The 69,811-nt window shown below is 57.9% G+C and overlaps 3 protein-coding genes across 4 annotated transcripts; all 3 read left to right on the top strand.

The window, feature by feature from the left end:
- Positions 1 to 41,306: 41,306 nt before the first annotated feature.
- GJB5 (gap junction protein beta 5) lies at positions 41,307 to 43,877 on the top strand. The gene is given in 3 exon segments (XM_055342182.1): positions 41,307 to 41,615; positions 42,777 to 43,011; positions 43,014 to 43,877. Coding segments are annotated over 2 exon segments (819 nt in total). The 5' UTR covers positions 41,307 to 41,615; positions 42,777 to 42,803; the 3' UTR covers positions 43,625 to 43,877.
- A 91-nt stretch (positions 43,878 to 43,968) lies between these two features.
- On the top strand, positions 43,969 to 47,404 carry GJB4 (gap junction protein beta 4). The gene is made up of 2 exons (XM_055342181.1): positions 43,969 to 45,197; positions 46,284 to 47,404. Exons 1-2 carry the CDS (start codon positions 45,026 to 45,028, stop codon positions 47,150 to 47,152), a joined length of 1,041 nt encoding a protein of 346 aa, XP_055198156.1. The 5' UTR covers positions 43,969 to 45,025; the 3' UTR covers positions 47,153 to 47,404.
- A 15,061-nt stretch (positions 47,405 to 62,465) lies between these two features.
- GJB3 (gap junction protein beta 3) lies at positions 62,466 to 67,865 on the top strand. Of its 2 annotated transcripts, none has more exons than XM_055342188.1 (2): positions 62,466 to 62,671; positions 66,298 to 67,865. In XM_055342188.1, exon 2 carries the CDS (start codon positions 66,332 to 66,334, stop codon positions 67,142 to 67,144), a length of 813 nt encoding a protein of 270 aa, XP_055198163.1. In that variant the 5' UTR covers positions 62,466 to 62,671; positions 66,298 to 66,331; the 3' UTR covers positions 67,145 to 67,865. The 2 variants fall into 2 exon arrangements, with proteins under 2 accessions (XP_055198163.1, XP_055198164.1); XM_055342189.1 differs by lacking the exon at positions 62,466 to 62,671 and adding an exon at positions 62,723 to 62,896.
- Positions 67,866 to 69,811: the final 1,946 nt, after the last annotated feature.

Here is a 69,811-nt window from a genome sequence, read left to right as displayed (position 1 = left end):
CTGTGACCACAGCCACCCAACTAGCAATTCCCCCTCCGTGAGCTGAGCAGAGGCCGTGCCAACCAACCTGGGCAGGACACTGGAGGGTCGCTACCATGTGAGGAGGCGGGACCCCCCCCTCAGCGCTGCCCCACCTTCACCCCCACACGTCCTCCCTCCCATGGCACATTCAGGTCCCTGCACTCTTCCAGCATCCCTAATGGGCCAACGGGCCTCCACTTCCTCCACCATCCCAAACTAAGACTCTTATTTCCCTCTCTACTCCTGCTCCCCCTAGACTCCCCAAGCACCCCCCTGGTCCCTGTAAGCCCAATTAAGACACACACACACACACACACACACAACTCCACAGTTCATTAAATACTGAGCACTTTGCATCGAGATAGATTACTCGGAGGTACACTGCATGAATGATACTATGGAATCATATTTTTGTACGCTCTAATTGTGTAAGTACGACTCATAATTCACTGTAGCTTTTCTGTGGTCAATGAGTAATGGATATTTATATCTTTTTTATGGAATTCAGAGACTAATATAACTAGTGTAAATGACACACAGAAGCTGAAGGCCTATCTCTCTTTTTCCGACACACAATAGCTAGAGCTACACTCTCCTGGCATTCACTCCCCGGGCAGAAAGCAACCCCTCGGGAACGTAGCGCCCCGGTGTAAAAAGACGGTCTTCCCGGTTGCCATCTGCTCTATGATGCAGTTTCCAGGAATACACCACGGGAGGTGGGGGGGGGGGACTCCCTTTCCTCCAAAACCGACTCCTCCAGTGATTGTCAACCCAGATCAAAAAGCCTTAAAAATATACATTTTCTTTGACGCTGTAATTCTACTTCCAGAAACTTATTCTAAGGAAGACGTATGTGCAAGGGCGTTTGTGGAGCGCTGTTTAAAATAGCTACACATAAAAATGGAAAGAACCTAGATGTGATAATACACACAGGGAGATGCTAGGGGAGCTACTAATGTCTCTCGGGCCGAACCCCCTTCCGTGTTCTGCTCTGTTGCTGGTCTGGGGAGTGCACGTACTTCACCTCCCAGGCCCCGCACTGGCTGGCCTCCCATTAAGTTCCAGGGTGGGGGAGGCACTTGAGAAGACTGGAAAGCAGGGCAAGGGGAGAAGGGACTGAGTTCCTGTTCCTTCCGTTCCTGCCAGCCTCACCCCGACCGCAGCTAGCTCCAGCCTCCTGCTGTTTCTGTGCTCCCAGACCAGGCTCCGCAGATTCCTCCAAGACATCAACATCTGATGGCGTCCTCCTCCGCGGTCTGAGCACCAAGGACCCTGCCCTGGACTCCCAGGTTCTGATTTCCCCCCATCTTTTCCTCCATTCCTCTAGCCCTACAGGGGACACCTGCTTCCTGCGGTTATTATCTCTGAGTTACCTCTGTGTCCCCTTCTTGCTCTATCTGCTTCCCAATGAGTACGTAGCCAATCGCCTCTATTAAATTCCCTCCGGGTGAAATACTTTGTGTGGTGTCTGATTTCCTAACTGGGTCCTGGCTGATGTAGGTGCCACTTCACCCCCCATCAAATGGAAAATGAATTTATAAATGTGACAATACCAAGGGTTATTTAGGATATGAAGGACAGGAATGTGTATACACTGCTGATGGGCTGTAACTTTATACAGTGGTCTGCCTCTTATCCCCGGCTTCTCTTTCCACAGCTTCAGTTGCCTGCAGCCAACTGGCACCTGCCTGGAAGCAGATATATCCTAACGCTGTGTCAGCATGCCTACATCATTCCCCTCACTTAATCTCATCATGTAGGCATTTTATGGTCTCCTCTCAACACGGGAAGAAGGGTAAATACAGTACAATATGATATTCTGAGAGAGAGTGAGAGATACCACATTCACATAACTTTTATTTCAGTAGGTTGTCATAATTGTTCTATTGATATTAGTTATTGTTCATCCCTTGCTATATCTAATTTATAAATTAAAGTTTCTCATGGGTATGTATGTGCAGGAGAACACATAGTACATGTAGGTTTTGGTACTAGCTGTGGTTTCAGGCATCCACTGGGGGTCTCAGAACACATCCCGGTAGAGAAGGGAGATTACCGTATGACCATGTCTGAGAGCAAGTCGGCAGGCACTATCTAGTAAAGCTAAAGATACATACACCCTCCAGCCCTGCTATTCGGTGCTGGGTATGACCTCTAAAGACATTCTTGCAGATGACACATGAAGACGGCATCATTCCTTATTTGTACTACCAGCAGGACATGGGTGAGTCAATGGTGGTATATTCAAATAATGGAATCCCAGACAGCAGTTAAAAAGGAATAAATGAAAGCTACATAGAGCAATTTGGATAAAATGTAGAAGTATCATTTTGAGTGAAGAAAGCAACCTACAAAGGGATGTGTACAGTAAGATATCATCATATATATACATACATATATATACATAAAATTTTAAAGGATGTGTGTGTGTGTATATATATATATATTCATAAAATTTTAAAGCCTGCAATGCAGTGCTATGCATGGTAAATGGGTATGTTTGGATATAGTAATGGAGATCTATTAATGCTAGAATATAGGTTATTGAAGAGGACAGAAAAGGAAATGGAATCAGGAAAAGGAACACAGGGCTTTTGGGGTTTATTTCTTAAGCTGTGGTAATGAGTACCATTAAAAGGGGGTTGTGGGGATGCCTGGGTGGCTCAGCGTTTGAGCATCTGCCTTCGTCTCAGGTCATGATCCCCAGGTCCCAGGATTGAGTCCTACATCGGGCTCCTTACAGGGATCCTGCTTCTCCCTCTGCCTGTGTCTCTGCCTCTCTCTGTGTGTGTCTCATGAATAAATAAATAAAATCTTTTAAAAAATAAAATAAAAGGGGATTGTGGAAGACAGAGGCTTAAAGAGGGTGATCATCTGCAACTAGGAGTGGGGAGGAAGTGGGGCCAATAGACATACCAGCCATCAATATCCATTAAAACAATTTTATAAAAATATGATTTGTTGACTTAAATAGCTACTAAAAACATATAAAGTGAAAACTAAGTGTACAAAAGAGTAGTCTCTCATCACCTCCTTTTTATAAGATACTATATATGTGCGAAGGGGGGAAAGGACTGGAAAAGAATACACCAAAATGGCACTACTGCTCAGGGTAAGAGGATGATAAATGCCTTTCATTTGCTTCTTTATATTTATCATATTTCCTATAGTTTCTAAACAAATGCGAACTTCTTTTACAAGAAATTCTTAACAATTTTTCTAAAATGGACTCCAACAGAAAACGCTCCGTCGCCCACTGCCGTGATCTCAACATGCCACTGTGGGGTTTCCCAAAGCATGGAATGCAAGCGATTTTAGGTGGCTTCATGTAGATTAAGCATTTCTTATATTCATCAGGATGTTGATCTTAGCATATATCACAAAAACAGATTACTTTCAACAAATGATGCTGAAACAACTGGACATTGATGTACTAAATAAATAAATCTGGATGCAGACCTACGTCCTTCTCCAAAATTAACTGAAAATGGATCACAGACCTACATATAAAATGCAAAACTATAAAACTCCTAGATGATAAGGTAGGAGAAAAATAAGTTAACACATCAAACCCAGGATTCAATGGATACTCAAATTTCTTAAAATGGGATGCCTGCCGTGCAGGGGAAGGGATTATCTTTTCAGTAAATGGTTCTGGGTCTACAGAATATCTATAGGCAGGAAATGTCATTTAGACCCCTACTCACTGGATACCTGGAACAGAATTGGTTCCAGGTATCCTAAGCATTAAAGACAAAGCAGCAAAGCTTCTAGATGGCAAACCCAGCGGGATCTCTTCATGACTTTGAGGCGCAAAGATTTCTCAAGCAAAACAAAACATTACTGATCATCTAAAAAAAAAAAAAGATTGATTGAAAAACCAGATTACTTTAAAATTAGGAACTTCAAAAAATAAAAATAAAAATAAAAATAAAATAAAATAATTTGTTCTAAGTCTCTGAAGAAAGTCCATGGTATTTTGACTGGGATTGCATTATACGTGTAAATTGCCCTGGGTAACACTGACATTTTCACAATATTAATTCTGCCAATCCATGAGCATGGAATATTTTTCCATCTCTTTGTGTCTTCCTCAATTTCTTTCAGAAGTGTTCTATAGTTTTAGGGTATATTTTGAGAACCATTTGAATGGTAAATGGTTCTCCAACCTTTTATTTTCAGGTTGTAGGTGTCCTTCTGTCTAAAATGAGTCTCTTGTAGACAGCAAATAGATGGGTCCTCAGAAAAGACCCCAAACAGCCAGGGGAATTTTAAAAAAGAAAACCATATCTGGGGGCATCACAATGCCAGATTTCAGGTTGTACTACAAAGCTGTGTTCATCAAGACAGTGTGGTACTGGCACAAAAACAGACACATAGATCAATGGAACAGAACAGAGAACCCAGAAGTGGACCCTGAACTTTATGGTCAACTAATATACGATAAAGGAGGAAAGACGATCCACTGGAAGAAAGACAGTCTCTTCAATAAATGGTGCTGGGAAAATTGGACATCCACATGCAGAAGAATGAAACTGGACCACTCTCTTGCACCATACACAAAGATAAACTCAAAATAGATGAAAGATCTAAATGTGAGACAAGATTCCATCAAAATCCCAGAGGAGAACTCAGGCAACACCCTTTTTGAACTTGGCCACAGTAACCGGAGAAGGACAAACAGTGTATGTTCTCATTCATTTGGGGAATATGAATAATAGTGAAAGGGAATATAAGGGAAGGGAGAAGAAATGTGTGAGAAATATCAGAAAGGGAGACAGAACATAAAGACTTCTAACTCTGGGAAATGAACTAGGGGTGGTGGAGGGGGAGGAGGGCGGGGGGTGGGGGTGAATGGGTGACGGGCACTGAGGGGGACACTTGACGGGATGAGCACTGGGTGTTATTCTGTATGTTGGTAAATTGAACACCAATAAAAATTAATTTATAAAATAAAATAAAGCTGTAAAACTCAAAAAAAATAAAATAAAATAAAATAAAATTAGGAACTTCTGTTTATCAAAGGACACCACTGAAAGGATAGTTTATTTTTTTTAATTTATTTTATTTTATTTATTTATGATAGGCACACAGTGAGAGAGAGAGGCAGAGACATAGGCAGAGGGAGAAGCAGGCTCCATGCACCGGGAGCCCGACGTGGGATTCGATCCCGGGTCTCCAGGATCGCGCCCTGGGCCAAAAGCAGGCGCCAAACCGCTGCGCCACCCAGGGATCCCTGAAAGGATAGTTTAAAAAAGAAAAAGAGTAGAAGATGGTTGCAATACTTATAATCAGCAACAGATTCGCTTCTGGTATATATAAAGCTCTACAAACCAATCACAAAAAGATAGACCACACAATTGAAAAATGAGCCAAAGGCTTAAACAGGCACTTCACGTAAGAAGCCCAATTACCTCACAAACACATGACAGAAGAGAACCAGCTATGTTCTCTCAGAGGTCATCAGATGGGTCCATTCACTCTTACATTTTCAATTCATGGAGCTCTACGCTCAAGTTCTGTATACTTTTCTGCACCTACGTTATACCTCAACAAAGACTATTTTGAAAAAGAAATTTGGATGAAAAAAAAATAAATAGCATTTGGTGGTTTTGTTGACCCAAAGACAGTTTAGAAACATAATAATGCGTTGCATAACTTTGGAAAAGAAACAACAGAAAGATAGGCCAAAAATAAATTTAAAAGATTCCCTTCAAGGGGAAGAGTGAGAATAGGGAGGAGGGACTGGGAATAAAAATTAGACTTCTCTGCATCTATCTTTTTTTTTAAGATTTTATTTATTTATTCAAGAGAGACACAGAGAGAGAGGCAGAGACACAGGCAGAAGGAGAAGCAGGCTCCATGCGGGGAGCCCGACATGGGACTCGATCCCAGGTCCCCAGGATCACACCCTGAGCCGAAGGCAGGTGCTAAACCGCTGAGCCACCCAGGCATCCCTATCTTTTTATTTTTTAAACAATCTCACTTCGCAATCATGCAAATAATACAATTTTTAAGTAAATTATTTTTAAGAAACACTAATTCATTTTAAATTAATAACCAAGACAGTCCATGGATACAGCAAAAAAAAAGCGTGACAGCATTAACGAGAATGACTGAAGTCACAGCATAGGAAAGATTTCCAAGTGATGGGGCGTGCTGTCACTGTGCATGGCACAACCAGGCCAGACCTTGCTAACCTACCATAGATCTTTGTCACTGAACCTAGACTGTAGCTCAGAATGCAACTCAATGCAGCGCTCTCGGCAGCATTGACACAAGAGCTGAAATATGCTTGCCATCCTCATCCGATGATAGCGGGTCTGGAAGAAATAGGTCAAAGCCATCACAAATCCACCAAGGTCACCCAACCCTCATGTCACTAATGGGAAAACTGAGATTGACGCAGAAGGAGTGGCTTTCCCAAGGACACACGGGAGTTTCATTTTCCCTCTGCTACACCGCCGCCCAGCCTTTGCATTCCAGCCTAAAGGATGGAGCCCCCTACTCTTCCACCATCCTGTTCACCTGGGCAGAGAAGGCTGCAGAAACAGTCAGCTGTGACAAGGCCTGCAAAGATTCCCAGGTAGGAATATCACACCTTACCCTTGCATCAGGCCTGCTCCTAAACCCAGACTTTTTCACTTTCCTGAACCACCAGGCCGCTTTCACGGAGAGGTCTTGCTGAATCACAGCGGTGATCCTGCTATTTCTCCACTCGGAAATTCACCATGGCTTCCTATACCCTCAGTCCCGACCCTTCAGCCTGGAACTCTAAACAGTTCATGTTGAGACCCCACACTGACTCTCTCTGTTAGTATCAGCTCACTGCCCCCATGAACTCCAGCTTACTCTCGCCTCCAGATCTGTGTCCGTGCTGTTCCATCCACCTTGTCCTTTCATTGAGTCCTACTCGTTGAGAGTGGAACAGGGATACTTTAAAGTCTTCCTTCCATGCTGTGGGATAAAGCATACCCATGGAGTGTGGCCAACAGGCCCCAGCTGAAAGGAAAAAGGGTTCCTGGGACTGGAGCCAGGTCAAACGGGCAGAAACTTTCTCTTGATCATTCCCGACATCCTTTAGATAAAGGACCTTTTGAAAATCTGATTAAAACTATGGACCCCGTTCCTAGTTAAATACACCAAAGACATTTTTCATTTAATATCAAAGGTCAGGGAGAAGAGACCTCAGCTTAAGAACCATGCCCCATGATGCTATGATGGTAGGCGGTCATCTTTCTTCTGCGTTTATTACGTGTCAGGGCTGTCCTAAGCACTACAGGCATTACCTCGTTTAATACCCTCAAAACCTCCATGAAGGACCACAACTCCACAGATGAAGAATGAAGGCACAGAGATCCCATCCTTCTGTGGATGGTAGCCACAGAATCAGAGTTCAAACCCAAGTCTTTCTGATTCCACAGCTCCTGCTCTTAAACAATTCACCCGAGGTTTTGATGCCAAAACGTAAAAATGCAGATTCCCAAGCCTACATCAAGTCTAATGAATCAGAACCTCGGGATGTTCTGCATTGTTAACAAGACCCCCAGCTGATTCTCAGATATCCCAAGCCTGAAACCTGCCACGCTCCACTAGACTGTCTTCCCTGAAAAGTGGTGGCCGAGTGTTCAGTTATCATAGCTCTCTAACGAATTACCCCAAAACTTAATGACATAAAGCAACCGCCATCTTTTCTTGCTCCCCTATCTGTGGCTTAGGAATTCGGGAAGGACATCACCTCCACCAGACTCTATTGGTCCCAAGCTGACCGACGTTCAAGAGGAAAGGAATTAGACTCTGTGTGTTGATGGGCATGACAAGGTCCCATTGTACACAGCACATGCAATGGGAGCCGTGTCGTGGCCATCTTTGAAAAGGGCAATCTGCCACTCGAAGCCTCTGCTCACCTGCAAAATCAGATCAGATCAACCAGACTGCTTCAAGGAGCAGCCTGCAGAGAACAATGCTTAACATCCATCAAAGTCACTTTTTCGACAGGCTTTCTCATACTTCATGGTTCACCCTTTCTGCTTCAAGAAGAGCCGCCGCAGCTGTAGCACACACCTCGATAGCCACCCACGGGAAGAGCCCTTGGTGACAGGGTCTTCCCAGCAGCTCATGGTCTCGGTGTTCACCCAGCTTTCTTCTGCATTCAGGTGGCCTCACCTGGGGCAGAGGATTAAGTCTAACGGGAGACTCAGAATCAAAGTGAGGAAGGCTCAACACAATGTCATGGACAGAGAGTGTAAATTGGTAACACCTTTATCAAAGGGTGGCTCAGCCAAACGTATCAAAATGTAATCTGTGCATACTCTTTGACCCAGCATTTCCCCCCTCTTAGAATTTAGCCCAAGGAGATAGTGGCCCAAATTCAAGAGGGCACGTGCGTAAGCAGGTACGCACAGTGTTGTTCATAATGCGAAAAAATGCAAACAACCTTCCCACCCACGAGCTAGTGATAGATTAGGCAGATAAATTGTGGTTCATTAATACTAATCTTCAAAGAAAGATGTAGATCTGTACAGGCTGATACAGAAAAATCTTCAAAACATATGGTTAAATAGGGGGGGAAGTATTGGAAAGGTACCTATCATAAATCACATTTATATAAAACTCTCTGTGTGCTGCAGCCCAAAGAGAGATGTCTAGAAGAAGGGCCCCTCGGTGGTAGCATTTGGTGTGAATCTTGCTTTCCTCTGCATTGTTAAAATATTTACTAATGAGAAGGAGGCTTATCTTATACCTACTGTGTGCTATGGACTGTTGCAAATCTCTTTCATGCATTAACCCGCTTTAGCCTCCCAACCACCCTAGTAAGTGGATACTGTTATTGTCTCCATTTTAGGGGACAGGAATACTGAGGCACATGGAGGTCAAACAGTTTTCCCACCATCACACAGCCAGTAAATGGCGAAGATGGAAGCCAAACCAAGGCGGTCAGCCTCCAGGGTCCAGGCTCTTACCCATCGAGCTATCCTACCACTCTGCAGTGACTTGATAGAGCATTTTTACCAAAACAATAAAGCCCTTTTTTGAAGTCATCAAATTGGCCTTGAGAAGCTTTATGTTTCCAGAAGGTGCAGCCATGGGTCCTTACGGAGGGATTCTCTTGTCCTTCCACCCAGTTGAGTATATAGCAGAATTGGGAGAGGTCCCAGGGTCATGACCAGGTTTGCCCCAGGAAGCCCCCATGGAGCAAATGGGATGTTAAGGAGACCCAATGGGAGGTTCCTCCTCTTGGGTGGAAACACAGAGTCCTTCGAGTCTGTGGGAGCCGAAAGATCAAGAAAGAGACCCCTAGAGCCTGCAGACCCAACCCATAGCTCCTGCAAGGCCAGAAAAACGTATTATGATATAGCTATCTACTTCAAAGGAGTCTTCACTGACTAGAAAGTGAGGTCACCAGTCGGTGGAGCTCCTCACAGCCTTGGACCCAGGCCTGCCCGTAGGAGGCCGAGGCAGCGCCAGCAGAAGCTGCGGCATTAAAGGATGAAAGGGGTCTCTAGGGAAACCTCATCCCAAGGGAAGGGAGAATTGAGGCCCCGAGCTTGGTCTGAAGATGAGGGTGGAGACGATTCTGAGCACAGCCCTGCCAGGCAAGGGCCCCAGAGCAACCCCAATGACCTGGTGCCCGAGACCTGGTCTGGGTGGTGCCCATCACCACTAGTGGAAGCCTGAGAAGCTGCTCGTCTCCTACACCCGCTGAGCCAGCAGCCACCCCTCAGCGACCTCAGTATGTCCCAGGGCACAGAGGATGGTGGTGGATGCTCGGGGTTGCCATCCTCAGGATGCCCAAACCACCTGGGAAGGGGTCTGTGCTGTGGGAGCCACCACAGAGCAGGGAGGGATTAAGCTGCCTCGGGGAGAGTGTGTAACACGAGGAGCAGAGGGCCTGGTGCAAGTCCTCCATATGGCGCAGGAGAGAAAGCGGGGATGCAAGGAGGATGCACCGCCATCGTGTCCCGGGCCTGCCCCACTGATGAGGGGGCTCAGGATGCCCCCACCTCGTTGTCCCCTTACCACCCTCATTCTCCACACTTAACCCCTCTCCCCAGCTCACTTTCAACACCCACCCCCCAAAGTCCTGGAGCCCTGGCCTGTGCCGTCCTTCCATCGGGGGGGACCCCGAAGAGTCAGATGGAGCTGCCAAGCTGGAGGCAGAAGAGATCTTACTCTGGAAGCTTCCCTTTTAAAGCAGAACAAGAAACAAATGGCTCTGCAATCCACCGGGATCGCCTTGGGTTGGAAATCTAAAATGCATTAAGGTTGAGAGACCTATAAACATGTCATAACACGCTCCGCAAGCTGCTGCCTCTGTGACTAGCGGGCACGGGGGCCCCAGAGGGCGCAGGCAGGCACGTTCGCCGCACAGAGATGGGCACACGCATCCCTGCGTACCCATCCCTGGAACACACCCCTCCACATCTGCGCACGTGTGTGCATGCGCTCTCCCCACAGATACACGCACGCACAGCTGTGCACACAGTCCCCCAAGCGGGCATCCACAAAAAGAGCCCGGGACGCACACTCATCCCTCATGCAGGAGGAGATGCGTGACTACGTTCAGTCCTACCCTTGTACATGAACAGACACACCTGCTGCACGCACACCTGCACACAGATTCACACACACACGCTCCACAGGCGTGCACACACATGCACACACACGCACACCCCTCCTCGGTTATACACACCTCGCAGAGATAAACCCAGGCCCAGGCTCACCCTGGATGGAAGACAGACATTCTCACTGCACACACAGACGCACACAGATGTACACACTCACACACTGACTCCACCCACATCTACATGGATGTGTGGGCACATTCATATACGCTCATCCAAAATATAGGCATTCATACGCATACACACTCATCCCACACCCAATGTATGCATCTACTTTACCCAAAGCAAAGATGTGCACAAACATGAATGCACACCCACCCGCGGGGAGTGTGTATACATATGCAGCCCACGGAGATGCATAATCAAATAAACATTTCGCATTCCTACCAACTCCAACAGCCATCTGGGTGACCATCCAACAGCCTGGACTCTGGATTGTCTGAAGCTTCTCGTCTCTGAAAAATGCCACCGTTTGCCCAGTGGCTCAACCAAAAGCCTGAATGGCACCCTGGAATCTTTTTTATTTTTTTAAGATTGACTTATTTATTTTTGCAAGAGAAAGAGAGCATGAGCAGGGCGGGGGGGGGGGGCAGAGGAAGAGGGAGAGGGAGAGTCCCGACCCGGGGCTCAGGCCTACAACCTGGAGGCCACAGTCTGAGCAGAAACCAGGAGTCAGGCGCCTGACCGACCGAGCCACGCAAACGGCCCATCGGCCTGGAGTCTACAGTCTTCCCGGCCGTGCACATCCAGGCCATTTGTCAAGGCAGCCACCTCCGTCACCTCTGAAGCCACCGTCCCCCTCCAAGGCCCCGTGTGTCAGCCTCCAGTCCATCCTCCATGTGGCAGCCTCAAGACGCGACCTTCCTGAAGACACGACCTTCCGGTGGCTCCTCTGTCACCTGGAATAAAGCGCAGACTCCTTCCCCACACCCGCGGGGCTGTGCGAGCCCTCCGATCGTGGCCTCCTGCGCCCGCACCCGCGCTGCTCTCCCTTCCAGGCCCCTCGGCCGTGGAAATGCCACCCGCACTGAGACACCTTCCACCCGAGCAGTGGGAGAGCCCGCCGTGAGGCCTGTCGCCGTGTCCCGGGGAGGTGCGGCCCACCTCAGCGGAGCCAGGACCACGCACACCCCGCCGGCCCACCGGGTGATGAGGCGCAGGTCAAGGCCCAGACGCCGATGGGCAACCAGGCTGGACTGGCCCGGGGCACTGTTCTGTAGCAATACAATCCACGGTCGCACCTCGATCGGCTTGCGTGACAGTTAAAGGTTGGTGCTCCCACCGGTGTTTGGGTAAAAGGAAGGTCCTGGGCAAAATAAACTGCGGCACCGGGGAGGAGCACGCCCCATGGGGAAGTGGAGAGCTGGGGGCGGCAGGCATTCGGCCAGGGACGGAACACAGCTCGTGCAGCGGTGACCGCGGGGAACCAAGCGACCTGTCCCCTCTACGCCCCTGGCTGTGGAGCACAGTGACAACAGCACTGACTTCAATGGGGTGTTTGGGGGAGTAGGTTATTTATTTATTTATTTATTTATTTATTTATTTATTTATTTATTTATTTTTAATTTTTACTTATTTACAATAGTCACACAGAGAGACAGAGAGAGAGAGAGGCAGAGACATAGGCAGAGGGAGAAGCAGGAGAGGTGGAGAGAGGAGAGGAGGGTTGAGATTTGGGGAGTCTCCCTGACCTTTGCCCCCTCGCCTCCCCTAGTCTCGTTACCAAACCTCCTCCTTCTTTAAAGTCCCCCACACCCAACCGTCACCCCACACCTGCCCCAATTCTAGTCCCAAAGCGGCCCTGAAGGGAAGAGAGGGGATCAAAACCTGGGGCAGGATGCTCAGCCATGCGTCCCATCATCACCCAGGGAGGGGAGTGCAGACTGTGCGGAGACGCCAGAGAGGGGGGGCGAGGCCCGCTCACAGCGCCCCCTGAACGAGCTCACTTCTATTCAGTCGGAAACCTTAATGCAGCATGTAATTCTCAGGGCGGACTTTGCAAATCCACGGCTCAGGTTGTTTGAATACTGAAATAACACTGGCACACGGGCCGAACGGGCCACAGGTCAGTACCTAAGGAGAACGCAGGAGCGCCCAGCCGGCTCCGTCCGTAGAGCATGCGACTCTTGATCTCAGGGTCCTACGTTCGAGCCCCAGGCTGGGGTGCAAAGGTTACTTAAAAATAAAACCTCACTGGGTGTTATGCCATATGTTGGCAAATTGAACTCCAATAATTTTTTATTTTTACTGGTGAATTCTACCAAACATTTATTTTTTTTAAATTGTTAATGAAATAAAATAAATAAAATTTTAATTAAAAAAATAAAAATAAATAAAATAAAACCTCAGGAGCCCCTGGGAGGCTCAGTCAGAGAAGCGTCAACCTTGGGGTCCTGGGATGGAGCCCTGCATCAGGCTCCCTCTCTTGCTCCCCCTGATTGTGCACACCCTCTCTCTCTCTCTCTCTCTCTCTCTCTCTCTCTCTCTCTCTGTCAAGTAAATAAATAAAATCTTTTTTTTAATAAAATCTTAAAAAATATAAAATAAAATAAAATCTTTATTAAAAAAAAACACAACAAAAAGGTGGTTTCCAGAACACCAGAATATTAAATCTTTAGAAGTCTTAGAATCCCTTTATTGGGATCCCTGGGTGGCGCAGCGGTTTGGCGCCTGCCTTTGGCCCAGGGCACGATCCTGGAGACCCGGGATCGAATCCCACGTCGGGCTCCCGGTGCATGGAGCCTGCTTCTCCCTCTGCCTGTGTCTCTGCCTCTCTCTCTCTCTCTGTAACTATCATAAACAAATTAAAAAAAAAAAAAAAGAATCCCTTTATTACTCCCAGACTCCATGGTCAAGGGCTATTTGAGGCCACTCCTTGACGCCACAAGGCCATGAAGCCTGGGGGAGGCGGGGAGGAAGGAAGGAGTCGAGAGACAGGGAATAAATCACTGAAAAAAGGCAGGTAGGCCTCAAGCAGCAAAGGACCCCCCCCCCCCAAGATGTGCATGTTTTCATCCCTGGGATTTGTCATCACCTCCCAAGGACCTGCAGGAGGGGACAGCTTCTTGGACTTCCTGGTGGGCTCAACGTAACGGCAGGATACTCACAGGAGGGAAGCAGGGGTCAGGGTCAGATATCGGGAGGGTCTGAGGACGGAAGCGGAGGTCAGAGTGACGGAGAGCCAGAGCCAGAGGCCTGGGGAAGCCAGACAAGGTGAAGCAACGGCCTCCCCGCAGAGCACCCAGGTGGAGAGCAGCCCGCCGAGGCAGCCCGCCCTCTGACCTCTAGGCCTGTAAGATCACGCACCTGCTGTTGTGTCAAAGCCATCAGGTCCCGGCGATTTGTCACAGCGACGGTAGGAAACCCACAAGGACCCCGAAGCGGAAAGGAGGCTAATTGGTTCAACCACGGTGAGTGGGAGGCCCGGCCTGCGTGCCCACCACCGCCTGGGCACAGTCCGCGAGCACACACAGCGTCATGCCAGTCGCCAGGAGAGCATGAGGAAAAAGAGAGGCAGCCGCGAGGGGAGGTGACCTGTGGCAGGGAGGGGCTCCCCCCACGGAGAGGCCCGGGAACACGGCCCTGAGGAGGTGGCCGGGTGAGTACCTTCCACCCTCACTCCGCCACCCATCACCCCAAAACCTAACGGCGTAAGACAACAAGTATTTGCTCCCGATTTTCCATTTGGGTGCAGCTCATGGGAAACAGCTCACGTCTGCATCGTGGGGCGTCCACTGCGATGGCCCTGGCTGGAGGCTCTACTTCCAATATGGTCCGCCCACCCGGGGGCCCAGCTGTTGGCAGGGAGCCCACAGGGTGACAGTCCCCTCCTCCTGGCTGCCGGGGCTTCCTCACGGGATGGGACTCGGGTTCCGAAAGGAAGGAAGCAGAAGCTGCCGGTCCAGGGACCAGAACTGGTGCAGCGTTGTCTCTGCCCACCTCATTGGCCAAAGCCATCGCAGGGCCGCCCCGACTCAAGGGGGAGGAGGGACAGGCACCGTCTGTCGGGTAGGGACCGACCTGCCGGGCTCACCCTCCACCACCGCGTCCACTAGAGGTGCTGGACTCGCAGGAGCCCGGGGCTCACCTGGGCGACCTCAAGGACAGCCGCAGTGGCCAGGAGACGTGCGCCAGCAGAGGGGTGGAGGATGAGGACAGGGAGTGGGGGTGGGGGGCAGGGGGTGTGGTGCAGGTGGCCGCCGGGCAGCACGACCCTCAGGAGCTTGGATTTTATCACCCGGTAGAGGCTGCTTGATTTCCTGGTTTTGCCATTTGTGTTTGGTTTGCGGTTGGCTTTTGTGTTGCTGTGGGTTTTGTTTATTCATCCATTTCCAGTGTGGCCTTTCCTGCTGAGTAGAGGGGCTGAGGGGGGAAGCCGTTGTTGCAATGGGCCCACCAAGGGGTGGAGAACCGGGAGGGGGCACCCTCCCACCTTCGCCACCCACCGTCCCATTTTCTTGGACGGTGACGGGGGCAGATGGGAGAAGAGCCCGTTTTAGACGAGCTGCCTCTGGTGGGTAACGGGGGCAGCGTGACCTTGAGGGGATACCCTTCCCCTTCAAGCTTAGTTTCCACCGAATGGGAATAATATCATCTACCCTATAAAGTTATCGGGAAGATTAAATGAGGTATTAGGTCACCCAACAAGCGTATGCCTAAGGCCGACGCTGCACGGGGGACAGACCAAGGAGACCCCACCTCCGTGGGGCTTATGATCCCACGCAGAGGGACGAGGTGGATAAATAAGTCCTTGCAAGCACATGACTGCTCAATCGCTGTTCCGAGGGGCCTGTGGCACCCCTGGACGGAGACTCCAAGCCACCCGCCGCCTCTTCAGCGTGGCCATCGCTCTCAGCTGCTCCGCGGCCATTTACTGAACACCTACTACGTGCCGGACACGGTGCTAGGCTCCCCCTCCCCTGCGGTCCCCTCTCACCGTCCCAGAGCTGTTAGGAACTGGGGGCCCAGCTGCACGGCTGGCTGATCCACATGAGGCCCCCGAGGGCCGTGTGATCTGGCCCCTGATGTGTCACAGACGCACAAGGGGGCCAGTGCGTCACCCCGGTTCCTCTAGAATCAGGCTGTAGGAGGCGCGACCGGCGAGCCAGGCACCTGCTCTAAACTTTCCACGTGTATCACCTCACTGTGTCCTCACGAGGGGCTTATGAAATAGGTTCTGCTGCCGTGGCCGTGTCACTGGTGGGGACACAGAGGCCCAGAGCTGCACCTGGAACCCAGGGCCACTATCCAACAGCCAGCATCAGGAGTCCTCGCACCACAGGGTGGCGGGACACCCCGCAGCCCTCGTTCTCGCAGGGGGATGCACGGGCGTCACGGCAGCCGCTTGGGGAGGGGGCCACGGACCAAGGCGGCGTGGTGCTGCGGGGACGTCAGACCCACCGGTGACAGGCCTGGCGCTACCGCGTCCCGACCGCAGACCCCGGGGATGGGCCGCACTACCCTCGGCTTCCCTTCAGGAACACCGACATCGTCATCTGTCCATTCATTCATTCCACAAATAATCACTGGGGCTTCTACATGCCAGGACCTGTGGCGCGAGTGAGACCCGCTGTCCCCTCGTCCTCGCGCATCTGACACCAGAGCCAGGAAGACGGATGACAAAACAAGGGAACAAATATTCCCCAGAGCCAGAGAGCGCCGTGGAGGATGCCAGCGAGGGCTGGGCGCGGGAGGGCCAGGGCACCTGCTTTGGGTAAGAGCGGCCACTGGCGGGGAAGGGGGAGCCACAGCTGGGGAGGGGGGGCGGGTAGGAGCACCGGACAGAGGACGAGCGAGGCACAGGCCCCGGGAGCCCGCGAACCACAGAGGCCCAGCAGGCCTGGTGCTCAGGGGATGGATCGCAGCCCAAGACGCCCTCCACTCGGGGCACCTGGGGGGCTTGGTGGTGGAGCGTCTGCCTTGGGCTCATGGCGTGACCCCAGGGTCCCCATGGGCTCCCTGCAGGGAGCCTGCTTCTCCCTCTGCCTGGGTCTCTGCCTCTCTCCCTGTGTCTCTCATGAATAAATAAATAAAATCTTAAAAAAAAAAGAAAGAAAAATATGCCCCTCCACCCTGGTTGGCTTGTCCTGAGCAGGAAAGAGGGTGGAGTCTGGCAGGTGGTGGACATGACGCCTGACGGGTGGGACACAGGGAACGGGACTCCCCGCCCCTCCCCTCGCCGGGTGCTCTGCATCCAGAAAGCGACCACTCCTCAGGGCCTGAACCGCCCCAGCTGCCTCCAGCCAAGAGGCCCTCAGGGCTCCTCGGGGTCCCCGAGCTCCCAGCCTGTTTGCCACCATCGCAGCACACACTTTCTCCCTTTGTCTAATTATTCCTAATTGGGAGAAAAATTGTTTGGCAAATCAGCTGGCATCTCCTCAGCTCTGGTGTCCTAGCAACCCGGCTCTCAGGGGTGACACCGGGAGGAGGGGTGACACTGGGAGGAGGACTGACACCGGGAGGAGGGGTGACACCAGGAGGAGGACTGACACCAGGAGGAGGGGTGACACCTGGGGGAGGGGTGACATCAGAAGGAGGACTGACACCGGGATGATAGGAGGGGTGACACCAGGAGGAGGACTGACACCGGGATGGTAGGAGGACTGACACCGGGATGGTAGGAGGACTGACACCGGGAGGAGGGGTGACACCAGAAGGAAGACTGACACCGGGATGATAGGAGGGGTGACACTGGGAGGAGGACTGACACCGGGATGGTAGGAGGACTGACACCGGGAGGAGGGGTGACACCAGAAGGAAGACTGACACGGGAAGGGGGGGGTGACACTGGGGGGAGGACTGACACTGGAGGGAGGACTGACACCGGGAGGAGGACTGACACCAGGAGGAGGACTGACAGTGGGGGGTGGGACTGACACCAGGAGGACTGACACCAGGGGGAGGACTGACACCGGGATGGTAGGAGGGGTGACACCAGGAGGAAGGGTGATACTGGAAGGAGGCATTGCTGCCTCAGCACCACAAGGAACCCGGGCCAGGATGCTCCACGGTGGCCTCGCAGGGACATGGTACATGTGCACACATGGGCACACATGCACACACACGCACATGGGCAAACAGGCACACGGCACATGCGCACATGGGTACACGTGGACACGGGCAGACGGGCACACACGTGCACATGAGCACACAGCACACACATGCATGCACACGCGCACAAGGCCCAGGGCACACGGACACAGGGCACACGGGCACCGGCACGTGGGAGCGGGCACACGCGCACTCCGCCGCAGCCACGGGCGCTCGCTGGCCCCAAGCGGAGCGTCGGCCTCTCTGGAAAGCAGAAGGTGTCTCCGAAATAGATTCCTGATTTCCCAGCCACCTGCTCGGCTGCAGGATATTCCGGAGTTTATAATTACCCGCAGGCGCTTGGCTGGAGTCTAGTTTCTAGGGCAACTGGAGCACGGTTAGGGCGCCTCGGCCCCGCCGGCCGGCCACCCCCCCCACGGTGGCCGCAGCCCCGGGAGTGCTCCACGAGTGCTTCCTGGCTCAGCCAGGCGGCCCCACCAGGGTTCACAGCCGCACCGCGGCAAGGAAGGCTGTGCCTCAGTCTCCCCTCCTCAGAAGCAGAGACGCCCGTGGTAGCCGCCTCGTGGGGCGGTGACGGGGCCCCTGGAGGGACCCCACGGAGGGACCCCACGGAAAGCGCTGCACGCGGCGCCTGCCTCCCACGAGGGAGCGCCACTAAACCTCCCGGGACAGGATCCTGGGAAGAACCACCAGCGGCTCCCCGAGGCCCGGCAAGGCCTGTGTGGGGGCGGGCGACGGCCGCTCGGGAGCGGGGCCTGCGGCTCGGGTCTCCCCAGGACAGCAAAACACACGGACTGCAACTCCTCAGTCGTGTTTTTATCTCGTCCTTTGATGTATATTTAATGTATGTCCTACGACGTGTGTGTCTCGTAAATAGATGTGCCCCGGGGCCCTCGTGCACGACGTTTCCCAGGACGGGGGGGTGGGGGCGGGTAGCGGGGGGACATGCTGCAGGAAAGGGTAGCGCCGAGGCAGCACAACGGATGGTTTTCATGAAAAGGGGCCCCGGGAGTCATGGGGCCCACCCCCACCCCACTACACACCTGGGGACGCGCAGCGGCGCCGGCCAGTGGTTGCACTTAACCCAAGTCACGTCACGCCCGAAACAAGGGCCGCAGCCCGAGGCCCCGGGAAGCCTGGGAAGCTGTGCAGGAGCTTCACTCGGTTCACACTGCCTTCCGCCTGCCTTCTCTGCGCCCGTCCCTCCTCCTCCTCCTCCCTCCCTCCACCCCCTCTCCGTCCCTCTCTCCGTCTCTGGCCATCCTCTAACCTGGGGTGCCATCCCAGGGCGGGGCCTCTGTCTCCCAGCTCTGCCTCCACACATCTGGGCCTCGCAGCCTCCTGGGTACCTCTGCCCCAGAGCGCGCCTGTGGGCCTGTCTGTCCGTCCATCACCTCCCTGGGCCCGTCCATCCATCCGTCCCCTCCGTGGGCCCATCCGTCCATCTGTCACATCCTTGGGCTTGTCCGTCTGCCCATCACCTCCCTGGGCCCGTCCCTCCGTCCATCACCTCCCTGGGCCCATCCATCTGTCTGTCACCTCTGTGGGCCCATCTGTCTGTCGCCTCCCCGGGCCCGTCCATCTGTCCATCACCTCCCTGGGCCCTATGTGGGCCCGACTGGCTCTCCACATCTCCGTCTGGCTGAGAATGCGTGTGAATGGGGTGGTGCCCCCTGGGCTTCTCAATCTCCCATTCCATCTGTGTCTGTCCATCCATCCACCTGTCTCGCCTGCTCTGGCAGCCAGCGGCTATCCCAGCCAGTCCCAGAGCCCAGCATCCCCAGGGCCCCCTGGGCGTCGGCCACTGTTAACCGGGGACCCCACTCGGTCCATCTAAGCAGAGCGGCTGGTGCACCCCCACGTGATCAGGGGTCCCCACCACCCCCCGGCCGTGGTCACCCCGGCCTCTGCCCCCAACAGGAGTCCCAGAGCCCCGTGCCCCCAGCTTCTCCATGGCTCCTCGGCCGTGTGGCCCCCCTGCCCGGGCTGCCTTCAGTGTCACCACAGAACTCCCTGCAGGGGTGTGACACCTGCCAGCGGCCTCCTGCTCCCAGAGAGGCTCCCTACGATGCCGCGACCTGCACCACTTAACACCCAGACAGGCTGCGCCCGGAAGTCTGGGAATGGGGCCCAGCCATCTGGGTTTCTAGAAGGCCCTCCAGGGGGCCGGGGGCTCCGGCTGCAGGCCGAGCGGCAGCATCAAGGCAGCCTCGCCTTCCGGCTCTAATAGGGGGTGGGAAGGGGGCCCCTCGCTCCCAGGGCCTGGCCCTGCCTCACTCTCCCTTGCCCGTCGGTCGCACCCAAGGCCATTGGACAGGCCAGGAGGCAGCCGAGCTCCCGGGCGCACGGCCCGCTGCCCCCGCCCCTACAGGCTGCTCCCAAACGGTCCCAGGAGGCCGCCCGGCCCCAGAGCCCAGGAAGGCTGCTGGGATTCCCCAGGGACCCACACCACTGCCCCTGCCGGACGGGGTCCGAGGCCGGGTACGGCACCTATTACAGGGCGTCCCTCCCCGCGGCCCCCACCCGGGCTGTGCACACGGCCACCTGCCTGCGGGCAGCTGCTCCCGGGCTTTCTGACTCGGTTGGTCTGGGCTGAAGCCCGACATCAGTATTTTTTAATTACTACCTAGGTGACGCCAACGTGCCGAGGGCAGAGTCCTCACGGAACCTTCACGACCCCCCTTTAGATGGAGACCAGGATTCCTTTTTTTTTTTTTTTTTTTTTTTCAGTTGGAGCAAGAGGCTCGGGGAGGGAAAGTGCCCGACCTGCGTAACAAAAAGTGGCGTAGTCAGGACCTGAACCCAGAGCTGCGATCCGCCTTGTTCGCTCCGCTCCACGTGAGGCCTTAGGCACTAACACCGTGACCCTCCACGCGCACCTCCCCAGGCCTCCCAGAAGGGCCGTGTGTCGCCCACTGCAGCCACCCCCATGGCGCCTCCTGTCCCGGCCACACCCGCTCCCTGCAGCTCTGACGGCCCCGCTGTGCGCAGCTCAGAACCGTACGGGCCAGCGGGCTCCGCGTGCTGTATGGCCACCGTGTGCCGTCCCTGCAGCCCCAACAGCTACAGCCTCATTGGAGGACTCAGGGTCCCAGGCTCTGCAACCACAGCACCCAGAGCAGTACCGCCGCCTGACTACAGCTCCCCAGGCCTGACCGCGGAGGTGCCCCAGCTCACAGGAGTGACCCCAGACCCACAGACGCCCAGGCCGCAGGCCCCTCCCAAGCCCAAAATTGCTTTGAAGACTGTGTCTTCTCTCCAAAAGCCAGCTGAGGGGCCCCTGGACGGCTCAGTCGATGAAGCCTCTGCCTTCAGCTCAGGTCACGGGTCCTGGGATCAAGCCCTGCGCTGGGAGCGTAGAGTCAGCTGCTCCCTCTGCCCCTCTCCCCACCTCATGCTTTCTCAAACAAATACATAAAATCTTAAAAACACACACAGACACACACACACACACATCAGGTGAACTTTGCATGCTACTCCATAATGTGTCAAGGTTTGTTTCAGTTCAAAAAAATAATGCCTATTGGTTGAATTTTGACATGGAGCATGTATTACTTTTGTTGTGTAAAATATTCGATTAAAAAAATAATAAAATAAAATAAAATAAAATATTCAATTAACGGGTAATTATAATGTTTCTCAGGCCTCACTAGCAGGTAAAATGGGCGGTCCAGGGAGATGCCAACTTCACTGTGTGGCCTGATGAATTCCCAACCCACCTAGGGTGTCCCCAGGGGCACCCATGATGCGTCCATTCTTTCTTTCCCTTACTCATTCAACAAATACTTGTGGAAGGCCTGCAGCATCCTGGGCATGGGGTGTGCTGAGGAGTAACAGAGGGATGTTCCTCGCCTCCAGGGAGCTTCTTGTCTGTTCAGGGGATCAAGACGGCAACACACACACACACACACACACACACATAAAAATACAATAACTTACAATAAGCGCCCTGTAGAAAAAGCAAAGGATGTACCGAGCAGGAATAATGGGGGAACTAAAATTGTTTCCAAGGACGTGACGTTTAAACTGAGACGTAAAAGACGAATAGGAATTGGTCAGGTAAAGAGGAGCAGTAGGAGAATGTTCCAGACACAGGTAACAGCCCGGGTGAAGGGGGAAAGGAGACGAACCCAAAGCTTTCTAGGAGCTCCAAGAGGAGTTCTTCGTCACCTGTCGCTGAGCTCACAGGCCAGAGGCAGGAACAGCAGCTGCCCCCCCTACTTCCCAAGCCCCGAGGGGCAGCCCAGCTGCAGCATCGGGGCACAAGGGCACCCAGGATCACAGCGGCAGGGCCCAACTCAACAGCGGCCCTGGTGTAGGACCCGGCCCCAGGGGGCGGTGAGGGCTGCTGGGACCCACACGCAGCCCTGAGCAGGACAGCGTAGGACGGTGGTCAAGCTCAGGTCACGGCTGAGCCCCAAGGAATCCTCTGGGCCCTCTCTGATCTGTGGAAACAGCACCTCTGGGTGCCTCGGGCCGGCACCCCCGGACCCAGCACCTCGCCACCTACTGCCAACATTGCCGCCGCACGTTGAGCTTCCCGACTGGCCCCGACCTGCAACCCTGACCGGTCCCTGGAGCTGCAGCCTCTGCAGGCCTGGGACACGCGCCTCCGTGTGACTGGGCCCTTGTCCCGAGCCCTCCGCCCCCGGGCAGCCACCGGGCAGCGGCCTGCTCATCCTGGGGCCTAGCAGCCCCCACCGTGCTCAGCCCTCGTTGCCAGAAGGCCTCCCCCGCGGCCGAGAGGCCTCGCTGGTCCGGCAGCCCGGGCCTGTCCCGCCCCGACAGCGGTGCCCCTGTGGCCGCAGCCTCCCACCTCCCTCCTCCCGCCTCCCTCCTCCCTCCTCCCAAAGCCAGTGACCTTTCTAAAGACTGGGATCTGCTGCTGTTGCTTCTCTGCTTCGAGCATTTCCCGAACTTTCCGTGGCCTTCGGGTAAAGTGCAAGCTCCTTCACAGAGGCCACACGAGGTCGGCCCGCCCCCCCAGCCCCCCAGCCCCCCTCTCTGCTGTCATCTTCCAGAAAGAGGAGGAAGGGACACAGGAAGAGCCTGGGAAGGGGAGTGGGAAGAAGAACCCAGATGCACATGTGGGGGGGGAGCCCAAGCCTTAGGCCCAGCGCCCCGTCCCACCCAGCACAGCGGGGAGCCCCTGAGACCCCCCCACCCTCGCCAGGGCTGGGCCACCGCCGCAGCCTGGGCCTCTGCTGCCACCCAGAGGCTGAGCGGAGCAGCGCAGGCAGGACACCCAGGCCTGGCGCCACCCGAGGGAGCCACCTCCTCCCAGGGCCACGCAGGGGCCTCAGCCGGCAGCGACAGCGTTGGAATCCAGCCTCGTGGGGCCCAAACAGGCTCCATTACGCAGCTGTCATGACCCTTCGTGATTTCCCTGTTCCTCTGTCCGGCTCCCCGGCGACACCCTGTGATCTGGGCCCCCGTCACAGAGCCATCCTAGTCCCCGGGGCAGCCAGCCTCAGCAGCCCTCCTCCCCTGTCGACTCTCCCCTCCTCTTCCCAAGCCCCTGGGCCGTGAGGAACCATCCCAGGACACTGACTCAGCACAGCCACGGCCTCTCCCGGGACGCCCTCTGCACCGCTTGCCTCATGCACCTCCTGCTTCTCACCCCAACATGCATCTGTTCACTCACTCGTTTGTTCCGTCGGCACATACTCGTCGAGGGCCTCGAACAGGCCTGGCCCTGTGCTCGACAAGCAGACAGACAAGATCTCCCCGTCACCCAGCTGATTTTAGCGGGTGCAGACGATCTAATAAATGAACAAGGTAATTTCAGGTAGCCATACACGGAGTGATGCGTTGGATCGCACCTGGAGGGGGGCAGTGGGAGAGAAATCGGTCAGGGAAGGCCTCTCTGAAGCCAGGCGTGAAGCCAGGCTTTCAAGTATGTCCAGTGCCTCTAAAAAGTAGAATCTGCTTCCCCTCTGCATAAGCCCTGTAAGTGCCCCATAGCCCAGGCTGTGCTAAGTGATTTGTTTCTAACGAGAAGAATGTGCAGAAATAATGGCATGTTGACGACATATGACTTCCAAGAGAGGATGAAGAAGGCCCCAGGCAGCCCGGTGGCTCAGCGGTTTAGTGCCGCCGTCAGCCCAGGGCGTGACCCTAGAGACCTGGGATTGAGTCCCACGTTGGGCTCCCTGCGTGGAGCCTGCTTCTCTCTCTGCCTGTGTCTCTGCCTCTGTGTGTGTGTGTGTGTGTGTGTGTGTGTCATGAATAAATACATAAAATCTTAAAAAAAAAAAGAAGTCCCCGTGGATGCCTCCTGATGCTCCATCACTCTTGGATCGCTCAGTCTAAAGGACACCAGCTGCCATGTCACAAAGATGCTCAAGTAGCCCCATGGAGAGGCTCACATGGTAGGGAACTGAGGCCTCCTGCTAAAAGCTGTGTGAGTGCACCGTCTTGGAAGTGGATCATCCTGTCTCAGTCAAGCCTTTAAATGACTGCAGCCTGTGCCAACATCCTGACTGCAGCCACATGAGGCCATGAGCCAAAACTCCCTGCCTAAGCCGCTCAGGGCCGTTTCCTCACTGGATGCAGTAAGGACACTGCCCAGGTCCCACAATACTTTGAGGACCCAGAGAAATGCTTTATTTTCTATTAAAATTCAGAGAAAGGAATTTTATCACAAATATATACAGATTAAACAACACACTACCGAATAACTAATGTGTCACAGAGAAAAAAATCAAAAACACCTAAAGACAAATGAGAATGGAAATATAATATACCAAAATCTGTGGCATGCAGCAAAAGCAGCTCTAAGAGGGAAGCTTATAGAGATAAATGACCATCTTAAGAAACAGGAAGTCTCTTTTTTTTTAAGATTTTATTTATTTTTTTATTTTTTATTTTTTTTTTGTTTTTTTTTTAGATTTTATTTATTTATTCATGAGAGACACACACAGAGAGAGAGGCAGAGACACAGGCAGAGGGAGAAGAAGGCTCCATGCGGGGACCCCGATGTGGGACTCAATCCTGAGACTCCAGGATCATGCCCTGAGCCAAAGGCAGACACTCAACCGCTGAGCCACCCAGGCATCCCAAGAAACAGGAAGTCTCAAATAAACAACCTGACTTTATACCACAAAGAACTAAAAAAAAAGAAGAACAAAGCCTAATGTTAGTAGAAGGAACAAAATAACAAAGACTAAAGCAGAAATAAATGAAATCGAAATTAAAAAGACAATAGAGAATACCAATGAAACTAAGAGTTAGTTCTTTGAAAAGATAAACAAAACTGGCAAGCCTTTTAGCAGACTCACCAAGGAAAATAAAGAGAGAGGACTCAAATAAAATCAGAATTGAGGGGTGGCTGGGTGGCTCAGTCTATTCAGCTCTGACTCTTGCTTTCAGCTCAGGTCATGATCTCAGAGTCGTGAGATGGAGCCTTATTCTCGGCTCCATGCTGGGTGTGGAGCCTCTTTAAGATTTTCTCTCTCCCTCTCCCTCGGCCCCTCCTCCCTCTAAAAAAAATCAGAAATATAAGAGGAGATACTACAACTGGTACTACAGAACCACAAAGGATCATAAGAGCCTCTTATGAACAATTACACACCAACTAATTGGGTAAATTCCTAGAAACATACAACCCACCAAGATTGATTCATGATATGGGATCCCTGGGTGGCGCAGCGGTTTGGCGCCTGCCTTTGGCCCAGGGCGCGATCCTGGAGACCCGGGATCGAATCCCACATCGGGCTTCCAGTGCATGGAGCCTGCTTCTCCCTCTGCCTGTGTCTCTGCCTCTCTCTCTCTGTGACTATCATAAATAAATAAAAATTAAAAAAAAAAGATTGATTCATGATAAAATAGAAAATCTGAACAAACCAATAACTAGTGTGGAGATTGAATCCATCAAAAACCTCCTAACAAACAAACAAACAAAAAGAACCAGACAATTTCACTGGTGAATTCTACCAAACATTCAAAGAAGAATTAACACTAATCATTCTTGAACTCTATCAAGAAAATAGAAGAGGAGGAAACTCTTCCAAACTCATCTAATGAAGCCAGAATTACTTTCCCTGATAACTAAAAACCAGACAAGGACACCACAAGAACATTACAGGCCAATATCCCTGATTAACAGAGATGTAAAATCCTCGATAAAATATTAGCAAACTAAATGCAACAATGCATTAAAAAAAAGAACCACACACCATAATCAAGTGGGGGTTTATTTCAGGAATGCAAGGATGGTTCAATGGCAAATTAGTCAATGTGATATACCATGTTAACAAAATGAAGGCTGAAAATCCTATGACCATCTCAACAGATGTAGAAAAGCACTTAACAAAATTCAGCATCTGTTTATGATAAAAACTCTCAACAGGGTCGGTATAGAGCATACCTCAACATAATAATGGCAACTTATATTGCCATATAGGACAAGTTTACAGCTGACGTCAGACTCAATGGAAACCTGAAAGCTTTTCTTCTAAAATTAGGAAGAAGATGAGGATGCCCATTTGTGCCACTTTTATTCGAAATAGTATTGAAAGTACTAGTCAAAGCAATCAGGCAAGAGAAAGAAAGTTAAAGGTATCCAAATTGAAAAAAAAAAAAAGAAGTAAAACTGTCACTATTTGCAGACGACATGATATTATACATGAAAAATCCTAAAAGCTCTATCAAAAAAAACTATTAAAACTAACTAATAAATTCTCAGGATACAAACTCAACACACAAAAATCTGTTGCTTTGCTACATAGTGATAATGAACTGTAAAAAAGAGAAATTTAAAAATGTTTATTTAGGGGATCCCTGGGTGGCTCAGCAGTTTAGCACCTGCCTTCGGCCCAGGGCGTGATCCTGGAGACCTGGGATTGAGTCCCACATCAAGCTCCCTGGATGGAGCCTGCTTCTCCCTCTGCTTCTGTCTCTGCTTCTGTGTGTGTGTGTGTGTGTGTCTCTCATGAATAATAAGTAAAATCTGTTAAAAATTTTTTATTTACAGTTGCATCCAAAAAGAAATCTGAGAATAAATTTAACTAAAGAGGTAAAAGACTCAATATTGAAAACCACTCAGGACTTTAATAAAAGACATTGAAAGGGGCACCCTGGTGGCTCAGCGGTTTAGTGCCACCTGCAGCCCAGGGTGTGATCCTGGAGACCCTGGATCGAGTCCCATGTCAGGCTCTCTGCATGGAGCCTGCTTCTCCCTCTGCCTGTGTCTCTGCCTCTCTCCCTCTCTCTTTCTGTGTCTCTATGAATAAATAAATAAAATCTTTTAAAAAAGACATTGAAAGACATAAATGAATGGAAAGGTATTCCATGCTCATGGATTAGAAGAATCAATGTTATTAAAATGTCCACACTACCCAATACGATAACCGTAGTCAATGCAATCCCTATTAAATTCCAATGGCATTTTTCATAGAACTTGAACGAACAATTCTAAAATCTGTATGGAACCACAGGAGACCCTCAATAGCCAAAATAATCTTGAAAAAAAAAAGAGGAAACCTGAAGGATATCACAATCCCTGATTTCAAACTATATTGCAAAGCGATAGTAATTAAAACAGTATGCTATTGGCATCAAAACAGACATGTGGATCAAGGAAACAGAATAGAGAGCCCAGAAATAAACCCACGCATGTATGTCCCGTAAATTTATCACAAAGGAGCCAAGGATATACAATGAAGAAAGGACAGTCTCTTCCACAAATGGTGTTGGACAAGCTGGGCAGCCACATGCAGAAGAATGAAACTGGACCGCTATATTACACCAAACACAAAAATTAACTCAAAATGAATGAAAGACTTGAACATAAGACCTGGACGCATGGAACTCCTAGAAGAAAACAGAGTTGGTAGGCTCCTTGGGTCCTGGTGATGATTTTTTTGAATCTGACACCACAAACAACAAAAGTACAAACAAACAGGTGGGGGTACATCAAACTAAAAAGTTGCTGCACAGCAAAGGGACTATCAACAAATGAAAAGGCAACCTACCAAGAGAGAGAAAATATGGCGGGTTCAGTCCCAAGCCACGGCCTCAAAGCTAGGGTTGCAATAAAGTGACTCAACTGAACTTTTTGGTTTCCAGGTATATATAAAAGTTATATTTATACCATAAAGTAGTCTATCATTAAGGGTATTATTATGTCTAAAAAAAAAAAAAAACAATGCACATACCTTAGCTTAATAATGCTAACCGTCATCCGAGCTTTCAGCGAGTTGGAATCTTTTTGCTGATGGAGGGTCTTGCTCACTCATCAGGGCGGTCCGTGCTGAAGGCTGGGGAGGCTGGGGCAATTTCCTAAAATAAGACAAGAATGAAGGTTGCATGAGCGCTGGGTGTTATTCTGTATGTTGACAAATTGAACACCAATAAAAAATAAATTTATTTTTTTAAAAATTTTTTAACTAATTAATTAATTAATTAAAAAAAATGAAGGTTGCTGCATCGTTTGGCTCTTCCTTTCAGGAATGACTTCCCTGCAGCATGTAGTGATGTTTGACAGCATTTTACCCACAATAAAGCCTCTTTCAGGATTGGAGTCAATCCTCTCAAACCCTGCCACCGCTTCATCAAGTCAGTTTATGTACTCGTATAAAGCCTGTGTTGTCGTTTCCACCATCTTCAGAGCATCTTCACTAGGAGGAGATCCCATCTCAAGGAAGCACTTGCCTTGCTCACCCAGAGGAAGCAACTCCTCATCCTTTCGGGTTTTATTGTGAAATTGCAGCCATTCGGCCACTTCTATGAGCTCCAATAGTAACATCGAAGATCGGCCCATCGTGGATGGCCACGACAAGCAAAATAGTAACGAAAACCTGAGATACTGTGAGAATTACCAAAACGTGACATGGAGACAGGAGGTAAACAAATGCCGTTGGAAAAAGGAGGCCAACACACGTGCTCAATGGAAGGTTGCCACAAGCCATTAATTTGTAAAGAAAAAATGCAGTATCTGCAACATGCAGTAAAGTGAAGCACAATAAAATGAGGCGTGTCCATATCTGATAAGGGGCTAATATCCAAAATATATAAAAAAACTCCTACGAGGCACCCAGTGGCTCTTGGTGGTTGAGTGTCTGCCTTTGGCTCAGGTCATGATCCAGGGTCCTGGGATCGAGTCCCATATCAGGCTCCCTCCTCTGCAGGGAGTCTGCTTCTCCCTCTGCCCCTCTCCTCATTTTTTTCCTCTATTTCTCTCTCTCAAATAAATACATAAAATCTTAATTTAAAAAAAAAAGAACTGGGATGCCTGGATGGCTCAGCGGTTGAGCATCTGCCTTTGGCTCAGGTGGTGACCCTGGCATCCAGGGATTGAGTCCCACATCGGGCTCCCTGCATGGAGCCTGCTTCTCCCTCTGCCGGTGTCTCTGCCTCTCTCTGTGTCTCTCATGAATAAATAAATAAAATATTTTTTTAAAAAAAGAACTTATACAAGTCATCTGTAAAAAAAAAAAAAAACAAATAATCTGGTTTAAAAATGAACAAAAGATCTGGATAGACATTTTTCCAAAGAAGACGTACAGATGGCCAACACAAACATGGAAAGGTGCTGAACACCATTAACCACCAGGGAAATGTGAATCCAAACCAGTGAGCTATCACCTCACACCTGTTCAAATGACCATTATCAAAAAGACTAAATTAAAATAAAATAAAATATTTTTAATAAAATAAAATAAAATAAAAAAATATAAAAATTAAATTACAAGTGCTGGCCAGGAGGTGGAGAAAAGGAACCCTTGTGCACTGTTGGTGGGAATGTAAATTAGTGCAGCCACAGTGGGAAACAGTGTTGAGCTTCCTCGAAAAATTAAAAATAGAACCAGCATGGGAGCGAGCCAGTCCATTTCTGAGTGTTTATTCCAAAGAAAAGTGAAACACTAACTTGAAAAGATACATGCACCCCCACATTCCCTGCAGCATTACTTACAGCAGCCAAGACACGCAAGTGCCCACTGGTGGGTGAACGGATAGAGAGAATGGGAGACAGAACTAGACCGACATGCGCGCACGCACATATACACACACGCAGTGAAATATTATTTAGCCTTGAAAGAGGAGTGAGATCTTGCCATTTGCCACAACACAAATGCACCTCAAAGGCATTATGCTTAAGTGAAATAAATTAGAGAAAGACAAATATGTGGATCTCTCTTATACACGGAATTTTTTTAAAATAAAATAAAAACAAAAACAGAAAAGCAGGGGCACCTGGGTGACTCGGTTAGGCCTCTGACTCTTGATTTCGGCTCGGGCAGGCCCCGGATCTCAGGGTTGTGATATCGAGCTCCGTGCTCAGCGGGGAGTCTGCTTGGGATTCTCTCCCTCTGCCCACCCCCTCCCATCCCCCACTCACACTTTCTCTCTCCAAAATAAATGAATAAATCTTTTAAAAAGAACAACAACAACAAAAAAAAAAAAACAAGCTCATAGATACAGAAAACAGATTGGTGGTTGCCAGAGGCTCGGAGAAATGAGCAGAACTTTTTTTAATTTAGGGGAAAAGAAAAGAAAGAAAATAAAGAAAGAGGAAAGAGAAAGAAAAGAAAGAACGAAAGAAAGAAAGAAAAGGTGTAGGAGCCTGCAATCAAATTAAAGGGAACTCTTTTCCCAAATTTAATTTGCTGTGTGTATTGCCATAAAAAAAAAAGAAATTTTATAACCAAGACTGTGTTTTCCCATATATTACTATCTCCATCTTTATAGTAGCACAATCGTAAAATATAGTTTTTAATACTCTTTTAAGAATGGAGGGGCCAGCAAGGGCAAAAGTACCGAAGGCCCATTAAAGTCCTAATGTGGTCCTGAGGCTGCTCTTGAATTCCTGACTCACAGAAACTTTGAGATCATACGTATTTGTCATTTTAAGCTACTAAGTTTTGGGGTGACTCGTCACGTGGCAAGAGAGCACTAATGATACCGGCCTTGCGAAGACTTGAGGGCAGAGCGCTGCAGACAGGGGAGGGCAAGGCAAAGGCCCCAGGGGAGAGGTAACCCTGGCAGATTCAGAGTGAACGGGGCGGGGGGGGGGGGGGGAGTTACGCAACCTCTTTACACCTGCTTTCTCATCTGTAAAATGGGCATAATGATCACCACCCCCCTCACCTGGGCTGTTACTGGGGTTAATTCACAGCAGGTGCTGTGAGGTAAGCACTCCCTTTGCTGCTCAGCCTCCTCAGCCTCTTTCTCCTCCTGCGTCCCCCCAGGACCTGGGGCCTGGAGGCCGGAGCTTCTTGTCGGCGCCCTGGTCCTCCACCCACCTCCACCAACGCTCCCAGCAGCTGGGGGTCCAGAGAGGCTTCCAGACGAGGCTCTGAGCTGGGACAGAGAGAAGCTCCACAGGTGGCATGAGGAGAGCTCCCGTCTTGCAGCCTCTCCCCCGAACTCCTGCCCTCTTTTCCCGCCAGCCCCATGCTCACCTCCCTGGGCTGCCGTGAGCCCTGGGAGAGCCCCAATTCCCACACACAGCCCCTCCTTCCAGCGCAGCCCTCGCCCAGCCCACCCACCCCCTGCGCTGTGCTGAGCCGGGGAGAAGCCCTGCTGCCGCCACGCTGTGGGGGCCTGAGAATTACAGGCACACACGTGCACACGTGTGCACACACACGCACGCCTGTCCCCTGAAGCCTCTCCCTGTCCTTCGGTCAAGTCCTTCACGTGGAATCACAAACAGGTTACAAGTGAGCCATCACTAGTCTGCAGACGGGCTGGGCTGGGTGTCGCCCGTGGGTCCCTCGCCACTCCTCAGGCCCATGGCTCCTGCCCTCTTCTAGAAGGGTCGTGACAATGATGACCGCCATCAGGAAGAGGAGGAGGACGGTGCCTCCTGGGCACCAGGCTCCGCCCTGAGACGTTCACCGCAGCCACGCAAGGCGAGGCGTGTACCCTTAGCACCTCCGAGGATGAACCAACAGCCCAGGAAGGTAAAGTAACTTGCCCGAGGTCGCTCAGGAGAGGTGGGGACTCGGAGCCAAGCAGCCGCAGCAGCAGTGTAGACAGAGCCATTCAGGCCTGTGCACATCCCCCCACGCCACCTCCACCCCCACCCGGCCTCGCCTGCCTGGATGCAAGGGTGGCCCGGCCCGGAGAGGGGGAGCTGGGACAATCGGCCTGCTCCCTTCGCACACGGGGAGCAGCGGGCATGGAGGCCAAAGGAGACAGAGCGTCCCTACAAAGTAAAGGGACAACACAGCCTCCCAGGCCTTCAGGGCGTCAGATAGGACGCAGCAGTGATGCACAGAACCGCAAAGATGAAACGCCCGAGAAGCCACTAGAACAGGGGCCTGGAGCTGAGGTCAGGGTGCTGGCTCCCCAGCTCCAGGCCACCGTTGGGCCGATCCCGCCCCAGAAATCTGGGGGCCCTGCTGCTGCCACGGGTCCCTCTGGGGGGCACAGCTCTGACCAAGTGCCCCAACCCCGCTGTCGGGAAGCTCTGGCCGGAACATACTGTTCAACCTCGGGCGACCTATGACCCTCTCTGTGCCTCCGACAACTCTGCGAATGCCACTTGGTAAGGATTCAAATGGATGCTGAATTCGGGGGGGGGGGGTTGCCAGCACGTGACAGGCACAGTCACAGAGGCCACCAGGGTGCCCGGGTGCCCCCACCCTGTCCTCCCAGGGGACAAAATCCTGGGTGAGCACAGACTAGATGCTGACCCCCTGTGCCACGGGCCCTCGTGGGCCGTGCCTGGTGGCACTGCCGCGTGGGGGCCCCACAGCCCAGCTCCCCGCTGGGCCCGGACCTCGCCTTCGGGGTCGTCCCTTAAGGAACCATCCTGGGATGCTGGCAGCAGCTGCTGGGCAGCCCTGCACGGCCCGGGGTCAAAACGGGGGGAAACGAGCGAGCACCCAGCTCCGCAGAGGGCAGCCCCCGCCGGCCGTCCTGCTCCACTTCTAAAGGGACTGGGCACCTTGTGTGACAGCCGACCTAGTCTGGCCCAGCCTGCTCCCCAGAGCCCCTGCCCCCCCAGGACAGACTGGGATGTGAGAGATGGAGACACAGGACCGCTTCCGTGGCTCGGCTACCTGGGCGGTGGCCCCTCTGCGCCTGAACCACCCGCAGCCGCATCCAGCTGGCGAGGCCCCACGTCCGACCTCCAGCCTCCCCGCCTCTGTCCATGGCGCCGCCTCCCCAGTCACTGATCCCAAACCTCTCCGCACACTCCCCCTACACACGGCCCCGCGGCCCCCAAGCGGGGGCAGGGGGGTGGACTCGGGGATCTGTGCCCGTCATTCCCTGACTGCGGCCCGGAGAGGTGGCATGACCTCTGGGCCTCAGTGTCACCGCCTGGGAAGTGGGTCTGATGCCCGCCTTGCAGGGCTGCGGGCAGGACTCCAGAGTTTACGATCTCAGGTGACCCCGGTGCCGAGCAGGTGACCCACCTGAGGGGAGAGGGCAGGTGCCCCATCAGGGCCCCTGGGCCCCCTGTTGCCGGAACCTCCCGTGTCCCAGCCAGTGTCCACGTGGAACCTCCACAGCTGTATACGCCGGCAGTGACCTGAAGTGTTTCTTCCGCAGCAGAGGGTGGAACAAGGCGCCCCCTGGGCCGCCAGCCTGGACCCCTGGACAGCAGCAGCCCCCCCCCCGCCCCCGGGCCCTCTCCTAACCCGCGATAAACACGGATTCCCTTCTCTACCCTTCTATCGGTTCTCGAAACAACGAAGTCTCCCCAAGCCACCCCTCCTGCGCTCCCCTCGTCCTCACCGTCTTCATGCGCCCCCACCCAAGGCGCCTCGCCCTCCCCCGCTCCTCCTCCGGGACACCTCGCCACTGGCAAATCCTCTCCCTTTGGTTTTCCCGCTTCCCTTTCCAACAGCGCATCAGGGTGCGGGGTGCGTTCACGGTTATTGGCGACCTGCGACCCACGGAGGAGGGACCGTCGCCCCGTCACACACACACACACACACACACACACACACACACACACGAGGGAAGCGGGGCCCGAGGGGCATGAGGTGGCAGATGAACCCATGGTAAATACGTACTGTGCACTGGGCTCCGTTAAGTGGCAACCCCGGGGCCACGCGGAGTGTCCTTGGCTGCAGGGGACAGAAACCCAGGCCAGCGGGGCTCTGGCAGGGGGACAAGCTCGCGGCTCAGTGCCACGGGGAGGGAAAGCTTGAGGCTCTGCGGACCCCTGGACGGGGTGCAGGTGCTGTGAGCGCGCCCTGGCTCCTCCTGCCGCCGCCGCCCCCTCCGTCCTCGGAGGCTCATCCTGCCAGCACAGCCGCAACCTCTCCGGGTTATACCGGGGATGCTGCCCCCGTCCCGTGTTCAAGATCCCCGGGGAGGGACCCCTAGGAAGTCCGCGGGGGTTCTGTTGTCACAGTGAGCTGATCTGTGGGGCGAGAGGTGACCGGTGTCCCAGCCCCAGGCAAGCCCCGTGGGTCAGGTGGTGGCGGCTGGGCGGAGGGAGCAGTACGTTCCCCCAGGAAACGGGGTTGCTGTCGGGCTAATGGGACAGACCTAGGGCTGCCCCGGACACGGGCTCCCCTGGACACGGGCCCCCCCCGGACATGGGCCCCCCGGACATGGGCCCCCCTGGACACGGGCCCCTCCGGACACGGGCTCCCCAGATACAGGCTCCCCCCAACACAGGCTCTCTCCTCTTGATAAATAGAATCATTCATTCACTCATTCATTCGTTTATCCTCAGTCACCACGCAGCTACCTCGGGCCAGGTGCCATGCCACGTGGAGCAGACATGAGTGAACACGACTTCCGTGGCCAGCCCCTGGACCCGTCCTCCGGGACACCCGAGCACCCCGTAACCACATGTGCAGCTGGGATACGGCCACCGAGGGCAGCCGCGTGTGGAAAGGCCGGCTGGCAGAGGACCCGGCGGTGTCAGAGGTCCAGGGAGGCTCTTCCGGGAGGGGCCTTCCCATGAGGTGTGGCTCTGCCTTGATGCCAGCTCAGGGCACGTGAGGCAAGAGCGTCACGGCACGTGCAAAGGCCCTGAGGTGGGGAAGAGATCCCAATGTTGTGGGAAGGGAGAGGCCAGTGCAGCTGGAGCACGAACCTCGGGTGGGAGCAGGCCAAGAGCGCAGGGGGCAGAGGCCCGCGTGCTAGGACTTCACGGGCTGTGGTCGCTTTTCCACCTCTCCCGTGGGAGGGAACGGGCACCACCCGGGCCCCACGGGCCGACGTCTCTTGCCCCACGGACCAAAACTTGAGTGTGCTCTGGGCACCGTGGTGTCACTGGTCAGCAGGGGGGTCACAGGCACAGTGCCCACACTGCCCTTTGCCGGCTGCACCTAGAAAGGAGCCCGGGGTCGGGGGCTGGTCTCCAGGAGTCAGCACCCCCACCCACCCGACACCTGTGACCAGGGAGGATGGGCAGGAAACGGCAGCGCTGACCCCTCAAGAGGCCAGGACTGTGTCCCCAAGTGAGGGCTGAGGGAGGGGGGCCCGAGCCGGGGCTTGTGGGGCCAACAAGGAGAGGCAGGAGTGCCCGGGTGGGGACAGATGGTAACAGGACAGGGACAGGATGGGAACGGGGACAGAATGGGGATGGGAACAGGACAGGGACAGGACGGGGATGGGAACAGGATGGGAATGGGACAGGGTGGGGATGGGGGCGGGACGGGGATGGGACGGGATGGGACAGGGACAGGGATGGGAATGGGATGGGAATGGGACAGGGCCAGGGATGGGACAGGGATGGAACGGATGGGAATTGGATGAGGACAGGATGGGATGAGGATGGGGACAGGATGGGGATGGGACAGGGATGGGATGGGGACGGGATGGGGACAGGGACAGGACAGGGATGGGAATGGGATAGGAATGGACGGGAACAAGACAGAGATACAGTGGGGGTGGGGATGGGGACAGGGACAGGGACAGGATGGACTGGGGATGGGGAAGTATGAGGACAGGACAGGGATGGGACAGGACCACGACGGGGATGAGGATGGGGACAGGGACAGGACAAGGATGGAGAGGGGATAGGGATGGTATGGGGTCAGGGATGGCAATGCAACGGGACAGAGATGGGTGGGGACGGGAATGGAATGGGACTGGATGGGGACAGGGATGGAACGGCGATGGGATGGGACAGGACAGGGACAGGGGTCTGGGGAACCCGGGAGAGAACACGGAGGGCAGAGGGGCCAGGCCTGAGCTGCCTGCGGTCACATGGCCCCGGCCTCCCCCTCCATGTGTTCCCACCTCCCTGCAGAGGAGGAAACCCTAATCCTCCTGCCCCCCGACGCCCGCGCCTTCCTGGGGAGCTGTGCCCCGCACGTCCTGGAGCCCGGCCCTCTGACCTCTGCCTCATGTCTCTGCTGAGCTCTTCTGCCAAAAGTCACTGGGGCCAACTGGCCTCTGTGGGGGCCCCCGCCCCTCCCTGCCCACCCTGCTCCGTCCCTTTCCGTGGCCTGCTTCCTGAAACGTCAGTGCTCCCCGACCTCTGCCTGGACCCCGTTCCCTCAGCACCCGGCACGCACCCCACATCCTGGGGCTTCCGTCGCCCCCACCGCACGTGCCCAGCCTCAGCATCCCCGCCCCCCCACCCCCTCGCCCCCACCGCGGGCTGCGCTCACTCCCAAACATCCGGAAGGAACCCGTGCCCCACTCTCCCTTCCCCCAAACACCCGCGAGCTCTCTCTCTAGACCCCTAACCTGCGCCCTGGACCCACCACCTGCCCAGTCACCCAAACTAGCGAGCGATCCGGGAACCTGCGGGACCTTCCTCACGCCCGGCCCTGCGTCCACTCAGGTCCACTCAGGCCCCATCACGGGCCCTACTGACCAACTACGTCCCCCCCTCCGCCCAAATCAACGGGGCTAACTCTTCCCTTGCGTCTCATGGGCCCCTCTGTCGGACAGGGCGAGCTCTCTAGAACCGTCCACGGAGTCCCTATTCAGCAGTCCGTCCACTCGCTAAAATGTATTTGTGTCACCCCCAAATGGATACACGCAGCATCTTTGCCTCCGCAGCCCAGGTGGGACGCACACAGGTGCACAGCGCCGCGCCCGGTCTGAGCCCCCACCCGCCCCCCGACGCGCGCGACCCCAGCCGAGGCCCACGAGGATCGCCCTGCGGCCCCATCTCGCCTCCGGGACTTGAACGAAGCCATTTGAGGGCGACGGATCGCCGCGCGTTCCCCTTTGGGGGCTTTAGGTTGGCGATTTTGCCGCTTGAATGGGCCCCCCGGGGAGCAGCACCGGCCGTCTGGCTCCTAAGCACAGGGGGCGGTGGTGACCCCAGGGAGGAAACGCACCTGCTGGATGAGGCGGGTTCCGGGGAGACTCCCGGCCGTGGGCTGCGATTCCACACCATACGTTAGACACGCTGTGTTTGCGCAGAAACACCCGGAACCCGAGGCCGCGTGCGGACCGGTTGCCGGACGTGTTGCACCCCAAACCCCGCAGACCCTAACCGGGTGCGTCCCCCGCTGGCGAAGTTCCAGCGCTTGGGCCTCGGTGTCCGTGGTGACCTCGCGGAGCCTTAGGACCACGAGCGAGGGAGGGGACCCGGGGGTGCCCGCCCAACCACGTAGTCCCTTCCGTCCTTCCCGCCTCCCTCCGCCCTCGGGGTCCCCCACACTCCTTAGCGCCCTGGCCTAGGTCCTTCGTCATCCGGGCTGTTCTCGCCACCTTCCTGGCACCTTGTGGTGCCCCTGCCCAGCCCTCTCCCTAAAGCTCTTCCCTGGGCTTTTTTTTTTCTTTTTTAAGATTTATCTATTTCTTTGGCGGGGGGTGGGGCAGAGAGAGAGAGAGAATCTGCAAGCAGACTCCCTGCTGAGCCCAGAGCCTCGCGTGCATGGGGCTCGGTCCCAGGACCCCAGATGGTGACCTGAGCTGAAGCTAGGAGTCGGACCCTTGGCAGGCGGAGCGGGCCAGGCGCCCCGCGTCTGCTGTGTGCGAGCGGCTCTGCACATTCCACGCCTCTGCCTCCAAGGCCTGACCTGTCATCGTCCCTCCGGCCCCTCCCGGTGCTGCTCCGCAGCCTCCCCAGTGTGTCCTCTGTCCTGTACTTGGGACTCATGCTGGGGGAAGGACTTAGAAAGGGACAAGGTGCCTGCTGATAAAGGGCACCTGGGACGGCCGATAGGATGACAGGCTGTGTCTGTGCACTGACAACAAGGTTTGGGGTGCTCCCCGCCCCCCCTCGCTGGCAATCGCTGCCTGGCCTGGGCTTTGCCTTTCTGCCCCAAAGTCAACGTTCATCCACGTGAGACCGCCAGTGGGCACACCGGCCCCCTTCCCCTACGTCTCGGGTGCAGAGACAGAGCAAGCACAAGGGCGGGAAGCCACTTCTTTGGGGGGGGGGGCCCAGGTGCTGGCCGTGACTGGGGCAGTGCCGCTCCCCGACGTCACAGGTCATCCTAGGGATGGCTTCCCTGTGCCCGGCCCCATCCAATCCCTGTACCTCCACTAGCTGCCCTGTTGGCACCCCAGCCCTGCCAGGCCGGTGCTGTCACTGTCCTGCCACGCGGGTAAGAAACTGGGGTGTCACACGGACAGGGAGAGACAGAGGTGGCATTGGGTCCACACAGGCCATGCACGGTCACTGCTCGGCTCTGTGCTCGTCATCGGCACAGGACACCCTCACGTCTCATTGTGCCTCAGGGAAGAGGGAAACCGCCCAGATCTGAAAGGACCAGAGGTGAGGTTCAGACGCAAGAGTGAGGGTCCAGATGCAGGGGTGAGGGCCCAGATGCAGGAGTGAGGGTCCAGATACAGGGGTGTATGGGGCCCAGATGCAGGGGTGAGGGTCCAGATACAAGGGTGTATGGGGCCCAGATGCAGGGGTGAGGGCCCAGATGCAGGGGTGAGGGTCCAGATACAGGGGTAGGGTCCAGATACAGGGGTGTATGGGGCCCAGATGCAGAGATGAGGGTCCAGATACAGGGGTGAGGGCCCAGATGCAGAAGTAAGGGTCCAGATGCAGGGGTATATGGGGCCCAGATGCAGGGGTGAAGGTCCACTTGCAAGGACGTGGGTCCGGATGCAGGGGTAAGGGTCCAGATGCAGGGGTGTATGGGGCTTAGATGCAGGGGTGAGGGCCCAGTTGCAGGGGTGAGGGTCCAGATACAGGGGTAAGTGTCCTGATTGCCGGAGTGTGAGACCCAGATGCAGGGGTGAGGGTCCAAATGCAGAAGTAAGTGTCCAGATGCAGGGGTATATGGGGCCCAGATGCAGGGGTGTGTGTCCAGATGCAGGAGTGAGGGTCCAGATGGAGGGGTGAGGGTCCAGATACAGGGGTGTATGGGGCATAGATGCAGGGGTGAGGGTCCAGATACAGGGGTGTATGGGGCCCAGATGCAGGGGTGAGGGTCCAGATACAGGGGTGTATGGGGCCCAGATGCAGGGGTGTATTGGGTCCAGATACAGGGGCGAGGGTACAGACGCAGGGGTGTATGGGGCCCAGATGCAGGGGTGAGGGTCCAGATACAGGGGTGTATGGGGCCCAGATGCAGGGGTGAGGGTCCAGATGCAGAAGTAAGTGTCCAGATGCAGGGGTGTATGGGGCCCAGACGCAGGGGTGAAGGTCCACTTGCAAGGATGTGAGTCCAGATGCAGGGGTGTGGGTCCAGATGCAGGGGTGTATGGGGCCTAGATGCAGGGGTGAAGGCCCAGTTGAAGGGGTGAGGGTCCAGATACAGGGGTAAGGGTCCTGATTGCTGGGGTGTGAGACCCAGATGCAGGCGTGAGGGTCCAGATGCAGGGGTGTATGGGGACTAGATGCAGGGGTGAGGCCCCAGATGTTGGAGTGAGGGTGCAGATACAGAAATATATGGGGTCCAGATGCAGGAGTGTGAGACCCAGATGCAGGGGTGAGGGCCCAAATGCAGGGGTGATGGTCCAGATGAGGGGTGAGGGTCCAGATGCAGGGGTGAGGGTCCAGATGCAAAAGTAAGTTTCCAGATGCAGGGTATATGGGGTCCAGATGCAGGGGTGTGGGTCAGATACAGGGGTGTGGGTCCAGATACAGGGGTAAGGGTCCAGATTGCAGGAGTGTGAGACCCAGATGCAGGGGTGAGGGTCCAGATACAGGGATAAGGGTCCAGATTGCAGGGGTGTATGGGGCCTAGATGCAGGGGTGAGGCCCCAGATGCAGGGGCGAGGGTTCAGATGCAGGAATATATGGGGTCCAGATGCAGGAGTGTGAAACCCAGTTGCAGGGGTGAGTGTCCAGATGCAGGGGTGAGTGTCCAGATGCAGGGGTGAGGGCCCAGATGCAGGAGTCCCCTGCCTTAAGGCAGTTCCCTGAAATGCCTCCACCATCGGACAGGGAAGCACCTGCTCTGGACAGGGCCTGTCTTGTCCCACTGAGGCTCCCCATTGAGCCCATTCGGACCCTGCTGTTTCTCCGCCCCCCTGCCCGCCCGCCAGGGCTCTCGGATCCCGCCGTTGTGTGGGAGCCAGACACCTAACACAGCGCCTGGCGCGCAGCAGGGTCTCAGCAACGATTCTTGAATTTAAACCATGGTTGCTGGAGAGGCCGTTGTGTGCGTGCTGGGGTGGGGGTTCCGTGTGCATGCCTGTTTGGGGGAGGGGCGGCTCTCTGCACAACCCCGCACGTACCCCTCGCAGGGGCACGAAGCGTGGACTGGGTTCCAGCAGCCGTGGGGGGCGGGGGAGGGGAGTCCCCGAGGCCCCTCGGCAGCCGTGAGGCCCTGTCAGCTGGTCTAGGCTTCTCAGCTGGCCCCGGAGGCCAGGGGTGTGCTCCTGGGGGCCCGGGCTGGCCTCTGCGTCCTGCTCACACTCCCTATCCCTGTGGGTTGACCTGTTCATCCAACAGGTGGGTCCTACCTGGAACGAGCTCGGCTGAGGTCAAGTGCTTCAGGACAGCCGGGACATGTGGGAGGTCAAGGCCACGGGGCCCAGAGGGGAGGCCCCTAAGTCCCCTGGAGCGGCAGTCAGGGAAGGCTTCTTGGAGGAGTAGCAGGTGATGAGAACAGCGAGGGGAAGGCACGCGGGGCGGGCCGTGAATGCCGCCGCCGCACGCGCTGGAGACGGGTGGGAGGCCCCGGCGCGGCCCCTGGACTCCCAGGGATTAGGGAAGGAGGAGAAGGCAGGACGGGCCTCCGCTGCCCCCACACACGGCCGGGGACGAGAGGACGAGCAGGGGCTCCAAGTGGCCCTGCGGTTCTCCCCCAACAGGGTGCGGACTCCGGGCTCCATGCCCCGGAGAGACCGAGCCTCAAACCCCGAGGCTCCTGGGCCTCCTCGGAGGCAGTGCGGGAGCCGCGGCCCAGCCAATGGTGGTGTCAGGGGCAGCTCCTCCTCCGAGGCCGGACACACCCAGGCGGCCCACGGGACACACCGTCCCTCCCGGCTCCCGTGAGTCGCAGCCCCAGCTGGGTCCGATGGCCCGCCGGCCCGCGTGGAGAGCCCTGAGGAGCAGCGCTCGGTAAGGTCCCCTGCGTGCGAGGACCCGGGGCACATGGCAGGGGGACTTCCCCGGTGGGAAGGGCGGGGGGGCCTGGACACTGCCGAGCCCCCGGGCTCTGATGCTGGAGGGACGGAAGGTCCTGCCCCCTGCCCAGCCTCTCCCAACCCCCCCGCCCGGCCGAGCAGGTGCGGGAGCCAGGGACCAAGTGGGAGGGGGCTCGCAGGGGTGCCGGGAGGCGGGCACGCCAGCAGCTCTCGCAGCCTGGGCTTACCGGGCCTCGCCCCACCACACCCCGGGCGGCTGGGCCAGAGCCTCCGGGGACCAGGGGCTGGAGCCTCCTGTCAGGCCGCCAGGGGTCCCGCCCACGTTGGGCGGGATGGAGCAGACAAGCCTATGACTCATGACCAAGTGGTAGGTGGTGTAGATGGGCCCGCGGAGAGACCGGGTGGGAGCAGAGACGCCCCCAGCCTCCTTGCCCGGTGTCCCACGCTCGGGAGGGGTGGCCCGGAGCAGCTGGGCAAGCGGCCTCCTGCCCCTTCAGGGACCCCGGACGCTCTGCTGCTCCCCGCACTGCACATCGCTCCCCGGTAAGTTGGGGGCAGAAAACATCACCCCCGTCACGCACAGGCTGCATGGGTGCCCGCGAAGTGCTCAGAACGGTGCCCGGGTGCCACACACACCCCGTGGACGTCGGCCCTAACCCCGCGCTGCTCGGCTAGAGCCGGCGGTCAGGACGGCTCCACGAGCCCGTTACACCCACCCCATGAGGGGCGGTGGGGACTCCGGGGGGAGCCCAGCGGGTGTGACTGGCACACCGGGGCCTCCGGGGACACTCCCATGCCCCCCCCCCCGACCCGGGAACCAGGCCAAAGCATCCCCAGACAGCACGTGGGGCCGGCTCCGAGCAAACGGAGGTAAATCCTTCGTGGCCGGCTCCCCCCGTGAAGCCGTGGGTTTCACTTTGCTATTTTGACACGACTGCTCCACATAATGATTTTTTTTTTTTAAATGGGTTCTGTGCCCAAAGTTCATGCTCTGCTACACGTTCCCCTGGGGGGCACCCTGGGGTAGATGCCTTAGCCCGGCCACGTCCAGGGAGTACTGAGCGTCGTGGACCCGCGGGCACCTCCCTCTCTGGGACGCAGAGCCCTTTCCCCGCTCTCACGGCTCCTGGTGCCAAGCGATGGGGCGGGGTTCCCTGGAACAGCAGTTTGGGAGTCCCCGGAACAGCAGGCTCCGGCAGGAGGGCTGGAGGAGGAGGACGTCTCCCCACCGCCCCGCCTGCCCTGCCCCTACCCTGCATTGCCCCCGGGCTCCCGTCACGCCGCCTGGATGCCTCCTGAGTGTTAGACCACATGGGAGTCCGGGGACAAAGTTCCAGCAGCTTCCGCAGCCCAGTCCCCTCGGCCAAAAAAAGGGCAGGAGCGGGTTCCCCTGAGGAGGGGCCGGGAGGAGAGGAGTCTTCCCGAGGCTCCAACCCCCCTGAGCACGGGGGAGCGGACAGAGACCAGCCCCGGGCCCCCAGAGGAAAGGGGGGCTCCCCGGGCCCCTGTTAGGGGATGTGCACCTCGTGGCCCAGGTGAGCAGCCGTAGACACCCCTCGCCCGCCGTCTCCTCCACCTGTAACCCGGTAACAGTAAGAGAAGCCACCCCGCTGCACCGTGGGCCTGGAATGCGGGTGACCCGCCCGCGCGAGGCGCTCAGGGCCCACGTGCTACCCACGAGGGGAAACCATGATTCTCTCCCAGCAGGAGCAACCCGCGCCTGGGGCCACGATGAACTGGGGGGTGTTCGAGGGGCTCCTGAGCGGCGTGAACAAGTACTCCACGGCCTTCGGGCGCATCTGGCTGTCCCTGGTCTTCATCTTCCGCGTGCTGGTGTACCTGGTGACAGCCGAGCGCGTGTGGAGCGATGACCACAAGGACTTCGACTGCAACACCCGGCAGCCCGGCTGCACCAACGTCTGCTTCGACCAGTTCTTCCCGTGTCGCACGTGCGCCTCTGGGCGCTGCAGCTCATCCTGGTCACCTGCCCATCGCTGCTCGTGCTCATGCACGTGGCCTACCGCGAGGCTCGGGAGAAGAAGCATCGCCAGGCGGCCGGGGAGGGCAGCGGCCGCCTCTACCTGGACCCCGGCAAGAAGCGGGGCGGGCTCTGGTGGACGTACGTCTGCAGCCTGGTGTGCAAGGCTGGCGTGGACACCGCCTTCCTGTGCGTGTTCCACTCCTTCTACCCCAAGTACACGCTCCCTCGTGTGGTCAAGTGCCACATCGCTCCGTGTCCCAACACGGTGGACTGCTTCATCTCCAAGCCCTCCGAGAAGAACATCTTCACGCTCTTCATGGTGACCACGGCCATCATCTGCATCCTGCTCAACCTCGTCGAGCTGGCCTACCTGGTGGGCAAGAGGTGCCGCAAGGGCTTGGCGCCGAGGACAGCCCGGGCCGAGGGCACGTGCTGCTGCCCGGACTGCGCCGCCTCCTCCCGCGCGGGGCGTGACCTCCTCTCAGGCGACCTCCTCCTGCTGGGCTCCGACTCTCAGCCTCCCCTCTCCCCCAACCACCCCCGGGACCACATGAAGAAGACCATCCTGTGAGAGCCGCCCGTGGAGCCCACCTCTCCCGCAGGGGCCGCCCCGGGGAGGGGGGCTGCACCTGCTGCAGCTGTGGGGCCTCGGCAGGTGACCCCCTCCTTGCTGAACCTCAGCTTCCTTCTGTGTAAGATGGGGCGACGCCCGCATCACAGGGCATCACAGGGAGGCGGCCGTGAGGATGTGCCGGGACCTCCGGGGGGCGGCGGGGATGGGGATACACGGTCAAGGCTTAATAAAGGTCAACTCATCCACCTGATTCAAGGTGCCCTTCGGCCCCTGTGACCCTTCTCAGGTCACTGGGTCAACCTCTCTGCACCTGCAAAGGCTGCACCTGACCCACCCAGAGGAGGGGCCTCCCCCCCCCCAGAAAAGGGCCCCCAGGCCTCGTGGGGGTCCTGCCCCTGTTCATGCTCAGGACAACCCTTCATCTGCGGTTGCAAGCTGAGGTCTGAGGGCTTCCTGCAAACGTGACAGGGCTTTGCACAGGGTGGGGTGGGGGGAGCTGGGGGCTGCAATGGAAAGTTCGTGAACTTTTGAGTCCGAACACTTGCATCCGCACCCGGGTTGCACTGGGGAGGCTGGGAAAGGGACTTCAGCTCCTCTCCAAAATGAGTTAATAATACAGAGCCTGGGGGCGGGGGTGGGAGGCCCCGGAGGAGCTCACGGGGTGGACAGGGGAAGCCAGCTGTAAAAGGCCACATAAATGTTAATCATTGGTATTAGGAAGTGCTCAATAAATGCTTGTGGGAAACGAAGCAGGGGAGCCCCTCCCTGGGTGCACATTAACCACCACGCCCCAGCCGCCAGCACAGCCGGGACGCCGCCCCCACTGGGAAGTACCCCAACTTCCCTACAGGGCTTCCCAGATGGCTCGGCCCGACAGGCCCCGCGGTGAGGTCCTGCCAACTGGGGCGCTTCTGGCTGCCGCCCCACACTCTTCTTCTCCCCCTTCCCCCCCTCGGGGGCCAAGGGTCTCCTGCCCTGAAAGAACCATAACCGGCCCCCCCATCCCCTATGCAGCCCACCATCGGCCCAAGCTCTGACCCCAGATACGTCCCCAGCGGGGTGGGACGTGATCCCCCGTACATCCCGGTGGCCCCGTCCTATCGATGCAGAGGACCTCGGAGCCCTGCTTCTGGAGAAGAGGGCAGAGGAGTGGCCTGGGGCCAGAGGGACCTGGGGCAATAGGGCAACGGCAAGGGCGGGGGGCCACACCCAGGGGTGCTGGGCCGACCTGGGTCCGGGCATCGGGGCAGCAGGTTCTGGGCTCAGCGCTGCCCCCCCGGCCCCCACCGGCGCACAGTCTCACCCACAAGCCTGCCAGCCCAGCAGACCAGCCATGCCCATCGGGCTGCAGGGAGGGCGTGGGCCGGGGGAGAAGGGCCCCAGGTGTTTGCTCTGAACATGTGCCCGGGGAAGTCCGCCCGCCTGCCCACCCGCTCACTCTCCCTTGGCTCATTGGCCCAGAAAGCTCCACCCTGCACAGGAGCAAGGAACAAAAGCTTCCCCCGGGAGGCCCTCAGGCAGACAGAGAAGCCCGGGACAGAGAGGCGAGGTGCTGCTAGACCCAGGAAAGGTGAGGAGCCATGTGGGCAGCCGGCAGGGGACCGGGCTGGAGGGCAGGGACCCGACGGGCTGAGGGTCCCCAGCACCTCGGGCTGCAGGCTAGGGTCCGGGGAGGAGGATCCCCGGAGAAACCCCAAGGGAGCCACGAGCAGGGAAGGGATGCCCTGTAGGACCAAAGGGAGGACAGAGGACCGGAGATGAGACAAGAAAGAGGAGGCCCCCGGAAGGGGGAGTTGCCGTCCATCCAAGGCCTATAGTGCTCCTGGGGCAGGCCAGGGGCTGGGAGCCGCCGGGTGGGCTGTAGAGCCGCAATCCCCACGCTGACAGCCCGAGCCAGGTGCACAGGCTGCGGAGTCCTGTCCCCGTCCTGCCGGGAAGGACAAAGGAGGGCACTCAGGAAACGTCCCAGGGTCACCAGGTCCCTGGAGGCCGAGGTCTGAGCCGGGGCCAGAGCTGGACCTGCTGGTGCTCCAGGTAAGGGAGCATGGGGGATGGAGCCCAGCGGAACAAGGGGAAACAGAGAAGGAGGGGAGAGGAAGGTCAGCGGTGGGGGCAGGAGCCTGCCCATCCCCTCCCCAGTCCCTCCCTAAAGCCCAAATGGTTGGAATTCCAGAGGAAGCCGCATGGTCCAGACAGTCTGCACCCCTGCAGGGAGGGGTGGGGGGGTGCCAAGCCCCCCACAGTTCCAAACAGCCTGCTCACGTTGAGGGATGTCCTCATGTCATCGGGGTCGGCCAGAGAGAGGGGCTATGGGAACGTGCCCCGCACGCCCGGCTCCGCTGACACAGCCCCCCACTCCCGCCCCTGCTGCCCTTGGCAGCTCAAAGGGGGGCAGTCATCCGACCCAGACCTTCTGCCCATATCCAGAGCAGCGGTCGTGTGACCCGCGGGGCCGAGAGTCGGGGTCAAAGAAGTGGGCGGGAGCAGCCGTATCCATGACTTTGTAGCATAAACAAGGCCCTGGTTTTGGAGCTAGAAGACAGGGGTCAAGGGCAGCTCGGCCACTTCCCGAGGACGGCCATCCCGACCCCCCGATGCTGTCGCCGTGAGGACGTGGTCACAGGCCCCTTCTTTGACCCCGGGCCCCCCTCTGCAGGCTCCACGCCCCGAGCGGGTGCTCCCAACGGCCAACGGTCCCCGCAAGGGCCCACGGACTCCCCCAGCATGAACTGGGCGTCCCTGCAGGGGCTCCTGAGCGGCGTGAACAAGTACTCCACGGCGCTGGGCCGCATCTGGCTGTCGGTGGTGTTCCTGTTCCGCGTGCTGGTGTACGTGGTGGCGGCCGAGGAGGTGTGGGACGACGAGCAGAAGGACTTTGTGTGCAACACCAGGCAGCCCGGCTGCCCCAACGTCTGCTACGACGAGTTCTTCCCCGTGTCGCACGTGCGCCTCTGGGCGCTGCAGCTCATCCTGGTCACCTGCCCGTCACTGCTCGTGGTCATGCACGTGGCCTACCGGCAGGAGCGCGAGCGCAAGCACCGGCTGAAGCACGGGCCCGGCGCACCGTCGCTGTACGACAACCCGAGCAAGAAGCGCGGCGGCCTGTGGTGGACCTACCTGCTGAGCCTCATCTTCAAGGCGGCCGTCGACTCGGGCTTCCTGTACATCTTCCACCGCCTGTACCAGGACTATGACATGCCCCGCGTGGTGGCCTGCTCCGAGGCCCCGTGCCCGCACACGGTCGACTGCTACATCTCCCGGCCCACCGAGAAGAAGGTCTTCACCTACTTCATGGTGGCCACGGCCGTCATCTGCATCCTGCTCAACCTCAGCGAGGTCACCTACCTGGTGGGCAAGAGGTGCCTGGAGACCTTCGGTCCGCGGCGCAGGCGGCCGCACCACCGGGACCACCTGCCCGATACGTGCCCCCCCTATGCCCTCTCCCAGGGAGAGCCCCCCCAGGATGGGAACTCCGTCCTCATGAAAGCGGGGTCAGCCTCGATGGACGCAGGTGGGTTCCCATAGCCTGGAGGTGGGTAGCGAGGACCACCAGGCCCGCGAGCTGCTCCCTAAGGCCACAGCCGGGCAGTGGCATCTCTTTGGCAGCAGGACAGGTGAGGAAGATGGTGGCAGGGCTCAGGAAGCCTGGCCAGGGGCCAGGGCTGGGGCGCGGCCGGGTGTCCGGGGCCCCGGGGGAGGGAGGTTGGTGGCTCGTGTGAATTTTGTACCTGGCAGTGGGGTATGTTACAGCCATTAATAAACATGATTTTCCTGGTATTTTGAGGGTCGGGGGTTTCGCAGTGGACCTCAGAACGGAGGCCCCAACCACTTGGTGGGCACCTGACCCCGGAACCTCGGGGCCCAGCTCACGTGTCATAAACACACACACACCCCACAGCACGCAGCTCACACGCATGTAGGGTGCACCCCGGGACGCGGGGGGAGCGCCAAGACGCTGCCCCAGGGGTCCCTGGACTTGGCGGGAGGCTGGGAGCTGGGGGACCCCAGGCCCAATGCAGGCCAGTTCTCAGGGGGAGACCCTCCAGGCACGCGTGGCTGAAGGAGGCTTCTGCTTCCCGCAGCACAGGAGTCAGGGAGGCAAGCCCCCCTCCAGGGCGGGGCCGAGCCCAGGGTGCGGGTCTCTCCCACAGGCGGGGCCTCCCAAGAACACCCGCATGGAGCCCCAGGTCGGAGGAACCCTCCTCCTGCGCCCCAGGCATGCATCCCCTCACCCTCCCAGCTGCACCCCAGCCCCTGGCGCCCCCAGAGCCACCCCCCCCAGCCTGGCCCTGCCTCAGAGCCTCAGAGCCCCCCGCCGACACCCCAGGGAGCAGCCCCCGGGGCACCTACAGCCGCCCAGCCGCCCATGCGGGACCCGGAGGCCGCTCGCCATCCGTCTGTGAGCCTGTCCCCAGCACGACGCTGACCACCCCGCTCCCCAGCCACCTCCAAGAACTGTTTGGTCGTGGGTCAGAGGGCTACAAGCCGCGCGGCGGAAGGGGCCTCATGCTCAGCTGAACCCTTCCCACCCCGCGTGGCCCCTCCTTGGTTCCCAAGTCCCATCACCGTTGCTTTGAGTGAGGGTAGCCTCGATGCTGCATTTGTAGCTGAGGAAGTGGCCCAGAGCGCGGAGGCCCCCGCCCAAGCGCAGCCTGGTGGGCTGAGTCCACAGGGCCGTGTCTCCTGGGGTCCGGAGGGAGCCCCTGAGCCTCCCCAACCCCAGGTGTGGGACGACATCAGGACCCACCTGGTCTTAGGTCAGACTCCCTGGAAGCAGAGCCGGGGGCGGGAATCTGGGTGTGTGAGGAGCAGAGGGCGAGGGGAGCACGAGGGAGGGGCCGAGCTGAGCTGGGTACAGGCTCAGGGAACCTCTCCTTGACCCCGGCGGGTTGCCGGGCCGCAGGACCACCCATCCCAGCACTGAGCTGTCCCCGCTGGAGGAAGAGGGGGCATCAGGCTTCGGAACGAGCTCCCATACCGGCCAGTCGTTGGCTCCCGGCCGCCCTGGGGGCAGGTCGGTGACTCCTAGTCAACCGAAGTCAATCCTGGGGGTGGGGGGGCAGCCTCAAGCCAGGAGCACCCTATATTCACAGCAGCTGGGGAATGCATGTCCATTTAAAGGGGATCCACTGACCACAGTAAATAAGGGCGGCCCCCCTCCAATGCAGACCAGAGCCGTGACCGCCCAGCCCCAGAACCAGTTCGGACCCTGAGGGCCCCACATGACTCAGGCCAGCCAAGAGTCCAGAGTCCCACTCCGGTCCCCAGCGCTCCACGGGGCGGGGTGGGGGGAGCCCAGAACCCGACCATCCGAGGAGCCTTCTTTGTGGGTGCTGTTCCCAGAGGCCCAGGTCCTGACCCCGAGCACCATCCGGGCAGCTGGAGGCCGCAGGGGACCCCGAGGATTCCCCCAGGAGTTGGGCTCTGGCGCTTCCATTCCCAGTAACCGCCCCCCGACGCTCTCAAGTCGCCCCCACCCCCAGCCCCACCCTCATGCCCGGCCCCTGCCATCCGTCCCCCCACCACCGCCCCACCCGCATCACCGCCCCACCCGCATCACCGCCCCTCATGGCTTCTCGCTCCCTGAAGACGTGAGGACCCGAGTCAGGGTCTTGGGGATCCCCTCACAGCCCGGGGCTGCAGGGACCGCCCAGGGGTCACTCTGTCCTCTTCATTCCATGCTCGGCGTCTCCCGTGGCCTCCTCCTCTGCCCCATTTAGCTGCCCACTCACAGGACCACACCTGGGCCTTGTCTTCACCCAAACTGCTCCACCCCTAGAATCTCCCAGTGGATTCCAGTCAACAAATATTTATTGTTCACGTTTACATGACAAGCCCCACGCTGGGCACCGAGGGTTCATCTGGGAGGCGTCAGATACAATCTCTGGTCTCAAGAGGACAGTTCCTAGGCCACCGGGGAGCACGGGGCCCTGGGGCGGGGGAAGGTGGATCCAACGTCCGGTGGCGCGGGACAGGCAGCTCTGGGGCTTCTTTACTTTTTTAAAGATTTTATTTACTCATTTGAGAGAATGTATGCTCAGACTCAGGGGCCAGGTGAGGGAAGCAGGTGCAGGAGAGGGAGACGCAGACGCTCCGCTGAGCAGGGAGCCCGACACGGGTCTCGATCCCAGGCCCCCAGGACCGGGACCTGAACCGCAGGCAGACGCTTCAATGACTGAGCCCCCGGGGCATCCCTTCCGAGACTCCTGAAGCTGACCCCTGGGGAAAGAAGAGGATTTTTTTTTTTTTTTTTTTTTTATGATAGTCACGGAGAGAGAGAGAGAGGCAGAGACACAGGCAGAGGGAGAAGCAGGCTCCATGCACCGGGAGCCCCGACGTGGGACTCGATCCCGGGTCTCCAGGATCGCGCCCTGGGCCAAAGGCAGGCGCCAAACCGCTGCGCCACCCAGGGATCCCGAGAGAAGAGGATTTTGCCAGAGCAGAGCAGGAGGGGGTGTGAGGCGGAGGGAGAGCAAGCCTGGTGACAAGGCCGAGCAGCAGGTTTGCAGGACACGCGGATGACACAGCGCAGACACGTGGCATCAGGGAGATAAATAAGGCACCCGGTCATCTCCTCCCTCCCGCCCACCCCGGGTCCCCAGGGTCTCTCCCTCCGATGCTACACCACCTACCATTCCTGGGGACCTGGCACCTCACACCCACCTCCCCGGGCTTCGACTCCCGTGTTTGCACCCATCCTCGTTGCCCTGCGCAGCCTCCCACGGGCGTGCTCACACCCCGTCCCCCAGCACCTGGACAATAAAGCGACCGGGACCGGCGGGTTTCGGGGGAGATTTCGGACCGCGAACCTCAGGAGGACACCCAGGCCCTCCAGCAAATTCTACATTTCTTAAAACTGTAGCCATCGTCTCCAAGATGACCGTATCATACCTTCTCTTGCCCCAAAGCTCCAGCCTCCGCTCCTAGAAACCTCCTCAGCATGGAGGCCAGCATTGGCCTCCCATCCACTCCACCTCCCCCCTGGGACGCGGATGCACATCCTTGCTCCTCGTACCCCCTTCACTTGGACACTGGAGCCTTGCCTCTCGCCTCCTCTGGACGGGGCTCCGCAGGTCTTGCCCCACAAGCCCGTAAATACCCTATAATGCCCTTTCTCCTTTTTTTAACTTCCCATTTGACACCACGTTGTCCTCCAGCTACCACCCCCTTTACAAAAAACCACAACTCCCTAAAGGCTGTCTACACTTGCCATCTCCACTCCCTTATCGCATTTACCCATCTTAGGTAGGACCATTCTTGCCAAGGTCACCAAAGGCCAACAAGCTGCCAAGTCCAGGGCTCAGCTCTTCATCCTCATCCTACGCCCTCAGTGACGTTTGGCCGTCGAGGGCTCCCTCCTGGCACATCGGCTTCCCGGGCTTCCCGGGCAGCAGCCCCTCCTGGCTTCCCTGCCACCTTGCAAAGGGTCCTCCTTGGTCTCCACCGATCCCTCCTCTTCCTCTCACTGATCTCCAAATGAGGGGTGCCCTAGGGCCCAGTTCTCTACCCTCTTTTCCCCTCTGTGATTTTCTCCACTAGCAGCTATAAAACCATCTATAAAACTGATAGCTCCCACATTTATACCTTCAGACCTAACCGCCCCCACGAGTGTTGGCCTCATGCATCCAACTTCCTGTGGGCCATCCCAAGCAGAACGCCTAATCCCTCCAACACAGAACAGATTCATGCTCTCTCCCAGTCTTCTCGCCTTGGACGGTGATGTCCCCATCCACCCGGCTGCTCAGTTCAAAAACCTCGGCGTCTCTTTCCTCATTCCCCACATCCACTCCATTAGTATAAGTCACGTTGGGTATAACTCCAAGTTCAAAGTCCATTCCCTCCCAACCATCTCCAAGTGCTTCCCCCACCACCACCCCCGCCGGCCAAGCCACCTCACTGAACACCTGCGTAGCTGCAGAAGCTGGCTCCCTGCCTCCTGTCTTGCTCCCCTGCGGTCCCTCCTGCCCACGGCAGCCTGGGACATCTTCTGCCAAGATCAGTCAAGCCACTCCCTTGCTTAAAACCCTCCCGGTGGCTTCCCACAATGGTCATAAGAAATGAAAATAGGCCAAATCCATTGCCGTGACCTGCATGGTTAGGCCCTGGCTGCCTCCCCAAACTCTTCTTCCTTGGCTCTCCCCTTTCCGCGCACCCTACGCTGGTCTTGTCCCATCTCATAGGCTTTGCACTGGCTCCTGTTGGCAATATTCCTCCCCCGCAGAGCTTCCCATGACTTGTCTCCTTGTCATCCACATCTCCTCCAGGAGGCCATCTCTGACCCGCCCTCCCCAGTGATGCCCGTATGCCACAGACAGTCACTCTCTGCCACATGACCCCATTTTATCTTCCTCGTAGCATCTACTAGTAATGAAATGTTGTTTAACATTTGTCTGTTCTCAGTGTCTTCTCACTAGGATACGCTCCTGAGAACAGGGACCCTGTCGTGTACACTCCTTTATCCACCAGCACCAAGAAGAGCGCTTGACACGTAGTAGGCACTCGATAAAAATGCACCCAGGTGGAGATGTCTAGTAGGCTATGGGATGGCGGGGAGGAAAGGACTGGTCAGGAAATGCTGACTTGGGAATTGTCAGCAAAGTACCTCAACATGGGATAAGACTTTGCTCTAAAATTATCCCTCGGGTCAGAAGGATCTGTCTTATATCCAAGTCCTCACAAAGTCTCCCACGTTGTAGGGCATGCTCTCAATTACTGCATTTTGAACAACCGAGTGCTCTTTGGGGGAAACTCATTAGCCTGAAATAACTCCAGTCAATGAAGTCTTGGATATTTGTGGAGGTCACTGGGTGGAATCAGAAAAAAATGGAGAGGGATCCCTGGGTGGCACAGCGGTTTGGCGCCTGCCTTTGGCCCAGGGCGCGATCCTGGAGACCCAGGATCGAATCCCACGTCGGGCTCCCGGTGCATGGAGCCTGCTTCTCCCTCTGCCTGTGTCTCTGTCTCTCTCTCTCTCTGTGACTATCATAAATAAATTAAAAAAATTTAAAAAAAAAAAGAAAGAAAAAAATGGAGAGAAAGACATTTCTCACAGATTCAACCATTACTCCTGGTGCTGTGACCTTACAATAGCAAGTATTGTCTTTGTAGGCAAATCTTTTAAAAAAAAAAATTTAAGAACAATAAAGGAAGTGGTTATGTCATGAGGATGACAAATACACACCTACCAGATGATTTTTTTTTAAGTGATGCAACCTAGTATTATGCAACCAGGCTTTTATGGCAGAAAATAAAGTTCCCAGTATCATTCATGGATTTAAAAAGGACTATATCACAAATAAGTTGGGCAAAAAAATAAAGTCTGCACATTCTGTAAAAGGTTAATGATAACAAACAAAACTCTGATGAGCTTAACCCAGGTGTTAGGGAAAAATGTTCAAAGTTTAAACAAAATCGCTTCATAAACTACTCAGGGGAGGAAAAAAATAATAGGTTTACTACGTTGTTCTAGGCAATACGTGATCTTAAAATAGGTAGCAAACTCTAGAGAATATTATGCTAAGTGAAAGAAGTCAGGCAAAGAAAGACAAATACCGAAGATTTCACGCATAAATAGTATGTGAGAAACAAAACCAACAAACATGGGTGGGGAGAGAGAGAGAGAGAGAGAGAAACCAAGAAACAGACTCTTAACTATGGAAAACAAAGTGACCCGGGGCACTTGGGTGGCTCGGTCGGTCATTGTCTGCCTTCAGTTCAGGTCATGATCCCGGGGTCCTGGGATGGAGCCCAGCTAGTGGCTCTGCTGCTCCCCCTGCCTGTGCTCTCTCACTCTTGCTCTTCTCTCAAATTAAAAAAAAAAAAAAATCTAAAAAAGAAAAAGGAAGGAAGAAAGGGAGGGAGGGAGGGAGGGAGGGAGGGAGAAAAGGAGGAAGGAAGGAAGGAAGGAAGGAAGGAAGGAAGGAAGGAAGGAAGGAAGGAAGGAAGAGAAAGAAAGAAAGAACCTGACAGTTACCAGAGGGGAGGGGGTGGGGATGGGGCAGATAGGGAATCAATCAATCAATCAGTCAATCAATAAAATAGGTGATGGGGATTAAGGAGGGCACTTGCTGTGAGGAGAACTAGGTATTTTAAGTGTTGAATCACTAAAATCTACACCTGAAACTAAATTTACGCTATTAATTGGGATTTAAATAAAAACTTACAAAGAAAAAAAAATGTCGGGAGCAAAGTAACATTAATAAATTATTATTTCAACCACGCTGAAAGTTTATATGTTCAAATCAGCCCCCAAACCTCTTGGAGGGTCTCCTCACTGGGAACACAGCGGGTCACTCTTCGGGGTCGTGTTGTATCTGGGCTCCTGGGGCAGGTGGCGACCACCACAGAGGCTGTGGGGGAGGGGTGAGAAGATGCCCCAGGAAGGAGGCTCAAGGGTCAAACAGGACTGGACAGGGGCGGCCAGCAAAAGGGACCGACCGCAGGGCAGATGGGGATCCTAGAAGCCAAGGGGATACGATGTCACAGAGAAGGAAGATGATGTCACAGAAGCCAATGCTCTAGAGACATTTGCGGACCTTCTAGGGTTTTCTGGGAGTCTCCAGAGAAGGAGAACACGGTCACAGGGACCAAATCAGACGAGGACTGCAAAGGGTCACAGCGGCCATGGCACGAGCCTGAGCTGCAGAGGACAGAGGACGGGGTGAGGAGCTGGGGCCAGTGACGTGGGCAGCCAGCGAGAGGAGCGGTACCACAGCGTGCCCAGCTGCTGCAAATGGGTGGCGGGACAAGGGCAGGGAACGAAGGGCTGCTCGTTGCCAGCGGATGAGAGCAGAGCAGAGCTCATTTTCACAGCGACGGAGGCCTGAGAATATTTTTTTTTAATATTTTACTTATTTATTCATGAGAGACACAGAGAGAGGCAGAGACACAGGCAGAGGGAGATGCAGCTCCATGCAGGGAGCCTGACAGGGGACTGGATCCCTGGCGCTTCCTGGGGTCGCCTCCTCCCCTGTGCAGCCTCCGCCTGGGTCCTCGGGGCCCCCGTCACCCGGGAGCTCCTAGATGGCCGTCTGTCCAGGGGCCTTCCCCCAAGTCCGCAGCCTCTATGGAGCCGGAACACTCCTCGGCCCGCACCGCGCCGCTCCACCGTCGCAGGTAACGACCCTGTGCTGAGAGCAGGACGGGGACATCCAGCCGGCCCCCCCGACCCCGTGTCGTCCCTGCACCCTGCCGGCATCACCGACCCCGTACCCAGGGTCCTCCGACCCGCTTCCCTGTGGCGACACCGCGTCCCGGGCTCCGCTCCACCCTGGGCAGCCTCCGACAGCTCACCGGCTCACTGTCCCTCTGAAACGCGCATCCCAGAAATCGCCCAGCGTGTGTCCCCCTGCATCAGGCTCCTTTCACTCAGCATGTGGTTCCCAGGTTCGCCCCCCCGGAGCCCGCATCAGGTTCGGCCCCGGACGCTCTATGACCCTCTGTGGCATGGACACAACCCGCTCCGCCCACCCGTTCTTCCCCTGATGGGCGCTGGAGACGTTTCCAAACGTTGGTGTTGGCTATGGTGAGTGGTGCTGCGTGGACATCCGTGTAGGAGCCTGAGCCCCTCTCCCCAGACCCCCTGGGTGGACACGTGGGTGGGGACCCCTGGCTCCTGCGGTCGTGCTGCGATTCCGGGGAGCAATGGTCCAACCGTCCCTTGCAGCAGTGCACGAGCTGCGTGCAAGGCTTCCCATCGTGCTGCTCCGCACGGCCTCCGCACCCCAGGCGTGTGTTCCGCAGACACCCCAGTGGGGCCTTCGGAGGCAGAGGACGCTTTGGTTGCCACACCCGCCCCCGAGGCTCTAGGATGGGCTGCGCTGGGCATCAGGTGCAGCTCAGGGATGGAGTGTGGGATGGGGTGACACTGCCAGGTGCGTCATAAAAAAGGGTCTTTATAAGTCATGTCAGAATGTTCTGATGGGGACACCCGGGGGAGCTCAGCGGTTTCGCGCCGCCTTCGGCCCAGGGCGTGACCCTGGGGTCCCGGGATCGAGTCCCACATCAGGGTCCCCACAGGGAGCCTGCTTCTCCCTCTGCCCGTGTCTCTGCCTCTCTTTGTGTCTCTCATGAATAAATAAGTAAAATCTTAAAAAAAAAAAAAAAAAAGACTGTCCTGGCAGCCTTGCCAGAACCGGAATATCGTCTGCGAGCGCACATACACCTTAGCCGACCGACGCCTGACACAATGACCCTATGGCTTGTGTCTGCTTCCTCCCCTCTGCCTCCCAGCTCAGCCATGGCACCTGCCCAGGTGCCCGCGTCGGGGCCTCCCAGTGTGCAGGGGCAGCGAGTCCCGGGGCCGGGGCCCTGCAGCCCAGACCCGGCCAGGCCTCTCCCCGCTGACACCCAGTGCCCAGCAGGTCTTCGATGACCCAGAATCAAGGCCCCAGAAGCTCCCACAGTGCGAGCGGCAGGCTGGGCTTAAGGATCTGGCACACGCCTCACCCCAGGCTGGCCTCCCCCGCTGCCTGATGCCCACGCCCTGGCAGCCCGAGGGACAGCTCAGGCAAGGAGCCTCTTCCCACCCAAGGGGTCAGGGCTGCGTGAATGTGCACAGGCTCAGCCACACAAACCACCTGCCCCTTGAGCACCAGACCAGGGATTTGGGCCTGGAGGCAGGAGGCGGAGAGGGTGGGAAGGGACGAGTGAAGCTCAGTCAGCGAAGGCTTCTTGGAGGACGCAAGGGGTCAGGGAGGCTTCCTGGAGGGGCAGGCGGGTGGGATGCTAAGCTAGAAGGAACTGGTCCCGGGGATCCCGGCGGGGGGAGGGGCTCAGCGGTTTGGCACCTGCCTTCAGCTCAGGGCTCCTACACGGGTCCCGGCATCGAGTCCCGCCTCGGGCTCCCTGCATGGAGCCTGCTTCTCCCTTGGCCTGTGTCTCTGCCTCTCTCTGTGTCTCTCATGAATAAAATCTTTAAAAAAAAATGCAAGGAACAGATCCCACAGCCGCTCCGGGTCAGCCGGGGATGGGGCTTATGGTGCATGACGGCTTTATCCACTCACTCGGCAAGTGCTCAGTCGTCCGTCCGCAATGCAGCAGCCAGTTTGGGGGCTGAGAAGACAGCAGGGGACACCACAGACCGGACGTGCGGCCACTGTCCTCACAGGTCCTGGCGACGGGAAGGACGACGAGCAAGAAGAAAGAGCAAAATGCCAAATGGCTTAGTGGTCTTGGCGGCTAAGGAGAAGGGCTAAGCAGGACGGAGGGGGAGGGAAACCGCGATGCTGGATGGGGCCGGGGAGGGCGAAGCGGTGGGCTGCGCGGTGATGCCGGGAAGTGTGCCAGGAGGGAAAGGGGAGTACTTGGGAAGAGCCGCACACGCCGGTGACTGCGTAGACACCAGCTAGGCCGAGCGACAGGGGAGCCGAGAGGCCAGTGCTCGGACGAGGCCCGGGAAGGACCTGCTCACACGGGGCCCCATGGGCCACCCCCATGCCTGTGGCTGTCGGTCCGAGCCAGTGGAAAGCAGAAGGGCTCTTGGGGGGGGGCCTCTCGGTGGCTGTGCTCACGCAGGGGCACCGGGCCGCGGCCAGATTATTTTATAGATAATTTACGTGTTTACGTGACAGAGAGAGAGCAAGAGGGCACAAGCAGGGAGAGCGGCAAGCAGAGGGACAGGCAGATGGAGAAGCAGCGAGCCCGATGTGGGGGCTCCATCCCAGGTCCCCAGGATCGTGACCCGCACCGAGGGCAGACGCTCAACCCCAGACTTTGAACACATCTGTGAAAGGGGCACCAAGATGACTCAGTGGCAGTGAATGTGGGCCACACACGAGAAGAGTCAACAGTGACTCTCCAGCCTGGGCCCTTACCAAGGAGATGAGTCAAATCCCCGTTGAGTCATCTGGGCGAGTCAAGGATGGAGAAGGATGCAGAGGCTTGCAGGGGGCAGGGGGTCAGCTAAAATCAAGACTCCTCGTTCGATTTTAATTTCAAATAATGACTAGGTACTTTTTTGTTGTTGTTGTTTTGTTTTTGTTTTTGTTTTTTTTTAGCATAAGTGAGTCCCACCACGTAGTATCTGAAATTTGAATTTCACTGAGCATGTGCTTTGGAGTTTTGTTCCATTTGGGGGCTTTTTTTTTGCTTGCTTTAGTTTAAATCTGACAGTCCGACTAAGGAACAAGTTTAGTCCGGGACCCGGTAAGCCAGCGACAGGTCACAGCCCCCCCACAGGAGAGGGAGAGCGGCAGGTGCACACCTGAGCCCAGGGGTCGGGGTCAGGCCCCGCTCAGGGGAAGCACTCAGGCCTTGTCAGCCCAACGCCCGCCGGTCTCTTAAACCCCGAGGCCGGATGAGCTGGCTGAGCTGGCGAAGAGTGAGTCCCTGAGTCCCGGGGCCGGAGGAGAGAAGGAGCCCGGAGGTGAGCCCCAGGGCACAGTCCGGGAGACGCAGGAGGTGGAGGAAGACCAACCGGGAGGGAAGAGAAGGGAGGAGCGTGAGACCGAGGGCTCGGGTGGAAGGGGCCGAGCAAGGGCCCAGGGCGCCAGCGCTGCTTCTGAGGAGTCTGACTACGAAAGAGAATTGGGGTGAGGGGGACTGTGTGACTTTGCAGCCAGAGAAGCAGCAGCGCATGAATCAGGGAAAGACCCAGAACAGAGCGAGGGGGAAGGCGGGGGGAAAAGACGGAGGACTGGGCCAGGGTGGGTCTTGGGTGCAAGTGGGGTGCTAGAGGCCTGGCGGCGCTCAGAATAGCCCTGTGCCCCTCGAAGTGGGTGCAGACGCGCCGGGGAGCTGTTGGTGTCTCGGGGGGAAGGCGCATCCCAGGACAGCCCCTCCGGCCCTCCCACAGCCCAGAGTCCCCATCCTTCTGCCGGCAGGTCGCTGCCCCAGGGAGGAGAGGGCCTGGCACCCAGGGAGGGCCTGGCCGCCGTGGACCGAGGACACCCCAGCCTGTGGACCCGGGATACCCCAGCCCCAGAGGGAAGCCCCCGCCCGACACCTGGGCACAGTTCCAGACCCAGGGGCCTCCCGAGAGTACGGCCGGCGGGTGCCGAGACCTGGGCGGGAGGAGCGCGGGGCCAGGACTCGGGCCTCCCACCCGAGAGCAGGTGTAGGCCCCGAGGCGGGTGTGGGCGGCGGGGCACCTCTAAGCCGCAGCCCCAGCCCCAGCCCGAGGCCAGCTATGGCCTACATGGCCTCCCACATACTCCTGGCTCAGAGCAGAGTGGGGAAGTGGGGCAGCAGCCTCCAGCCTCTCCCCGCGTGGGGTCCCCCAGGGAAGCCCGGCCTGCAACAGCACCCTCGCAGGGAAGTCACCAGGGCGCCGGAGCCCAAGACCTGGGCCGCGCAGGTGCACGAGCCACGGAACCCTGGCGATCCACCTGTGAAACCCGACCCACGCACGACTGCAGGCCACGCACACGCACAGCCCCCCGCCCCCTCCCTGCCAACACACGGCCACGTTCCCACACATGACCGTGCACCGCGCGCACACACAGAGCCCCTGCACCCCCCCCCCCGCCAACACACGGCCACAGTACCACGCACGACCGTGCACCCCACTGGATGCAGCTGCAAACAGTAAGGGAGCGTCTGGGCTCCCTGCGGCCTTAGGGCTCCGGGGCATGTCCTGGAGGCCAGAGGCACTGCAGGGCCTGATGGCGGCCGAGAGTGGGAGCCGCTGCGAAGGGACGAGAGGGACCCCAGGACCGTGTGTGGCCGGAGGGCAAAGCGGGGCTCGGGCGGTGCTTGGGGGGCGCCGCGGGAAGAGCGGGCTTTGGCAGGTGCGTGCCCGACCCACGGGGCCCACCTGGGGCCGTGGGAGTCCTCCCGGGAGGACAGCGGGAGGAAGGCTGCTCAGCCCGTGGACTGGGAGGGGCGCTCCTCACCGCGACTAAACCACAGTCCGTGAAAGATCAGATTTTAATACGTGTGACTGCACGAAAAATGCTCTGATCCCGCGTGGCAGGAACTGCGTATACGACGTCAGAACACCCTGAGTGTGCAACGGGGCGGGGGGGGGGGGGCTCGTAGGCAGAGGGCTGTTTTGTTGAATTTATCAAGGGCTCCTAACACATCCATTATGGGAAGAAAAAAGGAAGGGAGGAAGGGAGGAAGAGAGGGAGGGAGGGAGAGAGAGAGAAAGAAAGAAAAGAAAGAGAGAGAGAGAAAGGAAGGAAGGAAGGAAGGAAGGAAGGAAGGAAGGAAGGAAGGAAGGAAGGAAGGAAGGAAGGAAGAAAGAAAAGGAATGAAAGAAAGAAAAATCGATTATGTAAGAGGCCACCGTCCAGGGGAGGACACGGGCAAAGGCAAAGGACGGTTCACGGGAAAACAAAACGGACGCGGAGGCTCCCCAAAGCCCCTCATCCTCCTCGTGGTAAGAGAAATCACACACAACGGAAGCTAAGGACAGGCCGCTGGCGAAGGTCGCGCGGGGTGAAGGTCTCCATCGGCCAGGAGGGGGAGGACGGAGCCGTGGGTCCGCGGAGAAGGTCTGGCCTTATCCGTAAAAATTACAAATAAGCGCACCTGCAACCCCAAACCTGTACATGGGAGAAGGAATCCTACGGACTGAATTTTAAAATGTGCTAAGTGAAGTTTGTCCAAGGAGGCGCAGGGGCGTTGATAGTGGAAAGAGGGAAGCAGGTGATCACGCGCGGCGTGACCCTCCATCAACGTGGGGCTGCTAAATGTATCACAGGAGTCGCGCCACCCGGCTGTGCGGTCCCCTCTAAAGACATGGGCCTCCGGCACCGGCAGGAAGGGGGCCGCTGTCCTGGGGGAGGGACATCGTTGTACCCACAGAGGAAACCGTCCTATGCTTGGTTAAATGAAAACAGCGAAGGGGGCACCTGGGGGGCTCCGTCGGTTAAGTGTCCAGCTCTTGGTTTCAGAGCCGGTTGTGATCTCGGGGTCATGGGATCGGGCCCCGCATAGAGCACCATGCTCTCTCACTCTCTCTCTCCCTGGCCCCCGTCTCAAATAAATAGATAAATAAACTCTTAAAAAAAAAATACAGCAAAGCACATAACTGCGGCTGGCATCCCTTGGGTAATGTCAAAGGAGGAGCATCTACGCAAAGACAGAGGGTTGTCCATCCATCGGGACAGAAAGGAAAAGCAAGCACGTGGAACCTGGTGATGGGGTGGGCAGCCCGCCCAGGGAGCTGGGGTTCAGGGAGGCGTCAGGAGCAGAGCCCCCGGGCCCCAGGCCTTCACCAGGAGAACAGAGGCCGAGCCCTGGGACATGCCCACGCGGGACACCAGCACGTGAAGCCTCCCAGGCTCCCGGAAGCTCAGACGGTGGAGCCCGGGATGCCAGAGACAGGAAGTGTCCCGAGGAGGAACCGGGTCGCTGTGCCACGCGCTTCCGTAGGCCCAGCGGGTGAGGACGGCTGTGACTGTTGAAGTGACCTTGACACGGCCGCCGTGGTGACACGGATGGGGCGCTGTGCAAATGGGTACAAGAGGGACTAGGAAGGCAGTGGGGGCAGCTTTGCCCCGTTTTGCCGGGGAGCAACAGGTGGGTCCTCACAGGACACTGCAAACTCACTGCCTCCCGCGACACACACACAGGAGCACCTGGGCCATCGCCACGGGGTCTCAGTGCTTGTCGGGGGCCACAGCCCAGTGAGTAACGGTGGTGTCTGCCCCTGGCTTTGCTCTCGGGCCAGGGGCTGACACCCCTAGAGCCGGCTCTGCTGCTTCCTGTCTGCGCGACCCCGGGTGTCACCCAGCCTTGCAGGACCTCGGGCTCCTCACTCAGAAAAGCAGGAAGGGCCGTGCCCCCCATGTGGGGCGCCCTGGGGGACAAAGTCTCCAGGCCGTGCCTGCCGCAAAGACGGTTCCCAACACCCTGTGCGGGGTGGGTGCCCCGTCCAAACCACGAGTAGGTAGGGTGACCCCATAAGTGATCTCCCAGGTGTGGGGGCACTTCTGAGAGTCAGGGGGTGATGTTCCTCACCCCAGGCCACAGGCGCCAACCCAAGCAGTCCTGGGAAAATGCTGTGTCTGCAACCCTGGTGTCAGCATCACCATCTCCATGGAGACAGTGAGGTGACTAAGCTCCCAGGACTCCCACCGCCCCTTGTCACCGGGGCAGCCCGCCTCCTCCCCCAGACCCCGGTGGCAGGCTCTCCCGCCCCAGCACCCCACCCAGGGCCTGCCCCTCCTCATAATTACTGGCAACCACCATGGGCCCCCACCCAGCCTCCTTCCCAGGCACCCGATTAGTGTGGACGCAGTCTGCTCTGCACCTGGCTCTGCAGAGGGTGCCTCCTGGGGGGGCAGACACCATGGGGGAAGACCCCAGAGTCCCCAGCCCCGCCCCACTGTTGGGGGGAGGCCCCGGAGCCACCCAGCCCCGCCCCACTGTCAGGGGGAGGCCCCCGAGCCCCCAGCCCCGCCCCACTGTTGGGGGGAGGCCCCGGAGCCCCCCAGAGTCCTGCGCCCACCCTGGGGTGGGGCCCTGGAGCCCCCAGCCCCGCCCCACCGTCGGGGGGAGGCCCCGGAGCCCCCAGAGCCCTGCGCCCATCCCGGGGGGGGGAGGCCCCGGAGCCACCCAGCCCCACCCCACTGCCAGGGGGAGGCCCCGAGCCCCCAGCCCCGCCCCACTGTCAGGGGGAGGCCCCGAGCCCCCAGCCCCGCCCCACCGTCGGGGGGGAGCCCCCCGGGAGCCCCCAGCCCCGCCCCACTGCCAGGGGGAGGCCCCGAGCCCCCAGCCCCGCCCCACTGTCAGGGGGAGGCCCCCAGCCCCCAGCCCCGCCCCACCGTCGGGGGGGAGCCCCCGGGAGCCCCCAGCCCCGCCCCACTGCCAGGGGGAGGCCCCCGAGCCCCCAGCCCCTCCCCTCCGTCCGGGGCGGCCCCGGGGCTGCAGGGCGCGGCGCGGCGTGGGCGAGCAGGCTGCGGGCTGTCCCGGGCTGTCCCGGCCGCGGCTTCCCAGCGCCGCCCGCCCCGGAGCTCAGTGGAGCCCTCGCCGCGGCCCTGCGCGCGGCCGCCGATGCCCCCATTTCCCGCACCGAGGAACCGAGGCTCGGAGCAGCGCCGCGCCCCGCGGAAGGCCGCCCGGCCGCGGGGGCCCCGGGCTCCCCCCCGCCCCCCGGTGAGTGCCCCCCGCGACCCCGGGGCCCGGCGAGGCGCGGGCGGGGCGGGGGCCGAGGGGCCTCCCGGGCACGCCACCGCCTTCTCGCCCCTGCATCCTGGGCGGGGTGCGCGCCCCAGGGTGGACGGTTCCGGGGACCCCTCTCCCCCCCCCCCACGTCTGCAGAGTCGCGAGCTGCTGCAGGGGACAGAGAGAAGCGGGGGCGGCAGGGGTGGCGGGTGAGCGGTAAGTGGGGGTCGGTGGTCCCCGCGGTAGCACTGCGGGGCCTGGCCTCGCGGGGCAAGGCGCGACCCCGGGGTAGGAAGAAGCGGGTGGTGTTGGGGGCCAGCCCGGGGTAATCAGAACCGGCTCCACCAGTCCGGATCTCGGCTCGGAGGGAAATTCTTTGCAGGTGAGTCGAGTCCCCGGGCTGTGTCAGGTGGGGCTGGACAGACAGGGCCGGAAGGTGCACGCAGGAGGGGGCTGCACCCAAGTGGGTGTCCGAGGCACGGTCCCCTCCCGGAGGGCTGGTGGCCAGGGCTGCAACCACCATTCCGGGGGTTTGGAGCTCCCACCAGGTGAGTGGCCGGCTGGGGAGGGAATGTGCCCAAGAGCCTCCCCGCAGCTCGACAAAGTAGGAATTCCTTCCCTGGAGAGATAAGGAGTGGACGCCAAAAATATCAAGGGGTTCTTGGAAGGCACCTGGCTAGTCAGTGGCGGAGCGGAGGCCGGGATCCAGGTAGGACGCAGGGCTCAGCGCCCATTCTGCTGCCGCCCCCCAAGGCCAGGTGTGGGAGGAGCAGGTGCAGGAGAAGAGGATGGTCTCCTGGGGGAAGGTCTCGTTCAGAGCCCCCATCCCGCCACGCGTACCCAGAGAACAGGCACCCGGGACCCAGGTGTCCAGAGGCAACCGTTCCTCCTCCTGTCCGGAGTGGGGGAGCCCTTCCCCCGGGCTGCCCGGTCCAGACTGTTCCTCGGGAGCAGCTCCTGCACCTCACCCGGGGAGTCCGCGGGTGGGGGTTAGTTTACCCGCCCAGCATCCCAGGGCCTACTATGTGCCAGCCCGGGCGGGCGCTGGGCATGAAGCAGCAGGCAAGAGGCGCTGCGCCCCAGTGGAGGCGACCGTGATAAACAGAAACAAAACAGCGTTTTGGCTTCAGGTGGTGGTTAAACTCCTCAAGGAAGAAAATGAAGGGGACGGGAGGGCAGGGGCTCCTTGATCCAGAGTAATGTGTGGAGGCCACTAAGGCGATGTGTGAGCAGAGCCCTCGGCGATGAGAAGGACCCGGCCACACAGGGTTCTGGGGACAGAGCCGTCTAGGCCGCAGGGACATTTGCAAAACCCCAAAAACCCCCAGTGTGGCCAGAGCCGAGAGGATCGGGGCGAGACTACAGGAGAGGAGGGCAAGAACGGGGAATAATTCGAAGTGTTACGTGAAGCCAGTAGAAAGTTTTAAACGACAGAGTGATGAGATCCAGTTTAACGGACTCTAGGGACCCAGGACGGGAAGCTGAAAGGCCAGCGAGCAGACCGTGTGCGACACCCGCAGGCGCCACGGGGCTGGGGGTGGGGGGCGATCTTGCAGGGTCTGCACCACGCCTCTTGCACGCTCACACACCCAGCTCCAAGAGCGCCCGCGTGTGTGCACAGGCCCACACAGGCACACGGGGAGACACGTGTTCCCACACCCAGGACGGCACCCAGAAGTTCTCCAGCCGACCCACCAGTCCACACCCTCTGAGTCACTCCAGCGCTGGGAAGAAAATGTGTGATTCAAGGGCCTGAACAAAGTATGGCTCCCTCCCACAAAGGCCTGGCATCCGGCTGGGGCTCCCCCCAGGCTCTGGCACCGAGAGGCGGGAACGTGGTCTCTAGAGTTCCTCTGAGCCTGGGGTGCCGGGAGCCAGACCGTTATCACATCCCCCAGTCACTCCCAACCTGAATGGTCTTCCAACTTCACCACCTGCTGACTGTGAGACCTTGGGGAGGTTATTTCTCCTCTGCACGCGAATTTCCTCTCTGTAGCACAGGGGTTGCTGGGGAGGGAGAGTTTCCTCCGCCCTTCAGGGTCTTTCTAGCTGGGGGCGCCCGGGGGGCTCAGTGCTGGAGCCCCTGCCTTCGGCCCAGGGCGTGACCCCGGGGTCCCGGGATCAAGTCCCGCATCGGGCTCCCCGCATGGAGCCTGCTTCTCCCTCTGCCTGTGTCTCCGGTTCTCTCTGTGGGTCTCTCATGAAAAAAATAAATACAATCTTTAAAAATAAAAAAAAAAAAAGTTCTTCTAGCTGGACTCAGAATGATTAACAGGAGAAAAATCTAGTTTAATCGAGTATATACCGGGAACCCACACAGGTATGAGACTCCAAATACAGGCAAAATGAGGTAGACGTGTCATCCTGAAGTAAAGAGAAGGGAATAGGGGGTCAGGAACTTCAGAGGGAAGGGATATTTAGGAAATATTTAGGAAAGTAGACATTTAGGAAATAAATGTCTTCTCGGCCACTCAGACAGTGGGACGTAGAGGACTTTGGTCAAACAGGCCTTGCCAGTTTCCTCCCTAGTTATCTGTGCTGACACCTCTCTTCCGGGAGCAGGTCCTCTATCTGAATTCCTTTAGGCAGCTGGAGGACAGGTGAAGAGCTTTTCCTGAATCTGATGGGTTTTGATTTTTTTTTAAGATTTTATTTATTTATTCATGAGACTTGATTCCAGGACCCCCCAGCCCCCCCGGGGTCACGCCCTGTGCCCAAGGCAGATGCTCAACCTCCAAGCCTTCCCAGGGGCCCCGTTTTGATTGTTTTTAACCCAAAGCAATCTTCATGGCCAAGTGACCTATTCCAGGGTGGCCCGCCCTCTGCCCTCGGGGCCCACAGCCCCACCCTCACAGGGCCTCAGTGAAATCAGCGGCCAGAACCTGGCCTGGGGCTGCATGGGACAGAGGAGGGGAGGGGAGGTGGTGCAGAACACAGCCTTGAGCCCAACTGTAGATTTTTTCTTTTATTTTGTTTTTTAAAGAATTTATGTATTTATTCATGAGAGACAGATACAAAGAGGCAGAGACATAGGCAGAGGGAGAAGCAGGCTCCATGCAGGGAGCTGATGCGGGACTCGATCCCAGGTCTCCAGGATCATGCCCTGGGCTGAAGGCAGATGCTTCACACCTGAGCCGCCCAGGTGCCCCCCAACCGTAGGTGGCGTCTAGATTTCAGCAAGTGGCCCGCGGTACTGAGCCCCTACTCGGAGCTAAGTGCTTTGCAGCTGTTACCTCCATCCGCACACGAGGAGCGTAATAGTATCTTCCTGGTGTGCTCACTTTTTTTTAATTTAAACTCAATTTGCCAACGTGTACATCATTAGCTTCAGAGGTAGTTTCCAATTATTCATGGGGGGGGGGTCATTGTGGAGCTCCAGCTCCGTGGATCAGCAAGCACACGTTCCCTTCCTCCCCGCGCTCAGGCCCTGAGGCTGGGACGGTCATGTGACCGCTGTACACCTGCCCCACCGGACGCAGAGCCTGGGGACAGGAGCAGCCCTGACCCCAAGTCATTGGCTGATCCAGCGGATCCCTCCTCCAGGGGAACCCCGGACGCGCGCACCCCACCAGTGTCGCCGAGTCACTGACGCGGCCTTTTCCCTCTGACTCTGGCAGGTGGGCTTGGGCCCCGGCTGCCCCGCCGGACGCCATGGACTGGAAGACGCTGCAGGCCCTGCTGAGCGGCGTGAACAAGTACTCCACGGCCTTCGGGCGCATCTGGCTGTCGGTGGTGTTCGTCTTCCGGGTCCTGGTGTACGTGGTGGCTGCTGAGCGCGTGTGGGGCGACGAGCAGAAGGACTTCGACTGCAACACCAAGCAGCCCGGCTGCACCAACGTCTGCTACGACGATTTCTTCCCCATCTCCAACATCCGGCTCTGGGCGCTGCAGCTCATCTTCGTCACCTGCCCGTCGCTGCTAGTCATGCTGCACGTGGCCTACCGCGAGGAGCGCGAGCGCCGCCACCGGCTCAAGCACGGGGACCAGTGCGCCCGGCTGTACGCCGACGCGGGCAAGAAGCACGGTGGCCTGTGGTGGACCTACCTGCTCAGCCTCGTCTTCAAGCTCGCCATCGAGCTCCTCTTTCTGTACGTGCTGCACACGCTGTGGCACGGCTTCGCCATGCCGCGCCTGGTGCAGTGCGCCAACGTGGCCCCCTGCCCCAACGTGGTGGACTGCTATATCGCTCGGCCCACCGAGAAGAAGGTCTTCACCTACTTCATGGTGGGCGCCTCCGCCGTCTGCATCGTGCTCACCATCTGCGAGATCTGCTACCTCGTCTTCCACAGGCTCCTGCGCCGCGTAACCAGGAACAGGTCCCCCAAGAGCCGCGGCCCCCCGTCCTCCACCAGCCGGGCCTCCACCTGCCGCTGCCACCACAAGCTGGTGGACGCTGGAGAGCTGGGCTGTGACGGCGGTGACGACGAGGGGCACGCATCAGCGCCCCACATGACCCCCATATGACGCCCCCGGCGGGGCAGCGACCCTGGAGCTACCCCCGGGGCCAGGTATGGGGGCGGGGGGGTCCTACAGGTGCTGGGTGCCCCCACTCTGAACTCACTCATCTATCCAGTTTCATTTTAGGGGCAGACTTTTTGAGCACGGGGCACTGCGCCGTCTGCCTGGGGGTAAATCGGAGCCCAGGATGAGCTGCCAGCCCCTGGGGGACGCAGCCCCTGAAACAAGCCAGTCACCTGCCACCTGCAAGGGGACACCTGGGGGGGCCCACAGGAGGCAGCGGCAGGGCGAGGCTTCCCCGAGGCAGTGGTGCTCTCTGGCAGAGAGAACAGCAGGTGCAGAGCCCCAGAGGCCACGAGGAGGGAGATGCCTGTCCTGGTGGGACCCACCAGATCCAAGGGAGTCCCCACTCCCTCCGGACAAGCGCCCAGCTTTCTGGGCTGGGGAGGAAGTCGTCCCAGCAGTGGGACATCTGGAGGCCGGACAGTGAGTGTGTGAAGAGGAGCGGGAGGCAGCTCCGGGGACGCTGGCCCCTGCCCGAGGGACGCCGCGACCCTCTCCGACCCCACGGCCCTCGGGGGAAGCCCTCGCCCTGGGCAATCCCATTCTCTGCTACGCCCCCAGGTTCAGGCAGCTTTGCTCCCATCTGCCCCCCAGATGTGCTGACCCGCCTCTGAGACCTGAGGTCGATGCTCCTAGAAATCAGTAAAGCCTGTGTTTTATAGAGTGTCCCGATCCTGTGTCCTGCGCTCCCCCCGCCCAAGAGCCTGAGGGCAGGGATGGCACCCCGGGGTGGGGGGGAGCTCTATGTCTGCGGGTGAAGGTGGGGGCCGAGCCAAGGCTGGAGCAGAAGTTAGGGGCTGGGTGGGATCCCGGCGGGATCAGTGGGGAACCGACCGGCAGCGTTGTGATTACAGGTGCGGTCACAGGAGGGCACTGCGCTCCCTCCGCAACAGCACTGGTGGCCTTTCCAGAGCCACCGGAGCACACGTGCAAAACCAGCGTCCTCTCTGTGGACGAGTCACCCCCCTCCACCTTGACAGCCTGGGCTCCCCAGGAACCGCATCCCCACCTGCGTGCACAGCATCCCCGTGACTCACGCTCTCGCTCCCTACGTGTGCTCGCAGCAGGCCACCGGTCTCCTCCAAACTCGGGAGTCCCAGCCCCACTCCAGCGTCACTCAGCTCCGTCCTCTCCCCGAGAGGCTTCAGCACCCCGGGCCCTGGCTGGAGGCTGATCCCGCAGCGGGAGGAGGAGCTGAGCTCACCAGCCCAGAGCCTGGGGGACACAGGAATGCGCTCGCCACTGGGGGACCGGCCGTAGAGGACGCCGGCATCCAGGCCAGGCCAGAGTGGAGAGCAAAGGGGGTGCGGGGCTCGATGAAATCCAGAAAGACATTTAGCAACCGTGACAGCCAGAGCCAGCGGCCAGAGACGTAGGGGCCACGAGCCAGGAGCCCACGCGGGCAGGAGAGGGCAGGGCTCTGCGCCCACGGGACGGGCTGTGGCTCACCTGTGCCCCGTCATCGGCAGGCTAGGTATGCCAGCCGACTTCGAGGGCGCCGGGGGTGGGCGGACACCCCCCCCCCCCCGGTCTGGATCACAGCTGAGCCACCGCGCTGCACCTGGCGCGGACCTTCAGGACCTCAGACCCGTCACCAGTGCCGGGGACGTGCATCAGTCAGGGTCCCAAGCAGAGACAGGCGTGGCGCGTTCAGAGCCAGGCACTTAGAAGGGCTTCTTTGAGGGGCTGCTTTAAAGGTTATGGACACGACTGGGGCACCCGGTCCCTGGATGAGGCGTCTGACTCCTGATTTCAGCTCAAGTCACGATCCCAGAGGCCTGAGACCCAGCCCAGCATCGGGCTCCAGGCCAGGAGTGGAGCCTGCTGGGGATGCTCTGTGTCTCCCTTCTCCCATAGTCACCGGTGTCCCTTGCCCCAGGGACCCCAAGCTCACCCACCCGGGATGCCCTCGGCCGTCCCTGCCCCGGGGGGCCTCGAGCTCACCCACTGGGGATGCCCTTGGCCGTCCCTGCCCCAGGGGCCCCGAGCTCACCCACCCGGGATGCCCTTGGCGGGCCCTGCCCTGGGGGGCTCCGAGCTCACCCACCCGGGCCCCCCTCCCCCGCCCCGGCCAACCCGGCATGACTGCTCCTCCAGCCCCAGCTGGGCTTCTGCAGATTGCGGTTGGACCGTGGTGGAAGGGATGTCCCCGCCCCACGCCCACCTTGGGCCTGAGCAGGCCACGTGCTCTGCGTCCCCAGCAGCACGTGTTCACCATCCGAGTCCCCGCACCAGGCTGTCGCCACAAGGTGGCTCTCGCGTCCCCCGGTCTGCTCTCCTTCCCCGTGGCAGGAGGACGCACTTGGGATCGCGGAAAGGCTGGGTTGGGGTCAGACCCGCAGCCCCGTGGCCACGCCGTCTGCAGGAAGGAGCACGGCCACCACACCGCCAAGGTGAACGGGAGACTGTCTCGGACCCGTCACCCTGGTCCGAAGCTGCTATTACAGACTGAATATTCGTGTCCCCCCAAGATTCATACGTTGAAATCCTACCTTCCGCGTGATGGCGTGTGGAACGGGGGCCTTCCGAGATGGAGCCTCAGGAATGGGATTGGTGCCCCTCAAAGAAGAGACACGGGAGGGATGACCTTTGCCTCCTCACCCTGGGAGG

The sequence above is a fragment of the Nyctereutes procyonoides genome, unplaced genomic scaffold, assembly GCF_905146905.1.
Source record: "Nyctereutes procyonoides isolate TBG_1078 unplaced genomic scaffold, NYPRO_anot_genome, whole genome shotgun sequence".
Classification (NCBI taxonomy): domain Eukaryota; kingdom Metazoa; phylum Chordata; class Mammalia; order Carnivora; family Canidae; genus Nyctereutes; species Nyctereutes procyonoides.
The sequence above is the reverse complement of the archived record's forward strand: the minus strand, read 5'-3'. Positions and strand labels throughout refer to the sequence as shown.

Bases quoted from the DNA above. Each gene is read 5' to 3' on its own strand.
- GJB4 (XM_055342181.1), top strand. From the start codon at position 45,026: ATGTGCCCGGGGAAGTCCGCCCGCCTGCCCACCCGCTCACTCTCCCTT. The intron at 45,198-46,283 runs GTGAGGAGCCAT...CCCCCTCTGCAG, and splicing joins TGCTGCTAGACCCAGGAAAG to GCTCCACGCCCCGAGCGGGT.
- GJB3 (XM_055342188.1), top strand. From the start codon at position 66,332: ATGGACTGGAAGACGCTGCAGGCCCTGCTGAGCGGCGTGAACAAGTAC.